Source organism: Cibotium barometz, chromosome 19, assembly GCF_041138505.1.
Source record: "Cibotium barometz isolate CiBa-2024 chromosome 19, ASM4113850v1, whole genome shotgun sequence".
NCBI classification, from domain to species: Eukaryota; Viridiplantae; Streptophyta; class Polypodiopsida; order Cyatheales; family Cibotiaceae; genus Cibotium; species Cibotium barometz.
Window position 1 is genome coordinate 44,058,503 of NC_141064.1, and position 72,089 is coordinate 44,130,591.

At 40.6% G+C, this 72,089-nt stretch overlaps 1 protein-coding gene across 2 annotated transcripts; it reads right to left on the reverse strand.

The window, feature by feature from the left end:
* Positions 1-19,802: 19,802 nt before the first annotated feature.
* On the reverse strand, positions 19,803-46,025 carry BIG (auxin transport protein (BIG)). Of its 2 annotated transcripts, none has more exons than XM_086813836.1 (15): positions 45,536-46,025; positions 44,535-44,659; positions 44,205-44,385; positions 38,034-44,092; positions 37,314-37,925; positions 37,027-37,207; positions 36,695-36,935; positions 31,991-36,604; positions 31,650-31,872; positions 31,132-31,533; positions 23,858-24,001; positions 22,989-23,640; positions 22,482-22,858; positions 21,764-22,264; positions 19,803-21,634 (listed from the first exon to the last, which is right to left on the reverse strand). In XM_086813836.1, exons 1-15 carry the CDS (start codon positions 45,879-45,881, stop codon positions 20,732-20,734), a joined length of 15,561 nt encoding a protein of 5,186 aa, XP_086669962.1. In that variant the 5' UTR covers positions 45,882-46,025; the 3' UTR covers positions 19,803-20,731. The 2 variants fall into 2 exon arrangements, with proteins under 2 accessions (XP_086669962.1, XP_086669961.1); XM_086813835.1 differs by having other exon boundaries at positions 38,034-44,098.
* Between the last annotated feature and the right edge of the window lie 26,064 nt (positions 46,026-72,089).

Sequence of the window (72,089 nt, forward strand, 5' to 3'; positions counted from 1 at the left end):
TGTACATTGGCCCATTTGTTAAAGCAACTATAAGTTTATATGCACACATATGTCAATGAAATCGGCCATCAAGGCTCAATCTATATTCAAATTGTGCACATTAAGAATCACACTCAACGCTATTTTGTGTTCCTACTCTTTACAAACCGTAGAATTACCCATTACAGACAAGCTTAATTCATTAGGGGTGGAGGTCCTTCTATCTACACACAATCATCTGCACCACCTGATTGACTTGCATGACTAGTAGGTGCAGTAGCACTAGCTCTACTTTACGAAAGTAGCATTATTTAAAGGAGATTTTAGATGTTGCTTGTCATAACCTTAAGACAAGAAGCATTATATTTACAAGGAGATTTTAGATGCTTTTGAGTGATAATTTTAGGTATCTTATTAAAGTTATGTGATGTAATTTTCTATGTGTATCTTTTTGTATATCTATCCTATTAAGCATGCTACCTCTCCCCTGCCACATGGGAAGAGGAGGTAGCATGCCAAAAGGGGCCTCCATATGAGGCCATGTGACACTTTGTCCTTTCTTTTGTGTATGTATTTTGAAAAAGGTTGTTTTTTTTAGGCACAAGTATGTATGACATCATATTCACTTTGGATATATGATATCATATTCACATTAGATATACAATAGTCGAAGGTTAATATTTCTATATTTAGTTTAAATATAGTTTTTTTAAATACTATTGAGAAACATGGATCAAGGCTAGGCTTAAGCTGAGGTGGATTAAAGCAAATGCTAAACATAACTAAAATAACATGAGCAAGAGTAGAAAATAACTGAAAAGATATGAACAAGATATTCAACCAAATAGACTTACTTGATAGTGCTTGAGATGAGTTAATTGTGTTCACATTACTTGGAAGTGCCTCTTTTATATGAGGAGATACACCTTTTGGTTTGCACATCAATGTGGGATAATTCCCTTTGCTCATTTGGCTTCATGCTAGACTTTTCTCTTGCTTGGCTACTCATATTCACTCCCTACCTCTTCCTTGTGCTCACAATGGCACCACAATTCTCAACACCCGCCCTTGGTGCCATTTTCTTAGGCTACTACAAGGTGGTCGGATGTGAGGTTTACAACATATCATCACCCCCCCATTTCTAACTTGGCTAGGTAACTAAGAGGCTCTTTTGGCTTGGTTACTCTCTAACTCAAAGGTTTTTTTAGAGATGGTTGGGTTGATTTTCACTCCCCCAAGATGCTACTTTGGCTACTCTCTGGTGGTTAAGTGTCTACATTTATTGCAACACTTCCTCTAAGTGCTCTATGGCTACTCCATAGGTGGTCAAGTGTGCTCGAAACATATCAATTTGCCTACTCATTTGGTGGCTTTTACAACATATGATTTAGGTTAGGATAGTGGTTGGTAGCTCCTTTAGTGCTGTTGTTGGCTCGATATCTACTTGCTTTTGCTTAATGAAGATCCTTTGTTTTGTGTTCTTCTTTTTCTTCTTCGCATTGTTGGCTCGATATCTACTTGCTTTTGCTTAATGAAGATCCTTTGTTTTGTGTTCTTCTTTTTCTTCTTCGCATTGTTGGATGTTACTTTTCTCTTGGCCTTTTCTCTTTGACTTGACTCTTGGCTCTTTGATAGGTTCTTTGATTTGGACTAGATGCCCTTTGTTGCATAATGCTTTGTACTTGATTTTCTTATGTGCCTTTGATGCATTATGTGTGGATGCAGTACTTTGGAATGTGGTCATCTCATGCCCTTGTGCTTTAGGCATGCTTAGACTTAATGTGTATGCATCTTTGCTTTGATTATGCACACATACACTCGCATACTCATTTGGTTGTGCCACTTTTACAAGGGTTGTGCGCTTCTTTTTCACACATAAGCATGCTCTTTTGGATGCTTTTACAAAAGTTTTTACTCATCATGCATTTTTGGAACAGTGCTCCCCCTTGGCCACCACAATGGTTGGTGATAATTTTTTTCGAGATGAGTCCTTTGATGATGATTCGGTTAAGGACTCATGTGTCAATGCACACTTTGATGAAGATGTGTTTGATGCAAGTATGCTATAAGTTTTACAATATGAAGATTTTGTTGATGACAAATGTAATGATACCCAAACCGCACACGTTGATGACAAATGTGATGATACCCAAACCGCACACGTTGGTGACAAGACCCAAGACGATGAAGTGTATATGGAATTTTTTGAGCCCAAAACCTCCAAAAAAAAAATTAATTATATATATCTATATATATATAAGGTTTGTCAACCTTTTATCGCTTCCTCTCCTCGTTCGGCGACGACGAGGGCGTTCTGCCTTTTGTCTTCTCTGTGCATAGCGTGCACAGATACACGATACTCTGCTCCAACAAACACGTTGCTTCTTCCCAATTCTACGTAGTCGCCTTCCTCATGCTAGGTTTTTTTTTTTTTTTGCATAAAACGCAGAAGAGCTGCTTATACCACGCTACTTCTTTGGCATGTTATTGCTCTTCTGCTATGACTACTGGCAATAACAGGCTGCTTACTTTCTCATCTCATCTCCTTCATCGGCTATTGTGCTGTGACTGCTTGCTAGGCGAGATCACGCTTGCCTTCTCTAACGATGATGATGTAGCTTCTTACCTAACTACTACCCCTCTTCTTTGCGCTTGCAGTATGGCACATGTGTTGCCACAAGCTTTCAAGCTTCTTCCAAAATATGTGATAGTAGCAACTAGAGAGATGCCCTTTTCTTTCTCTTTCTCTTGATGAAATCACCAGTGCTTAAGATCGAGACCTGATGCAATACTTTCATGCTTTGATAATTCTTCTTCCTTCTCTACAAATTATAGAGCTTGTTTGTATGGATGCACTCTTCCTTATCCTAATCCAGATGCTAATGCAATGCTAATCTTCTTCCATTTTAAGCAATAATGCTTCAATTTGGTGGCATCACTTTTCAAGAGTAAAAGAGAGAGAAAGATCTAATCCTAATGCACAACCTAATTTATTCACCTTGTTAAGTCTAGTCCCCAACTCTGATACCATGTTGAGAAACATGGTATAAGGCTAGGCTTAAGCTCAGGTAGATTAGAGTAAATGCTTAACATGATTAAAATAATATGAGCAAGAGTAGAAAACAACTGAAAAGAGATGAACAAAATATGCAACCAAATGTACTTACTTGATATTGCTTCAGATGAGTTGATCGTGTTTATATTTCTTGGAAGTGCACCTTTTATATGAGAAGACCTGTACACCTTTTGGTTTGCACATCAGTGTGGGATAATTCCCTTTGATCATTTGGCTTCACATGCTAGACTTTTCTCTTGCTTGGCTACTCATAATCACTCCCTACCACTTCCTTATGTTCCATGGCACCACATTTCTTAACAAATACATGACATTACATAATTTAGTTTCTTTATAGAGCCACCTCTTTGGTGTTGTGCACCCCTTCCTTCTCAACATATTGGAGGTATTATACTAGATGGTGATAGACATGGATATGTAAATTACGTATTGACTTTCAAACTTTTGCATGTTTCTTGATGTAACTTCTTAATTTTTACTTTATTTTAGGATTCTACACTACAACGATAAGCTTTTTCATAGTCAAAGTTATGAACAAGGGCTTTGAGAGATATGGGATTAGTATTCCAAGTAGCCACATCACACTTGGATATTATCCCACATGAGCACTACCCTTCTCATATAAAAGGGGTCATTTTCAAGCAATGATAATAAGCTACTATCAAGCCTCTCTATGAGTAAAGTTTCAATCTTGTAACCTAATTGTGCTTAAGTTAAGCTTAACTAGTTTCGCTCTTCATCATTATGTGTGTACTTAGGTTATACCCACCACATAGGATTAGGGGTTTTTAACACGGGGTAATTAGGATTTAGGTCATGCATACCATAGCCATGCTTGAGATGCCATGGTTAATTCTTGACACATCTTTTGAGCTTGGGTATTTGTGTTGTGCATACTCACCAAAGGTGTCCCAAACCTCCTTAGGCATTTGTGTATCATGTAGATGCACAATCATAGAATCTGTCACACTAACAAACAAACAATACAACACCTTTCTAGCTTTTTCATGCCATGCTTTATATACGCATGCACTTGCTGAGGGTTGAATTTTCTTCAACAATCTCTAGCTACTTTTCATCGCCTATGATGAACTCCCAATATACTTTTCCTATAAGGATATTAGTCATCATAACTTTCATCCTTGAAAGTTATTCTTATCTAGCTTCTCACGCATAATCTGTGATAGGTTGTCATGCATATTTATTTGTAACAACTTACCAAATAGTTCTTACGAAAAGGCTTCTAGAATTGTGAGAATCTGTAACCTTCAACACAACGGTATTATAAACCTATTATAATGCCACTGTATATGAACCAGTCACAAACTTGCACAAATCTGTAACCTTCGACAATGGTATTATAGACCTGTTATAATGCCATTGTATATGAACCAGTCACATACACATACATCTACTTGCCACACTAAGATTCTCTGCACTGCAACGGTTGTAACCTTGATCTGAAACTAGAAATTGGGCATATATAGTTGAAATTGACACTTCACAGAGTGTCTACAAAAAACTTGTAGAGCCAAAACAGCACCCAAAGCGTGACCTTGCACCGAAACACGTAAAAATTTAGTTAACTATGTTAACTACACACAATGGGTGAAAGCATGATAAGGTGGACTGAAAACCTGTGTCCTGGGGACAATGGTTTACAAAACTGGATGTGAAACACTTTTATGCAGAGTTAAAGAATTAAAACATGGTTATTTAATCTTGTTTCACATTTATTATATCTAAAAGGCACTAGATAAATTGTTAAATACATCTTATGATAATATTAAATCCACTAATATTGGTTATCTTCAAGTGTGGTAGCAACCAATGCAACTGGTAGAAAGTGTACCACCTTATCATGCTTTCACCCCAATATAGTCTTCTTCCTTCACCTAGGAGGATGCCTTAATCTAAGACAATGACTTCCATGTTTGCTACCTGTAGCTCTCACACAGTTACCAAAGGTGTTGCTCCAAAATCAAAGAGAGAAAGAGATGGAAATACCCTTACCCATGTATCGCTTTCTTGCTTACCTTGTTCTTGCCTCTTACTTGCCTCCTTATATTTCACATGCACTAGAGCTCTCATACCATAAAGAGAATTTGATGAAGAGAGAGAGCTTGAGTTCCTTGTTGCTAGCAAACACACACACACACACAAGATAGAGTAAGTCACGAGAGAGATGGATGCCTGAATTTTCTTATGTCTTCTTCTCTTCTCTATAACCATTAACCTAAAGAGATAAGAGTACATACTATAAGGGAAAGTACTCTCCTAATATAACATGTAAGGGTCAGTCTATAGGGTGAGAACTTGACTATATGAGCTGGCACTATAACTATGCCATAGCTCTAGTACTCTAAAGTGGCTATCACACAGCCTGTTGTTCACACTGGTGGCATATCAACCATAATTCACCAACCATTCTAGTGCTGTAAAAAGTGTATAAGTTATCACCCAGGTAGGTCATCAATGTGCATAGCTCATTATCTCAAAATAACCAAGCCCCATTTGTACCTCCTTGGGATTTCGTGATCTGTTCGAATTAGAAGATCTGATCACCTGAGTTCAAACCCAAGCCTCTGTAGAACCGTGTTCCTCTAAAAAGCATGCACACATTGAGAGCTATCAAGTAAGTTCCAAGACCCAGTAGTAAATTGGCAAAAGAGAGAGGAAGAACATAAAAGAAGAAGAGAGCTTCAAGCCACTTCTACTTCAACTACAGGACATGGACACCACAACTAGGCAAGTGGTGGTCCATGAGCTAGAAAAGGCCTTCTACATTGCCTCTGTCAACCAAAATATAACAGGGTGGGTGTATTCCTAAAGTAGGGTGAGAGGGCGGATTACGAAATGGAGGCTTATGTGTCTGATCTTAGCATCCTCTCAACTCAAGTGATGGAGAAAAATTTCCATATGTAGACCTCTACAACAACCGCTTGCTCAAACACCATGCTAGCACTTTGAATAGGCTCAATGCACAAGTGATGAGGAGATGGATCAGGTCCCTAAGGAGGCTGAGCTAAAGCAAAAAGAATTATCAGATGCCAACCACACTCTCTTAACACAAGTCTAGGCACTACTCGAGCAACTGGAGTCCTAGAAACAAGAGGCGACGCTGATGAAAGGTCACACCAGATACACGTACAGATCCATGTAGAAAGCCTTACAAAACAGCACAAGATAGAAGTGCATGAGTTGTAGGCAAGCGCACACACTCAAATGATGGATGTGTTGATAAATGTGTTACCATCATTGAGTACAAGTGCTGGTAGGAAGTGAGTTGAGTAAGCCAAAGAAGATATTGTCCAGCATGATGGGTCTTCTTAGCTCCTTGATGGGAGGAGAAGGATGGGAGTAAAAGAAATATCTAAAAGTAACATTGGTGAGGGAAGGGAAAAAACTCTAGAAAAAGGATTGAATGAAACCATAATTGAAGAGGGTCCCAAAACTAGAGACCAGGGTATGATATTCAAAGATTTAAAGTCACCCACTTTCATTGGAAAAGAGAAGGAGAAAATAAAAGATGGCGTCCATATTTTTCTATAAAAATGGCAAGATTTGCATCTTTTAATAAATGTTCCTGATCATAGCCGCCCCATCGAAGCTAGCATATCCTTACAAGGCAAAGCTTATATGTGGTGGGGATGAGTTTAACAGAAGCTAGGCAAGTACTCGATTCTTGGGATTCACTCAAGGAATTACTCTTAAAGGAATATCTTCCTAAAAATGAGGAAGACCAAAATTGGGAGGAGTGGGGTAGTTGTTCTATGGAATAAAATAATTTAAATCTCACTCAATATATAGCTTGATATAGAGAAATTATCTTAAAGCTTAAGGGAATAGACAATGTTTTAAAAGTAAGAGGCTTCATTAGAGGCCTGAATAGGGAGTACAAGAAGGAAGTTTGCTCCAAAGAGCCAAAAAGCTATAAGATTTGTTAAAAAAAATTTGACGATACCATGGGTAATGATAATTGTAAAGAAAAAAATTTAAAAAAAAAACATACAAGCCTCATGGAGAAAATTTTGGCTCTCAAAAAAGAAAGGGCTTTTTATTTAAAAAGGAAGAACCTTCAAAAAAGCAAAAATCCAATCCTAGTAAGTTTCTAAAAAAGTAAGATTTTGAGAGAGCAATTAAAGAAAAACTTTGTTTCTCTTGTCTTGAGCCAAGACATGATAAAAAGCATTGTCCTAAGTCCCAAGGACAAGAACTTAATGGGATGGTAATGATAAACTTAAAGGAAAATCAGTGCACACTATTCAAGTGTTGACACTTAAGGATTCTACTAAATATAAATCAATCAAGGTTTGTCATCATCTTGATGAAAAGCATTGTTATATGGTGGCAAAATCTCTGTGAGAACCATCATTTGGGCCACATGACTTGGTTCAAGTGGATTGAAATATTAAAGATAAAAAAGTTAGAATCCCCATAGATGATACAGCCACACATAACTTTTTAAATTACAACTTGGTTAAGAAACTTAAGTTGCCTCAAGTCCCAAGTTCTCATAAGAAAATAGTATCATGAGCCAATGGCTATGATAAAGATGAGTGGGATACTATGGTAAGCCAAGTTGGGATATTGTGGTAAACCAAGTCAAGATAAAGATGAGCGGGATACTATGGTAAACCAAGTTGGGATAAATATTCAAGAGTATGAAGCACTTTTGCATTTTCAAGTGATGCATCTGTCGACGCAGATTTAATTCTTGGGAGAGAGTGGTTATTTTCACTAGGGGGAAACACTTTCAAGAAGCTATTTACATAATACACTAACATTTGAGCATAAAGAAAAATTTATTACATTGCAAGGAGAGCACAATGTACCATCTTCTCCTTTGATATGTAATATTGAGCTCTAAAAGCTTCATCAAGATAATGAAATAGGACAAATGTTTTTTGTGTTATGCGCAATGCCTCAATTTAAAAATCATTGTGAAAAGTTTGATTCAAGTATTTGTGAAGTAGTTAATTATTCTTTGAACAATTTATTAGAAGAATTTAAAGATGTTTTTTTCGAAAACATTGCTAAAAGGTTTACCTCCAGATAAAGGAATTAATTATCCCATAGAAGTTTTAACAGATTCAGAGCCAATTAGTAAGCCACCTTATAGAGTAAGTTTGACTGATAGACAAGAAGTTGAAAAAAAATTTGGCTGAATATTTAGAACAAGACTTTATTAGGCCAAGTAAGTCTCACTGGGCTTCATCAATATTATTGGTGAAGAAAAAAGATGGATCTATGTGCTTGTGCATAGATTATCGTGGATTGAATGCAATCACAATAACAAAATAAATTTCCTATTCCTAGGATAGATGAGTTGTTTGATCAACAAAGGTGCTAAATATTTTAGTAAGATAGATTTAAGGGCTAAATATCCTATTCCCAGGATAGATGAGTTGTTTGATCAACTCAAAGGTGCTAAATATTTTAGTAAGATAGATTTAAGGTCTAAATATCATCAAGTAAGAATTAGAATTGAATATGTGCCAAAAACAACATTTAGGGCATCTTTTGGGCACTATAAGTTTTTAGTTATGCCTTTTGGTCTAACTAATGCTCCCACTACTTTTATAACCATGATGATAAACACAATACTTCATCCTTATTTAGGAAAATTTATGGTGGTTTTTATTGGTAATATACTAGTCTTTAGTCAAAATAAACAAGAACATATTGAGCACCTTAGAAAAGTATTTCAATTATTGAGCAAAAATAAATTATTTGCTAAAAAAATCTAAATATGATTTCTTCAAAAAATAAGTGCAATATCTTGGACACAGTGTGTCCAAGGAAGGGGTTTTTATGATCCTAATAAAGTTGAAGCTATATTGAGATGGAAGGCCCCATCTAATATAGATGAGTTACAAACCTTTTTAGTACTTGCAGGGTTCTATCGAAAGTTTATGAGGAATTGTGCTAAAATAGCAATGACGAGTCTACTGAAAGAAAAAGGAAAATAATTCAGTTGGATTCATGAATAACAAACTAGTTTTGAAAAATTGAAAGTAGCAATAGCTACTACTTCTATTTGCAAATAGTGGATCCAAATGAGCCATTTGTATTGAAAATGGATATTAGTAATTTTGTTGTACAAGTAGTATTATTGCAAAAGGAAAGGCCAATTGCATTTGAAAGTAAAAAGTTGGATAAAGCTCAAAGTAAAATCAACTTATGAAAAAGAACTATTTTGGCAATTGTGCATGCTCTTAAAAAGTGGCGTCATTATTTGTATGGTGCCAATTTTGAAGTATTATCTGACCATGAAAGTCTTAAATGGTTAAATACTCAAAAGGGGTTAAGAGGTAGGAAGGCTAGATGGGCTAAAATCCTACAAGAGTTTTATTTTCAAATCAAATATAGAAAAAAAAATGTTGTGGTGGCAGATACTCTAAGTCGAGCACGCATGATAAATGAGTTGAGTTTTACTCAACTAGAAAGTGAATTGCTAACTCACTTAAAAGAAAAATGTGCTAATGACCATAGCTATCAAGTAGTTTGGAATTACTTGATTAAAAAAGATAACTCTCGAATAGAGAGTAAAGAAAATGCATGTGCTAGTGATATAAGGGTGTCACTTTACAAAAGATAGTGGTTCAATGGAATAACTTAAAGAAGGGTCAATAAGTGAAAAGGGTCATTGGAAAAAAAAAATCCATTAATAATGGGTACTTGTTATATAAAGGTCGCACTTGTGTACCTAAAGAAGAAAATACTCGTGAGAATATTTTACTACAATGTCATGACAATCCAAGTACGGGGCACCCAGGAATTTCTAAGACCTATGCACTTGTTATTAAAAGATAGTTCTATTGGGTAGGTTTAAAGAAGGACATCCAAAATTATGTTATAAAATTCCTTAAGTGCCAAGTCAATAAGGTTAAGCTCCTAAAAGTAGGTGGAATATTACAAGCACCACTAATACCTAAGGGTAAGTGGGAAAGTATTTCTATGGATTTCATAATGGGACTATCCCAAACAAGTAGAGGGCAAGATTCAGTGTGGGTAGTAGTGGATAGGTTAACCAAGTTGGTACAATTTATACCAAATAAAAAAGAACTAAAAACACCAAAATTGGCTAGAATGTTTATCCATCATCTATGCAGACTGTATGGATTGCCAGCAAACATAGTAAGCGACCGAGATACAAAGTACAAAGTTTCAAGCCATTTTTTGAAAGAAGTATTCAAAAAATTAGACACCAAACTTAGTATGAGTACATCTAAACATCCACAAAGCGATGGACGGAAATGGTAAACCAAGTCCTAGAAGATATGCTTCGAGCATATGTTAATCATAAGCAAAACAATTAGGATGAGTATCTTCCTTTATTAGAAGTATTCAAAAAATTAGACACCAAGCTTAGTATGAGTACATCTAAACATCCACAAAGCAATGGACGGAAATGGTTAACCAAGTCCTAGAAGATATGCTTCGAGCATATGTTAATCATAAGCAAAACAATTAGGATGAGTATCTTCCTTTATTAGAATTTTCTTATAATAGTGCTAAACATTCTGCTACCAATTTTAGTCCATTCATGCTAATGTATGGATTTCAACCTAGAGCACCCATAGCAGTTGCGTTACAAAAAGAAAAATAGCAGTTGGGTTACAAAAAGAAAAATTGCACAGTGTAAAAGACTCTCATCAAAGATATGCTAAACATTGCAAGAAGCAACATTAAGAGAGCCCAAGATCGTTCTATTAGTTATGAGAAAGGTAAAAGAAGACCAATTAATTTTAAGGGAGGTGGTTTAGTTTATGTAAAAAATTTTGAAAAGTCAGAAACTTTTAAAAGTGAAAAAGTTCCAAAGTTAAGTCTAAGGTATTATGATCCTTGTATAATACTTAAAAAAATTTAAATTGTAGCTTACAAGGTAGCTTTACCTAAAGATTCTAGAGTACATCCTATCTTTCATGTTAGTAGACTGAAACAGAAGACGGGAAACAATGACAACGTCATTGGAAAAGAAGCAATAGTGGATTTTATAGAACCGCCTATTCTTTGACATGAGCGTGAAAATATTCTCAAATATCAAGAAAAGAAAACTAGACATTTTGTGTTTAAAGAATGTTTAGTATAGTTGAAAGATAAACCAGAAGAAGGACACTTGGGAAAGAGTAGCTACACTGAAGAAAAGGTTTCCTAAGTTCATTTTCGAGGACAAAAACTTTTCTTTTGAGGGGGAAGAAATGTTATGAGACTGACAGGAAACACTAAAAGGGTAAGGCTAGGAAAGATTATTTATATGTAAAAGGTTTGCATATAAATAAGGCTCAAGGGATTTCAAATAGGAAATATCTAAGCAATGGTTAATAGGCATTAAAGTTAAAGTAAATAGGAAGTAAATGGTGCACAATGGAAGCCCAAGGGACATAGAAGAGAGCATCCCCTTCTAGGGGTGGTTGAAGAGGCATTGGTTATTGAAAACACAATATCTAGCCAATGAAAGTTCAAGGAGCTGAAGTTGTAAGGTCATGCGCCACTTAATCCTATATAACCATGAGTTTAGGGTCCATTTGGGATGTGGTTGGGTGGAGAATCAAAGTACTAGTCTTACAAGTCCTCAAGCTTATAATGCAAGGATCATTACACCGTATTTATCATTAGGTCATTTATTTTGGAACGTTCCGTAATGAGAATATTTTACATATTTTCCCTGCTGTCAGACATAAGAATGCATGTTCCTACTTACGAACATGTGTTTGCAAGCTATGTACACAGGCAAACCAAGCAACAATTTCACAATTTTGGACAAAAAATCCAAATTTGCTCATGGTGCATTTTTGGGTTTTTGATAGGATACTTTAGATAAGATACTTTAGATATTCCTACTCTACCTAAAGATGTGGTCAATTTAGCCTAATGGTGTTTCTACAAGGATTAATGGTGAGATTAATACCTAAAATGTATAAAAACTCTCAAATTTAGCAAATGCAAGAAAAAAGAGCTTGAATCAAAGGAATTGGAAGAGAACACTTACTTATTTGTACATGTGCAGCTTGAGCTTGAAGGATTACTCCATGATCCATTGCACCAAGGTAATCAACTAAACCAAAAAACAAACAACAAGATAATCAATTAAACCAAAAAACAAACAACAAAACATGAGTTAAGCAATACCAAACGGTGGATTTGAATTCAATCCAAGCTATGACAATACTCCAAATGTAAAGTATAGTAAGGGATACCTAAGCTAGGGCCCTTCCCTGGTAGCGGTGCCAAAGGCGTTCCACCGATTTGAGAAAACTTGAGTCTTACAATATAGAGAGAATAAGAGGAATAATGCAAAGGTCTTACCGGCCTCCACTTCTAGCCACTCTTAGTAGAGCAACCCTCTCTTGTGAAGAGGGTTGCTCTATTAAGAGGAAGAGAACCGTCCTACACCTCTAGCCACTCTTAGTATAGAAACCCTCTCTTGTGAAGGGGGTTACTCTATTAAGAATAAATAATGCAAGGGTCTTACCAACTTACACCTCTAGCCACTATTCGTTGGTGAAAGCATGATATGGTGGTACACTTTCTACCAGTTGCATTGGTTGCTACCACACTTGAACACAACCAATATTAGTGGATTTAATATCATCATAAGATGTATTTAGAAATTTATCTAGTGCCTTTTAGATAAAATAAATGTGAAACAAGATTAAAGAACCATGTTTTAATTCCCTAACTCTACATAAAAGTGTTTCACAACCAGTTGTAAAACATTATCCAGGACAGAGATTTTCAGTCCACCTTATCATGCTTTCACCCTAGTAGAGTAACCCTCTCCTAGAATAAGAGGAAGGGTCTTACCGATTTGCACCTCTAGGCACTCTTAGTAGAGTAACCCTCTCTTGTGGAGAGCTAGGGTCATCAACTATGCCTTCCTTGTTGTCACTACAAGGAAGCTTTACCAATGGATGGGAAGCAAAGAGAGAGAAGAGAGCTATGAAAATCTCAACCTCTACTTCAATTCCTTGGTGAGTGAGAGCATGGGGGAGAAGGAGAGAGGGAGAAGAGAACTAGCATCAACATACCATCACTCCCCTACTTACACAATCTCCTCAAACAAGCATGCAACAAAGAAAAGAGAGCATATAAGAAAGCATCAACAATCACAAGAGCAAGAAACTCAAACTCAATTGGAAGAATAGTATTATGTCTGTTCTCATTAGTCATGTCTTATATACAATCAAGAAAGCATGCAACAAAGAAAAGAGAGTATACACGCAAGCATCAACAATCACAAGAGCAAGAAAGTCAAACTCGATTGTGAGAATAGGATTATGTATGTTCTCATTAGTCAAAATGTCTTATATACAAGACTCATATTTACAATACCTGAGCTCGCCCAAGTAATGTCTAGGTGTCGAAAAGCTAGTCTAGGCTCTGAGTATATACTATCAGCATTACACAAGTCATAAGCTCAATTTTAACTAACTTCTGGCATTATACAAATCATAAGTTGGAATATTTTTCATAATAATTTACATGAAGCGCATTGCATGATACAAAAAATATGGCTCGAAAATGCTACCACGCTCATGGTACTATGTAAGAATAAGTCATAGGAAAGAAAGATACAACAAGAGAAAGTACTCTAGATAATGCAATAGAGAGAATCGAGATAATTTTAAATTTTTGATTTTACCAAACAAGAGATAGGTACAATATGATGGTGTTGCCCACTTGTGTGCTCTAGTATAGAGCTTAGATGGCGATATAGATAGACTATGGATAGAGGGCATCCTAAGAGTAAAGGGAATATATGCTCACCAGCATTGGATGCCTTAGCTTATACCAACTATGTCCATTTATAGTGCTACCAGTAGTGTGGTGAACGCGTGGGCGACTACGCTGCATTGATGCGGCTCACCACACCTGCGTATTCATAACACGTCCTAACCGACCACATGTCCACTAATGATGAAATCATTATCCAAGGAATATTCTCTACACCTTTTCAGGTCAGGTCCCTGGGCCCCAACTAACGCTTCTTGTACCCCTCATCATCTCCTAACCATCAACGGTCACAACTATGACCCCTTCCAGCATCTAAGTTGGGGTTCCCACTAAAGATATGTCACCAATGTCTTCTCCTCATAACAGGGGCCGTACAAATGTGCACTATACATCAATGTGAGATACATGCTGAGAGGTGGGCATTGAACATACACTAACACTATAGTTGCTGGTACACATGTATTACCTCTTGGTACTACTGATGCTAATACACATATATCACATAAAGGGAAGGCAAAAGTAGATAAACCTTTTGTGTATAATCTATCTACATGTCACTCATATATCAATGGTGACTATAGTGGTTACTCGTGGTGTACGACGAGCTAAGGTTGTTTTGAGGACATCCGACGGTGATCCAAGTTTATGCATGTCTATTCGAGTTAGATACCATGTTGATAGGTTGAGATATGATGGATATACAACCCATCACTGTGCTTACATGGTTCAAGCAATATAAAGCCCACTTGTTTTAAGCAAGCACTTGGAAATTAGAATTGGGAAGATGGCATGGATGAGGAGATGGCAGCATTGTATACAAATGTGGCATGAGAATTAGTATCTTTGCCTAACGATAGGAAAGTAATTGGATATAAGTGGGTATATAAGGCCAAGCATAACTTGGATCTATGAACGGGTATAAGACAAGACTGGTTGCCAAGGGTTATACACAGACATATAACATTGGTCAACCCGGTTATGAGGAGACATTCAGCCCGGTTATGCGCAAACATATAACATTGATTATGAGGAGACATTCAGCTCGGTTGTTTGCAAGAATGGCAAACCGTGAGAGCTATTGTTGCTATGGCTATAGAAGGGTTGGTCTTTACATCATGTGGATGTAAAGAATGTGTTCTTCCATGGTGACTTGCAAGAAGAAGTTTACATGATGTAGACACTAAGTTATGAGAGCGATGCACATCTAGATTTTGTGTGCAGGTTAGCAAAGCCTTATATACCTTGTAAAGAATCTATTCTTCCATAGTGACTTGCAAGAAGAAGTTTACATGATGTAGATACTAAGTTATGAGAGCGATGCACATCTAGATTTTATGTACAGGTTAGTAAAGCCTTATATGGCTTGAAGCAAGCACCCAGAGCATGTTCAAACAAGATTGGGAAGTATCTCATTACCATTGGATTTCAGATGTCCAATGCAGATTTTTAAAATTATGTGAAAAATACATATAGAAGGATCGCACATTTAGTCATTTATATGGATGACGACTTAATATCACTAGTGATAGTAATGTTAAAATGCATGATGTCATGTTGCTTTTGAAGCAGAAGTTTGGAATAAAAGATTTGGGTAAACTGTGGTATTTTCTTGGTTTGAGATAGTATTTTGCTATTATAGGGCTTTTACATGTTGTCCAAGTATGGTATGATAGGATGTAAGCTGATTTTAGTGCCATTAGAGCAGAACACTAAGCTTTCCATAGAAAAGTGAGGTTTTCGCAGGTACAAGTGAGCTTTTAGAAGACCCCACTATGTGTAGACATATAGTGGCTAGCTTTATCTACATGACCTTTACTAGTCTAGACTTGAGCCATGATGTTAGGCTTGTGAGTTAGTTTATGTAGGCCCCCGTGAAGCCACACTTGGATGTAGATAGATAGATTCTCAAATATATAAAGTCAACTTTTGATTATGGACTTTTCTATGAGGCTTGTAGAGGGATACAACTACATGGGTATACAGATGATGATTGCACTAGTAGTGTCTCAAACAGGAGATCTACCAATGGCTTTATGTTTTCTTTTGGGAGTGCTACTATGAGTTGGAGAAGCAAGGAACAGCCATAAAATTTTCCTTATCGAGTACAAAGGCAAGGGTCCTGTTGCTATGGTAACTTGTGAGATAGCTTGGTTTTAAAAGCTACTTTGTGTGATATGGGTGAGCTTGTAGATAGGGCCGTTGTCAATTATTATGACAACAGGAGTAGCATACAACTAGCCACCAGTAACCCATTATATCATTCTAGGATGAAGCATATTGAGTCGCATTATTATTTCGTGAGAAAGAAGGTTCTAGCCGATGATGTGGATTTAGTGTATGACAACACAGAGTTCGATGGCTATTATAGAGCTCTGCAAGTTTAGGATCTTACTTGGAGTGAACAATGTAGAGTTGAGCTCGAGGGAGAGTGTTGAGATATCAAGCTCAACTAGTGTTGCATGTATTGGTGACCTACCTGGGTAATAGCTTCCACACTTACGTCACTGGCTAGGTTAGTGAGATTATGGACAATATGCTACGAAGCTATGTGGCAGCCACTTTGGTGTACTAAAGTAATGGCATAGTTATAGCGTAACTATGTGCCAACTCATGTAGTCCGGCTCACACCATGGACTGACCTTTGTATGTTATAGTAGGAGAGTACTTTCCCTTATAGTATGTACTTTATCTCTGTATGTTATGGTTGTAGAGAAGAGAAGAGAATAGAAGAAAATTCGACATAGTTATAGCGTAACTATGTGCCAACTCATGTAGTCCAGTTCACACTATGGAATGACCTTTGTATGTTATAGTAGAAGAGTACTTTCCCTTATAATATGTACTTTATCTCTTTATGTCATGGTTGTAGAGAAGAGAAGAGAATAGAAGTAAATTCGGCCATCCATCTCTCTTGTATGCTTGTCTACTCTTGTGTGTGTGTGTGTGTGTGTGTGTTTGCTTGTAAAGAGCTCAAGCTCATCCTCTCCCTCATATTCTTCTCAACTATACTTAGAATTCTTATGGATTATTAAATTTTGAATGAATTTTCTACCATCTAGCTTATTGAACAAGCATAGTGATGAGGATAAACAAGTGTGGGGGTAATATCAAGCGTAGTAGTCAAAACAAACAAGTGCAATGATCATGAGGACTAGCTAGTTGATTAGTCAAACTAGTGTGATGGTCATGGGATCAACATGCAGATAGTAATAAAGGTCCCACTACACTTCTTAATATGTAGGTAACACTCACACAAAATTTCATGGATTGATTTCACGTGGATCGATAACTATGGACAAATTACCTCCAATGTCAAGAGCTGTAAGAATGATACCTAAAGATCTACTTGATGCGACCAAGTGGTGAGGAATGCTCTTCTAAAACATTATATTCCATTGCGTAATGTTTTTTCCTATAGAATTTCATCACCACCAACATCATAAGCTAGTGGGATATTAACTCTGCAATCAACCCTGACCATGCAGAAATTCCAAAGCATAATCGATTCCATTTACTTGTATGGAGATCTACATAATCTCAATGTACTTCAAAGGAGTTATTAAGAGCAAAGTGGGCTAGAAATGTAATTAGAGGGTGTTTAATCACGACTATGTGAGATCATTAGGGTTGCAATTAACTTTTAAGTGAAGTCTACCAAACAGTTTAAACTCTTGTACTATACAATTATTGTGTTGCCTTGAATTTGTCTATCAAAATGATAAAGGATGTGTTTAAGAAATTGTTCTTTGGTTGTGTTGATTAATCTAGGCTTCTTCCATAAATTGTTTAATGAAATAGAGCGATGCTCACACTGCTTTGTAGCAGTGTCACAATGCTATGATAGCACTCATTTCCGAATCAGAGCAAGAGCGTGAGTCTTGGCAAGTCTATAAAGCAGTTCATTAAAGCCTCAATAAATAACTCACGGTTCTATTTCAATTCAAGGTACAACAATGGCCCCATGTTGTACCTTGAATTGAAGCCTCAATAAATAACTCAAGATTCTAATTCATTAAAGCCTCAATAAATAACTCAAGGTTCTACTTCAATTCAAGGTACAACAATGGCCCCATGTGATATCTCCTTTCTTGGTGAGCTTTACAAGAATAACTATAATGCCTGGAAGTTCAAGATGCAAACACACTACTATGATGAAGAACACGTGGAAGGTTGTGAATGGTGAAGAACCAAGACCAGCCCATAGTGGAGAACAAAGGAATTATTAGGATAGAAGAGCAAGCCAAGCTCGGGCTTCATCAACATCAATGTAAATGACAACATGCTTGGGTATATCAAGTGCAAAGGAAGCATGGGACATTCTTGCAAAGGAAGCCAAGCTCGGGCTTCATCAACATCAATGTAAATGACAACATGCTTGGGTATATCAAGTGCTTACAAGTGCAAAGGAAGCATGGGACATTCTTGCAAATTTGTTAAGAGCAATTGAAAACAAAATTCAATGAGACTACAAAGATCCCAAATAAGAGTATGTGAATACCTACTCAAGTTCAAGAACATCCAAGAAGATCTAACGAAAACTACTAATAGCACAAGCAATTCTCATAGGAATTAACAAAAAGTATAAGCATCTTGTCACTTATGTTGCTTTGAGGTAAAGGTTTCCTTCACTTGATGATCTAGCATCGCTCCAAAGAAGAAAAAAGGTCACACGAAGATGCTCCTAGATTAAGCAACATGAATTAGAACTGCCAATAGTAAGAGGAAAAGTCAACTTCAAAGGCAAGAATGAAAGAGGTGGAGGTCATTTCAACATCAAGACAAAACTTTCAAAAATCACCTGCGAATTCAAGGAGGCTCTGAACAAAGAAAACCAGTAATGGACCGATTGGGAAAGAGAATGCAAGAAGAAAATGGCTCAAATGGGACAACTTACCAATTCAAGACCTCAACTCACAAATGGACCCAAAGTTCTTCAATTTAACTTCAAACCAGCTCCACAATGAAGCTTCAACCCATCAACAAATGTTTGTAATTTATGTGGCACATATACAACAACAGCTGCAAGATGATGTTGATTCAAGAGCTTCAGTCAAACTGTATGACTTATCACTTTAATTAGTTTAAATTAGTTCAGCCCATATAAAAGGACGCAACAGTCATTAGGAGATGATTCTCAACATGCAATTGAAGGTCAAGCCATTGTTCCACTTCAAAGACCATCAAGCCAAGTGAAGAACTTGACAAAATCCAATCAAAATCCCTCTTAACTCAAGTACATTTTATAGCTTCCAATAGGAAATCTAGATTCAAATATATTACCATCTCCTGTACTTCACCTACCTTCAGCCTCCTCACCTCAAATGACCATAAAATGTACAAACTCTGGAAGAACCTTGCCTCCCCATATTTTATCAAAATGATTTTAAAAACAGCTGCTTGTCCTCACACACACAAGTTGCAAACCCAATTTTCCACAAAATATTTACAAGGCACAAACCTAAGAATTTATCTGACCCATGGATCACTTCCTAAGTCTTTTGTTGACTTTCAAGACAATAAGGGCTTCTGCATTCAATAAAATATCACCAGCTCTCTATAGGAAAGGGGGATTGGAGCTATTGGATGAGCAGAAGCAAGTGTAATTCTGGCAAGCAAGTGTTCTGCAGCCATAAGTGGAGCTTAATGTGGGCTGTTTTTAGATGAAGACTAGGCAAGCATCAAGTCTTTCAAAGCCTATAAATAAGCCAAATGTTTTCCAATCACAACACCGTTCAGAGTCCAGACAGCTATCCAGAATTATGTTCTTTGCTCTGATTTTTTGTCAAAGCTACTACACAAAGCATGTTTTCTAATCACAACACCATTCAGAGTCCAGACAGCTATCCAGAATTATGTTCTTTGCTCTGATTTTTTGTCAAAGCTACTACACAAAGCATGATAATACTTAGAGGGGGGGTGAAAATTATCACAACCATCCAGCACCCAGACCTCCCAACATGCTCAATGTTAACCACACATTATCACTTCACACAACCCACACCAATACTGCCAGCAAAAATCCCTCCATTGGAAGACAACTCCCTACACCAAGAAGAACAATGATTGTTGCAAACATTAAAGGCAAGGATTGTTGCAAACATTAAAGGCAAGCTTGACAGGATACCCATGGCATTACAATCATAAACTCTGTTATTGGTTTGTAATCCCAAGCAGATTGTCTACAATGTCGACAATATTGTCCCATCAAGCCTGCTCTTTGTTCACATTTCAACTTCGAAAGTTTTCCTGGCACAAAATCATGAACATGTTGCAAATTGCCTTTACAGTAAACAAATATATGGTGCTAGCATCCGGCAACCATAAAGGTGGTCTTTTGTAGATACCCGTTTCTGCAGCATTTTAAGTGACTCATCAATACCTTGCACTACTGCCTTCAGCACTGAAGTGATGTATTCAATCACTACCCTGATCCACCTTAAATCCACCGTGTATGGTACAGCATTTGCAACATCTTTTTTTGGCAGCTACACTGTCCAACTTTGTGCAGTATGTTTGCCTGGTGTTAAACCTGCAGTCACAAGGTCTGCTAGTCGCCAGGTCTAACATATGCAAGCAGCCGCTTTAATAAAACTTGCATCCATTCAGCTTTAAAAAGGCACAAGAATTACGGTAATGTTAGCAGCAGGAACTGCTGTATTATGCAGCGCAGGACATAGCTTTACTCAAGAGAGAATCCAACTTGAACCACACACAGCTTCCTAGAGGTGTACAAAACTCAGGGAATCCTCTATTGAGAGGTGATCACTGCCTAGCCACTGCAGTGAAATGCCCTGATGTTGATGATCCAGGCTCTTTAGCACTGTACAGCAGTACGTTGTCACAAAAAGAGTACCATATGCATGACACCACTCATAAAACAGCTTCTGCTAAGGCAGCTATACAAATAGTTATTTGCCCCCTTGATAGAAACTCACATCACCTCGCCACACTACAGCTGATTATGTCTAGAATAAATTCTTCACACGTGGAGTAACCTGATAGAGCATCACCCAATGCTCCCATGACATCAAAAGCTTCCTGCAAATCTTCAGCACTTTGCATGTCATCTAGCCATTCAAGCAACTCTTTTGAGAACCCCAGCATTGCTTTTATATCACGCAACTTGTCCTTCATTGTAACCTCCCATAGCTCTGGAGTCCCATGCCCTGATTCACTTTCCCCTTTCGCATGCTCTGCTGAACTTAGCCACTGTTCCTCTTGCACAGGTTCCACAGTCTTCGATCTTACACCTCCCAGCTTCAAAAAACGCTGCAACTGATCAACCAGCCCTGTGTAGATTAACATGGGTTGAACCACTGTAAATAACTGCTCTTTGTCTATCAGACCCGATTGTGAGTCATCTTCAATTGGTTTATCATCTGAAACAGCACTTAAAATCTCTGCGGAAGAACGAGTCAAGGGCACAGCTGAAGAAAGAGGAGACGCTGCAAGTGATGTGCGTCCATGCTTGAATTGCATGTATGCGTGATAGACACCCTTCTGTAAAAATAATTGCCGGTGCTGCTGCCAATCATCTAGAGACTCCAGAAGCAATGATTGGACCATCATAAACTGCACTGTCTCGTCAACAGCTCCAAGCCTCTGAGGACTACTTGCAGTAGATGGCTTGGACCCTGAGGCGGGGAACTCTTGCTGGGAGGGAGAACTCAAGTACGTAGTTAATGCCTTGGACTGAACTCGCCTCTGGCTTACACCTCCCTGATCCAATAGGTGGCAAGCCATCTGCAGCATGAACGGCAACATTCGAGAATTGCTCTCTTTGCCACCTCCCTTGCTATCAGTGCTAAATGATGCACCTGTTGCAAATCGAGCCAGCATCTGGAAAAGCAAGAGTTCAGTAAAGTCAAGAGCTTGCAACCCTATGAATCATATCACTTTCTCTACTTATTTGCAGGAAATCAACAGAGAAGCACATCCTTTTTATGAAAAAAATGATCGTAAGCATACCAGTACTATATCATAAGTCAGCAACCGCAGGCGACTCCCATCAGCTCGCCCTAATGCATTTAGGTTATCCCAATACTGATCAACACAGCGTGCATACTGTGCAAGAGGCACAGATGGACCCCGGAGTGGAAACAAGTTGTTGCAAAGAGTCTCGTTGTTACGAAGAGCTGCGCCCTCCCATTCCTTTTTGGGGTTTTTCAAGGATGCATCAGCTCTTTTTGCTTCCAGGTGACACTGAAAATGGATGACATTGAAGTGGCTCACCGTTGTGTAAACCCACTCAGCTCGTGTACTGTTACTGGCGCCAATACCTAAGTTTACACGTTTGCTGTAACAATATGTGCCCAGCATGTCAGTAGGACACAAACTATAGCCTTCTCTACAAACCATGCATGCCAACCCTGCCTCTTCCTCTTGCACATCCTCCAGACCTTCAATAGATGGGAGGGATATTACAATGCGTTCTCCCCCAGAAGTCAATTCACGCCGCATTCCTAGCCCCTGACAGACCATCACAACAGAGAAAAATTAGCAAAACCATTCAAACAGGTACCTCGAATAGAAAATATAGACAATTAGCAAAACCATTCAAACAGGTACCTCGAATAGAAAATATAGACAATTAGCCCATGAAATGGTCACATAATCAAACGGCCAAGTATCACATGAAACAAGACGAGTGCATAGAAGATGCAAGGTAAGCGTTCTAGTAATTTACCTGAAGGAGCTCCTCTCTCTTCTGCAAAGCTCGCTTCCGCATCTCATCCCGAGTTGCATGGCGCAGCTTCATGACATCCTCTGCTAAAAATCCTTCACCCTTACCATCTTTATCAGCTAAAGTGTCCAGTAAATTCTCTGCCCTTGCCCCAATCTCGTTCTCCCCAGGAACACCTTCAAGAGCATGAAGAAGGGGTAAAACTCCTCCTTGATTTAAACACTTTTGAGTTGCCAAATGTCCACTGGAGAGGCCCCTCAAAATCAAAAGTATGATAGGAATCGATGGAAGCTCTAAACCACGGGCCCACTCTGTGGCTGCTCTATAATCTCCACCGTTCTCAAAGACGGAAAAAGCTTCTTTAAGGTAATGGATGCATTCTGTAAAACATCATAACGACATACAGTACCCAGAATGAGTAGTCATGCTAGCATCCACACAGGAATGCTGACCCAAAATAATTGCCTAAATCATAGCATAATAATACATGTGTAAACAAAGAAAAGATACCTGTTGTGATGCCTTTTTGCATAATTAACCCTTTGAGCCTTTCCCCTTGAGCATCATGCTTGATGGATTCAGTGACTTTGCAAAAGTTCTCTAGTGCTAACCGGTGCTCAGCTGCTTGTTGTGACAACCTTTCATCTCTCACATTTTCATGATGTTTCTTAAGTAGCTGGTCAAAACCACTCCAGTCATGGAGAAAAGGCTCAAAATGCTTCACAAGAACTTCCATTGCTGCTTGCTCACCATAAGTAAGATATGGTAAGATGCGCGCAACCATGTCGTTATTGCGCTGCTGCTTGGTCGACTTATTTGCACCAGATGGATGGGATAGTCTCTCCAAAAACATATGCACAACATGGGCAGCCTGGCCCCCAGCTCCTTCTGGGACTTTTGAAACACTCAAAGAACTCTTTGCCATCCCAATATCACTCTCATTTGCCTCAGTTACAAGGCACTCAACAATAAGCAGTAGACCTTCGGCTGATTCACTGGCTTCTACTGCAAAAGCCCGTCTAGCAGTTTCAATTAAAACACCCAATGCTCCCAAGCGAAGAAGGGCCAACCGGTTATCCCGTATCTTACAGCAATACATAAGAAGCTTCAAAACTAGTGCCAACTCTTCCTGGCTAGATTTGATGCCTTCATCACTGAGTGCCTGTAAACCACATACAAATCCAAATGGAAATTCAGCAGGCAAGCAAACCAAACAAGCAACAATACAAAGGCTCTTCATGTATCACTTTTCCCTGATAATACACATGACGACACAAGTAACCACCCCAACATAAAGCTATCAGTCCCTCCCTTTCCTTTTGAATAATCCCAAAGGGTGGATTTGATAGAGCCAATGTTCACTGAAGGTTTTCAAGTACCTGAACCATGCTCAAGACAATTTCCAGACCATCACACTCTCTCATTACTCCAGCAATTGCAAACTCCACTTCAGGATCCTGTGTCTCTTCTCTATCATCCTCCAATTCTTTTATCATTGGTTCTGTAGCTTCCCCATCTAATCCCTGTGCCACCAAAAACAAGAGTCAAAACAAAAGTACACTCAGCATGCAAAAATACACTCCCAGTTCTCACTTTCGTTTTCCTGGACAAAAATGGAGACTAGTCATGTAAGACTGCTAGTGCAATGAAACTCTGTGGAGAGAGAGATGCACAGCTCTTGCAAACACACAACTGTTCACAAGCAATCCTACTCTAAGCTTGTATTTATGCAACAACTGAATGTCCCAAAGTACAAAAAGTGATTAACACTGCTCTCAGCCCAAATTGCAGTAGACCATACTGTCCGGAACCTGGATGCAATTGATGGCTGCAGATCCATCTCTCTGCCCTTCCAATTGCCTGTGAACGGCTTCCTGCACAGATAAGGCACAGAACTTGATGATGAGGGAGACAGACTTCAAGATGCTGGTTATTCAGCTCCTTGAAAACCGTGGGCTAGTTGACTGCTAAATCAGCAATAAAACCTGCACTCATCTTGCAAGTTGCAGGTACATCACACTCTCTCCCACTAAGAACACAGCTGCCCTCAGCTGTGCTGTATTCAAAAGGTTGCAATCCACAAAACTCGAATCCATCCTCATCCAGGAAACTGACTGTCCTGAGATCAGGGAGACCACTTTGTGTCCGCTTCGGAGGCTAATGTTTCGTCCTCCCCTCATCAGCACCAAACTCACAAAGAAAACTTCCAACAAAACATCTGATCAAGCACCTCCTGAAGAAGCACTTGCCATTGGTCCAGCACTTTCTAATGAAACACTTACCCTTGGTGAGTATCCTCTTGTACAAGCTCTAGCAGAACTTCTATTTGTTGAGAACACTATAGACTCCCTTTCAGCAGTCACGAAAAAACTCCATCCACTAACGCATCTACTTATATGGTTCACAAACCATAGTTTCATGCAACAGAAACAGATGATGTCTCTCCAATAGAAATAGCCTGAAACTAGGAAAAAGAAATGGCTAGGAAACAGCATGTCTTTAATAGATAACTAGGAAAATCACTTTTTTTTGCAGGATAGAAGTGTCGGAAAAATCCTTAGGTGAGTAGGAGACAGTTTATGTGACGCCATGTTGGACTACTATGCTTGGTCCTCCCTATGGACACTTTCTTGTGGAACATGCTCTAAGAAAGACGCTGCGATACACCAAAGTAAAAACTTGGTGAACACACCCACTAACATGCCCTCCTATAATGGCACAAAAGCTGAAGAAACCACCTTTGAAGTCAAAGATTATCCACCCAACTCCTATGATGGCTATCGAGACTCTACATCATACATTTGGCTGGAAATTTCATCCTGCCGTTATTGTAGCCTAGGAAAACCATTGGTGGAAACCTCCCACCCCGACTCCTTCATGAACTCTACATAATATGGCGGATAGTTCTCCTAATTGCTTGGCAATCTCTTGAGATCCCAAAAAGTCTCTTATGGACCACACGTCGACCTGTCACAACCTCTACCCTTGGTGAGCGACTAACCCAAGAAATGAAAAGAGCCAAGACACTCACACGTGTATCAACCTCTGATCCCAAAGTATCCTCCTTGGATGGCTCCTTCATGTCTCCCAGACAATCTACCCAAGCATGTGGTGTAAGCGCATGGCACTATCTGAGAGGGAGCCCCGCAACGATCAACCGACCGTGATACCATCCTCAACCAATACAAATATGTGGTCACCATTAGGAAGGGTGGTATGTTAACCACTCTATAGTTTAACATAATTTCACCTGCCCAACCTACCGTAAGGCGCTTTGCCATCTTACCCGCTCGAACGGGCACTCATCTTTTGCAAGACGGTGTTGGAACATATAAATCGGCCTTACCCTGTGCGCTTAATGTCAAATAGGGAAAATCTTTGAACTCTGTGTACATACTTGCTTAAGCCTAGTAATAGAAGCTGGACCATTTTTAAGTTTCACCGGCCTAGTGTGAAAACTAGTCACTTGCATATAAGTCATTTTTTACAATAAGCGATACAAGCATCTGTGACCAAAGGGGTTGCCCCAACTCTGCTAGCACAATAGCATGTGGCAACGACGCTTTCCTCTTGATCAAACCTGATAGCATCATTACCTACAATCTCTCTATGCTCTTTCAAGAGTCCACATCAAGACCCGGTCCCCAAAAAGGTGCACCATACATTGTTGTCGGGCATACCAGATTATCAAAGAGCCAACACTTGGTACGGGGATCCTAAAAGTGGGCCTGAAAACGTTGTCTCTATAAGTGTGCTAGGGATGTATAACCGCCAATTGGGCCTCAATAGCTACTATCATGCAAAAGCATGGCCTCGTAAATGTCACCAAAGGTACACATACGACTTAACAATCTCCACTCCACCTGTGCTCCTCTAAAGAAGAATAGCCGTGATGTGACCTCATATGATGAATTTGAAGACCATGACCTTGGTTTGCCAAGATTGACCATGAGGTGTCTCTCGTCACAAAGCCTCTGTCTCCAGATGTAAACCCTCGGCTAAATCTGATATAACAAGATGGGCACTCGACCAGAGCCAAATGTGTCCATGAAAGCTGATATCTCATTAATGTGCACACCAAAGAGTGTGGGAGAGAGTGACTTTTTTCTATGGCTTGGGTGGCTTCCCTGTGTTGGCAGGAGGGCCTTTGTGCTGGCCGACTGTACCTTCAAGAACCCGACCTCATATCTATTCAGGCCGACTTAGGACAGCTGGCCGATTGAGTGTATTTGCTGGTCGTGGAGGTTCAGGGCCAGTCGGCTGTCTTTAGCACAGGCCGACTGGGTATTTGGGGCCATATAAAATGGCCCCATGGCCCCCATTCCATTTTGTATCATTCCCGAGATCTTCTTGTGTATATAGAGCAGAGTTACACGCCTCTATCTCTCTCTCTCTCTCGTGCTGTGATTTTCTGCACTGCATTTTGCTCGTGTTCCCAGAACTGGTCATCATCTCCGCTGCGTATTCTGACAGATCTTCCTCTCCTTTCACACTTTTTATCATCTTTGTATCGGGCACATGAGTCAGTGAAAACCCCATGAGGGCAAGGCTCATGTGAAAACCCACTGCATTGCAATTTTTCCCATCTTTCATTCCCTATGCATAGCATTCTGTTTTTGTGTTTGGGACGCATGTATGAATGAAAAACCAAAAATGGGCGTTCATGCATGTGAAAACCTCTTGCATTGTGGCATTCTTCCAATACCTCCGAAACTCATAAGCCTCTACTCGGGTCTCAAATCACATGGTCCTCATCTTCGACAACCAAAGTTGTTTTCCCCTCATCTTCTCTCATGATCCCTTTTTGGTCTGAGAGGGGGTGTGTGAAAATACACCCAAAAGGGTATTTTACCCAGCCCAAAAAGGGCTATTTGGTCATTTGACTTCACTTTTATCTGCTGGCCGACCAGCACCCTCCCTTTCCATATAAATATGAGGCGCATCTTTATTCAACGCATCAGTCAAGAGCACCTTCTCTGCTGCTGGTCGCCAACATCTAGGTCCTCATCAGTGCACAATCTGCCTTCTCTACTGCTGGTGCAGGCCGCCTACTACAGGTGCAAACTACCTATCTCTTCTTCTGGATTCATCACCTACATCAGGGCTGTCTACAGTGTTTGTCATCGCCTACATCAGGGCTGTCTACAGCGTTTCTCCATCACCTACATCAGGGGCATGTTCTGCGTTTGTCATCGCCTACATCAGGGCTGATCTCAGCGTTTTCACCATCAGGTGTACTTCTGCGTTTGTCTTCAGCACACCTTCAGGGTGACTTCAGCATTTCTTCATAAGGAGTAATTCAGCGTCTACATCAGCCTTACATCTAGGATTTATTGGCACTTACATCAGGCTTACTACGGGAGTCAACGGGACTGTTATCTGCGTTTTTGGGACAGCAGCCCTCTTTGCTCCTTCGGAGTCTCATATAGAGCTCCTATACTGGATTTCATCATTTATATATACATCCCCATTGCATGCTGTGTGATTTTCTCTGATCTCTCGTATATTTGGTCCTTTGGTCTCTTTTGCCCAAACCCTGCCAGTCACTGCCTCATAAAGGGTCGTCACATATGATGTCATGTGGGAACCGCAGGTGTTCCAGTAAACAAGACTGAGGGAAAAGCTTTGCGGAAATCCATAAAGCAACAATATACATGTTGTTTCGATGACCTCGCCTTCTCTATGATGGCCCGTAGGGTGAAATACAATCTAGAGTGAAGTAATTCCTTTTGAAGCCTAGCAGGCTTGATGCTCTGTGTCCCAGCCTCTCCACCATAGAGCTAATCTCTAACTTTAGTACTCCCCTATAAATCTTGGCCATCATATGCCCCCATCATGATATCTTGTAATTATTTGGGTCCATGAGGTCACCTACTTTATGGATAGGAACAATAGTGTTTGTGCTCCCAAAGGGAGGGAAACCTTCACAAAGGGCTCTATTAAAAAGTATTAGAGCCTCGATGACACTGACAATGTCAAAAAGAATGTTATGGTGGGACAAGGAATGTGTGACACCGTCTCGCGTAGCACGGTCATAAAGCCGTCATGCATAGGCTCCCCACAGGTTGGGATCCAAGAAGAGTGAATCTTTCCCACCAAGACCAAAGGAGAGATGGCTTGGCCATAAGTTAGGGTGGATCCTTGCAAAGGATCAAGATTAGAATTTACTATGGTGCAGCATTACAAAGAAAATGCACACTTCTATTTGATTAATCTCTAAAGAGTCCTTATAAGCCACATAAGCCAATATACAACCACCCATTCCACACTCAAAGAAAGAATCAAAAGCCTTTGGGTGTGGACATGGGACTCATAAGTTGATGGTAGAGATACCACTAATAAGACGGATAATTTAAGCCCATTGTAACATGCTAACTAAGCGAAAGCGTAATTAGTGACGATTAACGCTAAGCTACAAAGGATGCCAGTCACATGCGCAATGATGACACAAAGAAGTTGAAGACAAAGACTCTTTAAATATTCCTACTTCATATTACCAACACGTGATATATATACAATTGTTCAAATTTGAAGTGGATCTCGAACTTGAATGCCATGTGTTACCTTCTATGTGTGCTAATGATTGAACCAGATACTACATGTGTTACAAGACTACCTTCAATTGATCCAAAATTGAGGTTTGTTGCCCAATTCATAAATGTTGAATCATGACCCTTGATCTTTCTTTATATAGGGATTTTAATTTCTTTATATAGGGATTTAAATGGCCACACGGAATAATCATGTCTACTAGCGATTAATTATGGTATGCACCCTCTTGCTAAACTTGAAACACCCATGCAAACGCTGCACCCTTACTCCATTCCTAATCATGTCCATCCACATGTAGACTCACCTCCCAACACTTTGGCCCTACCACATGCCTCCCTTGGAACAGTTGGCTCTTCTTCTGCCAGCAGATGCTCTACCAACATAAAAAACTCCTCTATTGCATCAAGTTGTATTGTATAACTTGCCTCATCCTCCTCCATACTAGATTCAGAGACGGATGCCTAAACTAGGTCTATAGGTATTTCCACTAGAGCCCAACTCAAACAATTGTAGATTGCCAAAGAGCCAGAGGTTCTAGAATGATTGTATTCTTACAGTTGTTGATCGGTTGAGTAAGCAGACCCACCTTATTCTTTGCAAGTCAAATGCGGATACTCAGGAGGTGGCTAGGCTTTTCATCCAGGAGGTGTTCCCCTTACACGGACTTCCAAAGAGGATCATCTCAAACAGGGATCCAAAATTCACTAGAGGTTTTTGGAGGGCCTTGTTCTATGGTTTGGCGACAAAACTGCAATTCAGTACTGCCTTTCATCCCCATACAAACGGCCACACCGAGAGCATCAAAAAGACTATGATCACAATGCTACAGTGTTATTGTCGAGAGCATCAAACTCTTTGGGAGGAGTTCTTGCCATTGATGGAGTATGCCACCAATGAAACAGTGCAGGCTTCAACCAAGAAGACTACTCCCTTTGAGGTGGTATATGGTCGTCCGTTAATTAACCCAATGACCTAAGCTCTCGAAACTTCCACAAGGAAATATGTTGCAGACCACATGGTTCAGGATTTGGACCACCTATTGACAAGTTCGAGAAGAAATACAGAAGGCGCAAAAAAAGCAAGTCTCGAGGCTGACATCATCGGGATAGTACCTTCAGAGAAGGAGACTGGGTTTAGCAGAGGCTCAAACAGTTCGGGGAAGTTGCTTCCAAACTAGCTCCGAAGAAGAAAGGCCCATTCAAGATTATCAGGAAGGTCACTGATGTAGTCTTTAGGCTGGACTTACCGAGAGCCATTGAAGGATGCATCCGGTGTTTCATTTGAGCAACCTTGTAGAGTGTATGAGGATGAACCCAAGTTGGTGGATGACAAAGGATTACAGGAAGTCTTAGTACTGGAGCAAGTTGTTTTGCACCAATACAAGTGAGGTTCTCGTCGAAAGCAACTCCAATATCTCCTCAAGTTCAAGGGCTACCCAATCTAGCAGGCAGTCTAGTCTGATGAGGATCAGTTCATGGACAAGTCTCGCCCGTTGTTGAGAGCTTATCAAGAGGCCATGCAACCGAAGACAGCTGAAATGCAAGTAAGGGAGAATGTGACACATCTACGAGTATGCAACGCACAGCCAGACATAAGATAGCAACCGACATGCAAAGTCGGACAGCACAAAGGACACGTGGCACTACCACGTGGCAATGATGATGTGGCAACGATGACATGGCATTGGTGACATGGCAGTCAGGTACAGCTGGCCAACAGCTACTACTGGCCAACTAGGAGCATTGGTGCATATATATGTGTGGGTCCCCAAATCGTCATATTCATTTGCTTTCCTCAACATTGTACTTCACAGAGCATTTCTCTGTAGGCAAAGTGCTAGCTAGGAGTGAACAGTAGATCACAGGGCTGCGATTTGACGTCTTTACTTGAATTCAGTTGTATTACTTCTTTTGTACATAATACAAAGCAGTAGTTTAGGACTCTTATTGTTTTGTATGTGTGATTCCGCCACACTCTTCTTTCCATCTTTGGAAAATCCTAGAATATAGGTGCAAGTGTTCTACAAGCAAACACATAGATGGGATTTCAGCATGAGATTACGATGGCAAGGCATTTCCTTGAAAGAAGGCAACAACCATACCTGTAACCTGTAAGTGATTGTCATCGGTGGGCATTCTCTGCCAGATGTGCTTCCTGAAACAGCAGCCCCTGTACCTGCAACGGAGCTTGATGGCTGGTTTTGAGCTTTCCTCCAAACCTGTTCATATACTTGAGCCACACTAAGATCCAAAGAAATAATGCTTCCAGCAACAAGCAACTCCATCCCGTAGTCATCCTCGAGCAGCCCAAGCAAATCCAATTGATGACATATTTTGTTCTTCACATCACGCATGAGCGGGCCAATCTCCAAGCTAGAGTAAGGGTTCTTGGTCATTGACCCTCGAATGAATTCCTCCTGTGTATGAGCCTTATTCAACACCATCATATATGCAGGCTCCGGCTTCATTGGACATATTATGTTACATAAGAGCTCCAGAATGTACTGCTTAGCATGCACACCCAAACACAACAAAGTAAGATACACTAATGAAATCAAAACGTAAGTGAGTAAACTAAAGAGTGTTATCGAGCCAGCGTATGAATTAGTGTACTACTCACCACCAATGTGCGATCCTTCTTAGTCCTTGCATGGGTTTGAAGACCAGCTATACAAGCTCGTATGAAATGCCGCTTGTTCTCAAAACTCTCTTCAAGGAAACCATCCAACAGATCCCTAAGAAGACGGCCACAGTCACCGATCAACTTAGTTTTCTGCACTACTAGACCTCGAACCACTAGAAGAGCTTCTAAAACTTGAGAAAGTAGGCCATCCTTCATAAACCTGTCAAGCAAAATCCAATGAGGTCTATATAGAATGTGAAGAGGCATAAACAACTCAAAGGTAAACATATGTCCAACTTTGACAAGAGAGACTAGATTGACAAGAATAAAGCTCATACCGAACACGAATGTTAGTAACTTGCAAGAACTTTCCAAGTAGCTCTATAAGTTTATGAAGAATATAACCCTGTGAGATGTCTATATGGTAAGTATGTTCTTGTGCTTCTATGCGGCTCACTTCCTCAGTTATAAGCCTGCACAGTGTTTGAAGAAAACCACGAACTGTCAAGAAAAGCCGGGCATCTTCTGGTTCTATCATTTTGTACAGAAGTTCAAAATAATCAGAAGCACTTTCACCCGCTGTTCTTGTTGCAGGCAACAAGGCCATCAACAGATTCAAGAACTTTGATCGCCTGGCGGCACTCTGTGAGCAAAGCACTTCTATAAGTCCACACATTTCAACCCGTATAGCTTGAGAGCATGCGCTCAGGGCAAGCTCACAGACCCACGAGCTCTCTTCAAATGCTGAAAGCTCATTTCTCACAGAGCGCTTGCAAGCCCGCCTCTTCCATCTGAGCATATACTTCAATGCCAGAAAATCAGCACGCTTTGGATCTCTTCTCAATTTCTGTATTGTAGGCCTTGTACTCTGTGATGCAGTGTACTGCCTCCGCACGAAGTCCACATATGTAGCACCATTTTTCCACTCTATGTAACTTACAAGGGGCACATCTTGTCCTTTAGTTTCTTGCTCGATGTCCTTTTCAAGCGAGCCTGGTTGAGCTTTAGGTGTAGGGAAACTATTTGTTCTCTGAATTGTGGATGTTGGCTTATCAGTTTCATCAGGTCTGGATTCTGACCTCTGTCCAGGAGGTGAATTGTCAGATTGGGGAGCTGTGCCCTCTGCCTTGGGTGGTGTGCAAGCTTGTGATATGATTCTTAAGCAAGGAAGGATAATATGCTCTGCAATGACTGGATGTCGAGCCCCAACCTGGATGGAGGAGAACAGCAACTGGAAAACTATACGAAGCCTGGACTCCCAAAATTCATCAACCAAAGCACAGGTCTCGGACAAAAGCTGTAATTCCTCTCGCACACAAGTTGCAATATCAATGGATCGATGATGATCCAAACAGTACATAGCTTTCTGCTTTATCAAGTTATTCAACTCCCCAACTGCTGTTACATCACCTTCTGTGAAGGCGCACAGAACAGACCTTGCCTGTATACGAGCCATCTTGGATCCCTGATGAATGTTGTTCTCAAAAAGTTCAGACAAGATACCTGCTGACACCAATTGTTGTCTACACTGTGGCAGCTTTGCAAGGACCTGCAGCCATTCTAGGCACTGCCCAACAAAAGTGTTCGCACAGCCATAGCAGCGGTTGCTGGGCCTTGAAGGCAATAGCTTGGATGCTTGGGGCCCTGTACCAGAAGACCTCTTCTTCTCCAGATAAGAAGTCAAGACACGTCTAAGCCCTTGTAAAGTCTGGACACTTCTACTCACTGAATCAAATGCCATCTTACATTTTTCTCCATACAGAACACCCAAAATGGCTATTTTCCTGTTTATCTTGAATGACGATGACCCTGGTAGTGAGACAATCATCTGTTGGACAGAATCCTTTTGTTGGGAATCCATCTCTGTCTCACCAATGCTTGATACTAGTTTTAACAGGGGCTTTTTGAATCCAAGCAGTTGCTGATATCTTTTATGTGCATTCTCTGACTCCACTTCAATAGCTGCAAGGCCTTTCTTCATATCTTCATCATTCTCCATGCTCTCAAAATGAAAGCTCGGTTTTGCCATGAAATTGAACTCAAAGCGACCATACTTGCTATACCCACACTCATTACACAAAAAGGAATCCAAGTTTTCAAAATTGATGTTTCGACACTGTCTGCATTGGTAAGCATTCTCATGGCAATTTCCGCAGATTCCATGTTTATCAGTCACGTAACGACTGCAGCGGGGACACTGCAACGACTCCAGAGAAGATGCCTGAAGGTTTTCATAGAAAGAATCGAGCTCAATCATGAAGTTGCATGCAGTAATAGGGATAGGAAACTCCACCTTCAGTTCGGTTTGATTGAAAGCAAGATAGCAACTCTTTGCTCTCTTCCACAAAGACCAGCTGTTCTTGATCTCTGATAAATCAGTAACTGGCTTATTGTTGTAATACAAATTTAAAACTTTCACAGACTTTGACCTGCGGGCATCATGCACATTCATTGTTACACTCTGTATAGTGTGACTGCCAACACACTTCACAAGGATGCGATTGTCAGTAAATTTGGTTTCTGACTTCAGGCTATCAAGCTTCATCCGAGAATAAGAGACTTCTGGGCAACTACAGGCCAGACAAGGTTCACTTTCCAGATAATACCCATCAAAATCTACCAGGCTGCTGAGTGTATTGTATATTCTAGAGTTGGGATGATTTGCAAGTAGCTCATTTTGTGAGCAAAGTGTATCAAAGAACACTTTCACCACATCACTCGTCAGACAAGACTGAACAACAGTGCTTTCTTGACTGCTAGAACCTGATCCTAAAATGCCTTTGCCCAAGATCCATGTAAGTAGATCTGTATATTCACCAATGTTCTGACCATAAGAAGGTAGCACGTGCACCTTCTGCAACAACAACCTTAACATCATTTCTCGTACAAAAGGTCTTCCATGGTGCCAAGCCCCAATCAGGGCAGCCTTAGCCTCTGATCGTACACAAGTTGCATTCCATTCAAGTAGAAAAGCATCAATAAACTGCAATAAAACCTTTCCATCCTCAGCAGCCAGCTGTTCCACAGCTAGCTCCATGTCCAGAAAAGCCTTTTCTGCTGCACCATCAACTGCATCTTCACTGGAGCCCCTCTTCTTTTTCCGTGTATCAGTGATGTGAGTGCTCTGCTTTGTTCCACTGACACCTGTAGCATTGACCGATTCTGCAGATTCTCCTTTGCTGGCAGAAGACATCCCTAAGTCTTTCCCAGCATAAAATGCTAGAGTAAGAAGTTTCAGCGTCTGAATTACCGACTCCTCCCCAAATACAAAGACTCCATTCAAAAGGAATTGCAAAATGTCAGGATGTCTTGAGCAGTACTTCTGCCAATTTCGAGGCCTTGCTGCTGCTACCTCCACAATGGCTGACAAGCATTTGACTAGCTTCACACTTCTTTCATATACTAAAAGAGCCTGAAATCCTCCTGCCTTTTGGACCAACTTAAAAAGTTTTCTCACTTCTCTTGAAAGTTGCCAAGCATCTCTTACATTGTAGTAATGTCCCTTTGATCCACATAAATGCAGCAAAAGCCTCCGAGCAAACCTTCTTATAGACGTGGTGTGAGGATTGTTGATATAAGAGCACAGTACTTCCTGCCAACCATCCAGCTTGAGATCTGGGGTCACCCAGAATTTGCAACTCACTTGGTCCTTGTCACCAGTTTTTTCAGGCCGAACCAAATTGTAGGCCAGCCTGAATGCACTTTCTAATAAGAGCCTGTGAAACTCTCCAAAAAGGTCACTCCGGTGGGCTTTGGCATAGGAGTCTGTGAAGTATGGAGCAAAATTTCCAGCCACAAACTCCTTCCTGACAGTCAACAATGCACCACACACAGCACCTGTTGAGCTCACTGGCCCTGACTCTTGACTCCTCGAAGAACTTTTGAAGACCTGTGCTAGATCTCGCACAATGGAAAGAAGATACTTCACCAACTGTTGCTGCCTCAGTGCAGCACAAGCTCTGTCTAGCTGAGAGCCTGCTTCCCCCTTCCCTTGGCCTTCATCTGAAGATGGTGAGCCAGTCCCGGATGAAGATGCCATCGCCTGTGACACTTCGCCACTATTTGTACCAGACTTTGGAGTATGATCAGACCCAGGTTGGTGCCAATTCCGCAACATCAAATTGAAGAAAGTAAAAACAAGGACAACCACCTCCCCAAAACTTGAGCGTGGTTTGACCAATAACTCCACACCTAGGTTGAGCTCCTCCATGAGCAACCTAACAAACCTCTCCAAGTTTATGCTCTCAGTTCCTGAAGCTTCAATGAAAGGACTTGTTGATGCTGAAGCTAGTCGATAGAAAAACTGCATGAGAGGAAGTGCTTGAGCACCAGAGGTAAATTTCATCCAGCCTTTACTCTCATCTACCAGACTTTTAAGAAGCAAAGAGTTCAGGGCCCTCTTTGAAGCAGATATTGTTACACCCTTTGACTCAACAGCACTGCTAAGAATTTCATCCTTGCTTTCAGAAGCTTCCAAAGGAGAGCTCAAAGGGCCAGAAGTGGATTGCATACTTAATTCAGTAGCCACTTGCAAGAGATTCTCGTCACTCAACTCATCAATGGATGAAAAGTGAATGTCAACACCTTCTCCACCCACAGAATTGTCAATATCAATCGGAATGGCTGACATAGGATGATCTCTTGAATGAGGAGGTGGAAGCCTGTCTCCATCCATGACTTCGAAACAAGCTTCACAAAGATCGAAATCTGGACAAACATTACAATGCCACCGGCGCCCAACAATGGGAACAGTTGAACAGCCATCACAACAATATTGCACAGATGCATTTCCGCCATCCTCTTCCATCATACCCTGGCCATCTGATTCCCCAGTAGCTGGACCACTTTCTGACGGCAATGATATTGACCTGGAATTGTCTCCGACATCATCATTTGCCAGTATTGTTTGCTTGGGAAAAGGTACTTGAAGCAACCTGGACGACATGGCCAAACTGGCAAACCACCAACAACAGAAGAAAATAAGTACCATTACACTCGCATTTTATAAAACACACTCCATAAAGATTAGAAGTCGCACAAACCTGCATGATGCTCGAACTGCCTCATGAGGTGCAAATAGCAATTTTCTAAATAGAGCAACAGCAGGAGCCACAGACACTGAGGTCCCAAACCCATTGCTTGCACGGAGTGCCAAACACTCCGCATAGCCATAGATGAGATCCACAGAAGGTATTACCAGATTGTTCACTGTCTCTGCATCTGGTTGCTCCACTGTAAGAAGCTCCCACAATACCTTCATCAAGTCTTCTATGACAGAAGGACCTGCACATTAGACAACAAAAAAGCTTCACACTTATGTTACATGTACTGAGGAAAACACAGACATTGCGTGACGCTTTACCAAGAAACTTACCATGGCACTCGAGAAAAGAGGCAAAATTTGACCTCCTATGCAGAGCAATCTTACAAACAGCACGCATTTGAGCCGTGAACTCCTGGACTACATATGGCATTGCAGACCCACCAAGGCCCACCTTTGGCGCAAGCAATGGGCATATGCGAGAAACTCCTGTAAGTCGGTAAGTATCTTTGGCCTGCCAGGTGCAATCAGCAATGTCGATGACCAGACTCATTGCACGGCTTTGTGTTAAATTGATTAGAAGCTTGCCAAATTGCACTCAATAAGAAAGTAAGCATTACCTGATAAAAAGCATCCTTCACAGGATAAAGAGCACGAAGGACACGCCTGGCAGCTGCCTGTAGTAGTGGCTGCCTATCACTTTCAAATACTAGCTCAAACAAGGGCTGGCATCTTTTACGGCTGGCTTCTAAACTTCCTCCATCAACTTCAGAAGTTGGCTTCATTCTAATGGCCAGGTAATAACCACAAAGAAACCTAAAGCAGTCGGCCACTATCTGCTCTTCTGTAGAAGCATTTTTCATGAGCTTGAATTTGCTCCCATTTCCAATAGACCCAGATGCAGAAGCTTGAGTCTCCATGTCTAAAACAGCCTCTAGCTTTTCCTTCCATCCAAAGTCATCCTTGGGTCTTCCATATACCTCAAGACTATCAATCCTTGGTAAAGAAAACCCTCCAAAAGTTGGACCAACAGTCAGAGTGAACTCCTCATCTGCTAATAAAGCCTCTGCATTAGTGAATGGCACATCATACCAGCAGCGCACCCCTTCCTCCAGCTTCACAGCCCTCTGAAATATGCGCAGCTCAGAGGGAATATGGTTAGTGCTAGAGTTTCCAACATGCACACGGCAGCCCACCATGACCATGTCTGCATTGGAATTATGAACAGTAATCTGCAGCATTCAAAAGCCCAACACTCAAAAAATTTACAAAATGACTCTCAAACTACAAACTTTATCATTACCCATTCAACAAGATTGAGGAAAACATATAATCCAAACCTTGAAACCAGATGGACTAGGGCCCTCCAAAAAGCCATCATCTGAAGCTAAGCTCAGCTTCGCTCCTTCAGAATCAAGATTTCGTAAAACATCACCTCCTAGCCTGATTTCACTTGTAATGCAGCTGGTCTTCTCAAAAAAATCTAATGGAAAGACAGGTGCAGGTGAATTGCTTGCACTGCTACCAAGAATTGCATCACCCAGCTTCTTCACCTGTTCTGCTTCCAAGCTTGAGGTTTTCAAGGACTCGCCACCAGAGAAAAATTCACCTCCATGTCCAAATGCAAAAACCTGGAGGCTTCCATCATCATGCAAAATCAAGAGGTCATTTTTATCCTTGAGAAGAGATCTGTATGCTGCAATCCCATCAACTCGCGGAGATCCCAAACTCCCATTGACTCGCAAGTACTGGGCTTGTATCTCAGCTGACGCTATAGAAGAAGCCATAGCCAAATTGGCTCTCTGACGACAAAGGCAAACAAATAAACCTCGGCCACCATCAAGAAGCTCTTTCCAATGGTGCAAGCCTGCTGCACTTGACTTGCCATCCTGATCAATCTCAATAACACTTGAAACATCTGAAAGTGATGTCCCATCTGCATTCAAGCGACCAAGCAAAGATAACCCATCTGAATATGAGAGAAAAAGAAGCCGCAATGCTGGAGAGTAATACAAAGACACCCCTTTAGTGGGTTGAAACCTTTCAGGAATCAAAACAGTGTCAGTAAGAACACGAGCCCCAGGATCAGCTCCTGCAGCAATACGATGAGTATAAATGACACCTAGATGAGAAAGAACAACCAGCATGAGTTGTCCTTGGCCCATAGATAGAAGCGAGGCATCCACAATGTTATCTTCAAGGACTGTGAAATAGTGAACTGGGCTGATATTATCCTGTGACAAATCATAGATTTTCACAAACTTGTTTGTAACAACCATAAGCTGCACCTGTGATCCAGGAACCCAGATTACACGACGAATATGAGCATCTTGCAAAGCAAGCTCAACTGCTAGGCGATCGGTCACTTCACCTCTAGAATTGACTGTGAAAATTTGGCAGTCTTCATACCCAGCAACAGCCAGGTAACTTTCATTAGCATAGTTGAATACAAGATGAACAAGCTCAAACCGCACAGGATTTTTTGACAGTGGCTTTATGGTTGTTTTGTCAACTGTTACAGGTGCAGCAGAAGGCTGCCCAATTACCTGCTCAACATCAAAAATAGTCACTTTATCACCTTCTCCAACAGCCAGCTTGCCTCTACTATTTGTGGAGAGAACAGATTTGAACAGTGTTCCACTCACAAGGTGAGACTTTAAATCCTTTGCACTCACATAATCAGCTTTGATCTTCATATCAAAGGAACCACTTTTGTAAGACCTTTTCAAGAGCATGAAATCACTTTTCAAACTCAACCTTTTGTCTTCAGCTAAACCAATTTCATTCTGCATTGTGGGCATGGAGTACTTTCTCCAATTCAAACTACTCATAAGTCTCTCACAGAGAAACAATACTTGCCCTTCCACATCCAATTCTGTAAAAACTGTCAAAAGCTGGGTCTCTTCACCTTCACTGATTGACATCTTGCAAAGTCTTTCACTGTCAACCCATACATCATCCTCTAGTTCTGAGTCACTATCAGATGGAGGTTCTTGATCTGCAGAAGGAACAGTACTAGAAGGAGAGACATATTTTCGAGGTTTAAGACAAAGACAGCTTTGTCCCCTCACACCACCTGCACCACAATCACAAAAAAACCTGCTAAGCCGAGAATATACCACTTTGTGACCACGATGGCAAACCCTAGCACAAACAGAGCAGCACCCTTTTGAGACCGTCAGGTCACACGTATAGCAAAAGTACCAATGTTGCTCCATAAAGTTATTTCCACTTGATGTGAATGTGCAAACCCTTGATGCAAGAGCCTTTTCACTGTTGCTGCCATCATCTTCTTCCTCTTTATCCAAGCTGGTTATTTCTCCATCAGACGTACCATCATCTTCATCCTCATCCACTGAAATGGCATCACAGTCAGCAGATGCAGATTGTCCACTTTGTTCCAGAATAGTATGAGTGACATCCGAAGGTTTTTTTGGCACCGAGTGTTTGGCTTTATTGGCAGCATTAAAAGGACGAGTAATGGCATTAGGCCAGTGCTTCCCTTCGGTTAGCTTGACACACGTTTGTGCCCGCTGGCCACCACATGAATTCAAAAGAGAAATCAAAAATGATAAAAGTGCTTTCAAACCTTCCATGTGACCATCTTGACCAGGCAATTTCCCCACTAGCTCAATTACAGACCGAAGTACATGTCTTACATGTGGCTCCTTGTTCGCTAACTGAAGCAAAAGGGTAAAGTAAGACCTCAGGCCTCCAGTGTCCAAGGAATTGAAGGCTCGCTCTAAACTCAAAAGAAGTGCATTCAGAAGATGAGTGCGAAGATCTTTTCCATCCAAGGTGAATTCAGGAGAAACAAGCCCACTCAAAAAGCCCACCATGAGATCTCTCACAGTATTAGAAGAGTAAACAAGGCCCCCCTCAGCAGGTTTGTCGATACACCCTAGAAGTCTCTGCTCCAACCACAAGCGAAGAGCTACCCGGTCTGTTGTAATGAGCTTCTCCTGCAATTCAGACCTCAAGCCACCCTGTGAAATGGTTTCACCTCCTACCACATTCATCAAAAACTGAAGCACTTTTACATTGACAGTTTCCTGATAGCAACCATCCAGAACATCCATGAGAGAAGACAAGTGCCCCCCACCAGAAGTGAAATACTGCCTGAACACATCATTTCTAGCAGGGTCCAAGTGGATACTACTGAAGACCTCAACTACATGGAGGATGAGCTCTTCCCGCACAGACTCACTTATCTCATTGTTACATGAGAGAGCCTTTAGTAGTGACTCTTTCTGCTTGAGTACATGTAAATCACAAAATTGTACTCGTTCTTCTTTTGAAGAAAGCAAAACACATAACACCTCTTCACATTTGCAATGAACGCTTTCAAAAATTTCTTCTAGCTTTATCACCATAAGCACATCCAAAAGTCCCATGAAAATTGCATTCTGCCCCACAATATCTTCAGTATATCCAGATGAAGTTAGATTAGCTTTCAAAAGAAGTCTTATTGTTTCCAACATGCACTCGATCAACGATATACAAGAAATAACCATGGCACTGTCAGGATGATAGCTACAGGGGTAGCCATGCAGCAAAGAGGGAAGAAAAAGCTTTTCAAGGGTACCCATCATTCCAAACCCTGCACATTTTGATAGCATTTCTGCATGCCAAGATCTGGGCATCCCCCGTCTCAACAGAGTATGTAAAGGAGAAAAACTTACTCCTAACCTAGTGAACAACTGATCCTGCTTAGTCCAGCAAAGACCTCCTCCCAGAACTAGATGAATTGAAGAATTAGAGGCCTCGCACATCTGACTGTCACCAAGGGTATCTAGAATACTGCAGTGAAGAGAATCTACATAAAAAGAAAGCAAGGACAATAAAATCTTCAACAATCGATCCAGAGATCCACTGCTTATACAACTGTACACAAGCTGCTCACAAAAAATCAGCACTTCTTCATGTTGGGACTCTGGCAAGGCAAACACGCCCTGATCAGCAAGAAAAACTTCAAGGCCTTTCTGCAGAAAGGAGAGAAGCACATTGAGCACAGAGCCCTGCCTTAACCTGTCAATAAGTGCAAGCTTTGTTGCACTATTATTTAGACAAACAGCTTCGAACATAGACAGGGTGGCCCTAAAAAATCTCCACCAGTCTGCACCATCTCTTTCACCGCACTTGCCCAGGTCTTGGTTAAAATAGCTATACAAACTTTGTGTTAATCTCAGGTTCAAGTCTGCACCAAACAGATTGCCACAATCGGAGGGCATGGACCAGTGGGTATGTTTCCCAAAATCCCGAACAGTAGCCCACCCTATAAGAAAAATATATCTCTCCACCAAAAGTTCTTCCACTTGATTTACTATTTTGCCCCTCCATCTATCTAAGAAACTCCTGATATTGCTGCAAAGGTCAGATAACTCTGTCACTGACTCAAACACTTCTGTTACTGCTCCATCTCCATTGCAAAATGCATTGATATCATACAGCTGAGCTAGAAAGCCATCAGTGAAACCACTTTGTTGACTAGCTGGACCTGCATCCTTAAGACCCTGACCTATATTGGCTGCAACAGATGCTAGTGAAAACCCTTCCACTGCAACTCTTGGCCCATCCTCCTCTGTATAATGGCTTAAATTGATCTTCAGATCAGTGAGAAGCCAACTGGGAAAGTTCTTGTAATGCTTAACCATATACCTAAGAACCATTACCACTCTTGAAAAAAGAAAGGAGCACGAAGACGAGGAAGGCCCCTGCAAGTCCTGTGACTCTTTGCAGAAATCTTTCAATAGAAATTTGATCCTTTCTATCATGGATAAGCGAGCAGAAGTACTACTCGAATGGAAAGCCATCAAAAGGATCTCCAGGTAGAAAATAGAGGGAAGGCTTGCAGCAGCTTTTCTCACAGGAACATCCACCCAATCACCCTTTCGTATGCTGCTTGCCACTCTGTCCGTGAAGCTTTTCCAAAGTGCCAATTTCAATGTGTCATCTTGCTCAGAGCCTTGCATGGAAGAGTGGTTGATTAGCACCTTAGCCAAAAGCACTGAGGTTTTGTTTGGCACTGTGCACCCAGTGTAACCCTTCTCCAGAATCCTCAACAGAAAGTGTTCTTCCAGCTTAAGAGACAATGCTCTGTTTCCCACAATAGAGTTCAGAAGGTCAAAGCTACCCTTGCTGAGCTGGGCCACTATATCCGAACTGGCCTGTACATCAACAATCTCATTTGAGCTGTGGAAGAAAATTTCTAATATTAAATCTATGCCCTCCTCATTCATGTGTCTCTGAGCTGATTGGCATATCCATGTTTGACAACCTGAGCAAAAGATGCAATCCGTTAAAAAGGTCAGCACATCAACCACTGCTTGCAAAGTTGTGTCACGAAACACACACGGTCTATTTTCTGATACACTGGACTGAGCATAAGGCTCATTGCTCGAAGGCTGCCTGCTTGATTCTGAAAATAAATTTCCAAATAGGGCCTCCTCTTCACAAGCTACAGATGGGGTTTCTGCTGGAGTTCCAATACGGTTTTCTTTCTTGTAAAGCAAAGCTTTCTCAGTTGCAGGCCTTGCTTCCATACCTACCGTGTAGAGCAGACTTACACCATCCAACAAGTCAGGCAACCAAGCTCTGTCACTTGGGAAAACCATTTGTATCATCTCACTCTGGCTCCTCCCAACAGCAAGATCAAAATCCTGAGATCGAAGCTGCAACTTGAGAGCCTGACCAATATTGCCTCTGTGTCCATTCCTCCTCATATGACCAACAAAATTATTCTGCCAGTTATGAGCAAGCATAGCCCTGATAACACCAAAAATGTAGGAAACAACCTGAGGTTCAAGCACAACAGGTAGTTTCTTCTGTGAAAGGCCCTTGCCTCTCTTTGATTTAGCCGCAACTAGTGCGTCAACAGCTGAAGCAGCTATATATAATCTAAGGTTCTGAGTAAGAAAATTATCCAGACCAACAGCCTCAGCAAGTGCAAGAACACCGCCAAAAAATGTTGCATAGCAACAGTTTTGGTGATCAGTCTCCTCCAACTTCAAAATGAATTCATGCATAAGAAGCTGTGGTGTCCAACCTGTCAATTCCACTAGGCGGTTCAATAAATCCTCTGGGTATGGAAACCCTGAAACAACCTTTGATAAGGAGCATAAAAGCCTCAGCATCCTGGATATTAAAGCCAGCCGAATCTGTACTTGTTTCTCTCCATCTTCACAAGATTCAAAATCAAAATTTGCTAGCAAACCTCCACATGCACCTAGTAGCTCTCTATGGATGCCAGCATGTCTGACAGCAAAGTGCTGTGTAGCAGACTGCATGTTTGAAAGCTCAGAGTTGCATTTCTCCACATCAGGCACTCCCAGCTCCAAAGGCTCATCGCTAGCTAAAAGAATAATTATATCTTCCGAAATCTCAACTGTTTCCTGACTACCTGAAGCTTAAATAACAAAAACACGGTAAGATGACAAAATATATTGGTAAAAGTTGCCATCATACACACAAGGGGCAATGAAGCATACAACCAAAAAGAAGAAATGCATTACCATCTGTAAAACAGTCGACACCATGGCTTTGGGTGAACTTCTGAAAAGAGACATCCACAGTATCACCTGTATGTAAGCCTTGCAGTAACTCTTTTGAGAAATTCAGACACACAGGTGCATACTCTTTCGTTTTTCCTTCATCAACTGCTAGCTCCATGAGAAGTAACAGTTTGTTGTAAATCTGCAAAGTTATCAAATGCATGTAGCATGTTCATTCACAAAAACTTGCATAAACTAAATGCAATACTTCTCCATGACCCATAAGCAAACAGGCATGTCACTGTTCTTGCCATGCTTGATATACTCAATAGAAGCCCATCTGTTCCCTACCTGCTCATCTGAGGGGCTCAGTTTTTTATTAGTCTTCACCAAAATGGCAAGATTCTTGAAAGCTTTAACGCACAGCTCAACAGCATTGAGAAAGACTCCCTCGACAGGCTCTGTTATGCCATCTTCTGCGAAAAAAGGTACAAATCGTTACAAAACCAGTCAGCTTCAGAACAACAAAAAATACTAGCAACAAAAAGTACAGCAAAAACTGGCAAAAATATAGTAGCAATAGGTACTCCAAGTTTCCGACTATATTCATTTGTAAAAACTGCCTTTTAAGGACTGATACAGTACATACACACGGACAAAAAAGCTGTGCTAGTCATAAAAACTCAACAACAAACACTGCCTAGACTCTAATCCTGCCAAACTAACAATCAAATAGCATAAACAAGCCTGGCCTGCCGCTTTCCCTTCAATGCAACAAAATAAATAAAGAAATAAGTGTAATGACCCTCATCAAACTCTATCCCTGCATGCTAGCCATCAACATGCGAAATGTAATGATCCTGTCCATGCCATGTTAGGCATCAAGATTGCATTCGCAACATTAGCAAACAGTGTATTAACTCTTTCACCGCCATTTTATATAGTCATCAATTCTATCCCAGCCATGCTAGGAACCAGCATGAAACAAGAAAACATCTAATATCTCCCTGCCACGCTAGGCATCAACAAACAGTATTTGCCTATCATGCTAGCCATTGTATGGAGTGTTTCCATAGAAAGCTGACCATCCTGATGGCAAAAAGGTCTCTGAAACATGCAACTACCTTTCCAGCCAAGGAAAGCTTTGCTCCAAGTGCAAAATTAAAAGAAAATTCGTCGCTTTACGACCATTCTCAGCTAGAGAAATACTACACAGCTATGCTTTCTCAACCTTTAGCTGAGATCTTTGGAGGGTACTATCACAATGCAAAGGTCATAACAGCCTTAAACGTGTAATCAGAAGATCAAAGAGAATGTAAAAAATCAACCGCAAAGAAGGGGGATCGGAAAACCTAATGGAAGATAGAGGTAATGGACAATCGCAGCTTCCGTGATGTTGAGGACGAAATCGAGCTGTGAGGGGCTCCAGTGTCGGTGATGGTGCTCCGAAGGTCTGCTACTACTGTTGCTGACCTCGGCCGCTTCATGTATCTGAGCTTTTTCCTCCTCCTGCTGCTGCTGCAGGTGCGGAAGCTGCAACTGCGATGGGAGATACGCAAGCAGCGAGGCCAGGCAACGAAACGCACGCTGCAGAGAAGGATCGGAGACGCTCTGCGATGAGGATGAGGATGATGGTGATGATGATGAAAAACTTCCATGGTTATGGAAGGCATCCACCAAGGGCTGCAATTCGGCCATGGAGAGGCGATCTAGACAGGCATTAGAGAAAAGCCTTTTGCCTCTCTTTTAACGGAGAAAACCTGGCTATTGCGGTGAAATGAAAAGAAATCTCTGGGAGATGGTGATGGTGATGGCTTTTCCTTTAGCTTTCTTCCAGAGGCGGTGAAGGGGAAGATACTGCTCCCATTGAAACACACACACTACCGAGCAACCGAAGGCCCAAGTCTTACAAAGAAAAGTCCGCCAACTGTTATGGCTCTCGCGTGTGACCGCCTTCTTGCTATGTGACCGCCCGCTTGCGTTTATCTTTAAAGTTGATTCCTGCCTTGAGAGAGAAGTGTGTGCGCGCCTTGCAATTCTTTTTTTTAAAAAAAAATATTTATAATATTAAGAGCTGAAAGCCAAGTTATAAAGCACTGATTTGACTTACAAGAGCAACAAAAAGAACTTATACCCCAAGCCTAATCCAACTCATACTTCTTACAATTAAGCAGTTTGCAAAGCAAATCCCATCTTTCATCCTCCCAAACAAATGAAGATTGACTACAGGACACATGGCAACTGCATGCAAGCTATCACCATGGGTTCAGTGGTATATCCTTTTGGGGGAAGCCTTTCCAATACATGCTTGCTTGTCCAAACCTTAGTTCCCAAGGGATTTTCAACAAAGGCCACAAATATATATATAGGGTGCTTTTCCTTGAGGTACCAAGAGGGTTAAAATTGTGGGACCCCTAGGTTAAAGAAAGAGTTACCATTGGCTCTAGACAACCATCCCATTGTGAGATTCAACACTTCCTTCCATTTGCCACATAAGAAGCTACATAATGGGGAGTTTGTGATCTTGAGAGGGGCAAAAGGAAATAACTTGTTTCTCAAGTTAAGTCCCATCCACATGCCCTTCTGGAGGACAAAAGAATCCTCAACCACCTCTCTAAACATTTTAGCCCATTCTTTGGTGATATGGTTTCTCATATTGAAAATGTTCATGAGTTCGTTAATGTATTTAGTGAGGAATTACATAGCTACACTATTGCATCGTGCTTTCTCTCAGATAACGTGAGCCACAACCTAAACTCAGGCATTGCTCTCTCTCTCTCTCTCTCTCTCTCTCTCTCTCTCTCTCTCTCTCTCTCTCTCTCTCTCTCTCTCTCTCCTAGATCTCGAATAGCCTAGAAGGCCTCCAGCTCCCTCCACGTGTCACCTTCAGATTTCTTTTTTTTTTAAGTCAATTAACCTTTTGCCTAAGGACTTCCCATGACTTTCCCCCTTCCAAACTAATTAATTAATGCCCAAACAAAATTGGGCATCCATATTCACAACGCACTATCAGGTTTATTGGAATTAGGGTTGCAGGAAAGCACACAAAGCTTGGAGAAGAAGAAGCAAGAATGCACACAACACACAATGTATTAGATTGTGTCAATGTACAAAAGATAAGTTAGCCCTAGAAGGATGGGCGTATATACAAGCCGGGGGAAAAAACCCCCTAAAGAGGGAAAAAGTGCCCCGGCGGTCCTAAATGTGTTCACACACATCACTGCCTATATATATATGGCAACAAATCCCCCCTGGGAGTGATGGTGTGAACGAGAGCTGGCACTCATGTATAGGGGAGTGCCATGCCCGAAGTAGATCAGTCTACAAAGGGGAGCAAGCCCAAAGCTTTGCGGAAAGCTTCGAACTTCTCTCGAGGAAGCGCCTTTGTGAAAAGATCGGCGAGGTTGTCCTGTGTTGGCACATAGGCCAAGCTGATCTCTCCTGCTGAGAGTCTCTCCCTGACATAGTGATAATGCACCTCAATGTGCTTTGTGCGAGCATGAAAAACTGGGTTTCTCGCAACTGCCAATGCACTCTGACTGTCAATGAAGATAGAGGTGGCAGACTCCTGTCCAACACCCAAGTCAACCATAAGCCGTCTGAGCCACACACACTCAACCGTAGCTGTGAAAGCTGCCCTGTACTCAGCTTCACAACTAGAAGTGGCCACAGTAGGTTGCTTCTTGCTCAACCAAGATATGCATGAGCTACCGAGCATGAAACAAAAACCACTTATTGACACTCTTGTGTCATAGCAACCAGCCCAATCTGAGTCCGAAAAAGCATGTAAATCTGGCGGCAACGATCCTCCCTTGGGATAAAACAACCCAAGATGTATGGTGCCACTCAAGTAGCGAAAGATGTGTTTAACTGCCTTCCAATGCTGAGACCCTGGACTATGCATAAACCTGCTCACCTGTGAGACTGCAAACTGAATGTCCGGCCTCGTAATGCATACATAAATGAGGCAACCAACAGCTGTCTGATAGAGTGTGACAACAAAGTGATCTCCAGCATCATGAAGACTCAACTCCATTGGAGTAGCAATAGGCTTGCAGTCTTCAAGGCCAAATCTCCGCAACAATGTCTCAATATACTTTGTCTGACACAAAGCAATACCTCCATCACACTGCTTAAATTGTATCCCCAAATAATGATGCAAATGCCCCAAATCTGACATCTCAAAAGAGGCATTCAAATGAGCCTTAAAATCAGCAATATGACTTTCATTTGGTCCTGTGAGCAGCATGTCATCGGCATAGAGAGCAATGATTAGATGTACATCATCCACACATTTAACATATAAAGTGCTTTCTGTTGGACTATTCTGAAAACCATGTGCAGTCAAATATGCATGTATCTTTTCATACCAAGCTCGTGGAGCTTGCTTTAAACCATATAAAGCCTTTTTCAACCTGCACACTTTGTTTTCCTGCCCTTTTTGAACAAAACCACGAGGCTGCGATACATACACCTCCTCATGCAAATCTCCATTCAAGAACGCAGTCTTTATGTCCAACTGATGTACATTCCAACCATTATGAGCTGCCAATGCACAAATGCTACAAATGGTAGTCATACGACAAGTGGGAGCAAAGGTCTCATCAAAATCAATGCCCTTTTCTTGAGCATAACCCTTTGCAACAAGTCTAGCCTTATAGCGATCAACACTGCCATCTGGCTTTCGTTTCAACTTAAAAACCCACTTACATCCAATGGCCTTTTTACCAATAGGCAAATCACATAAAGACCATGTACCATTCTTCATTATAGCATCATATTCACTTTGCATTGCAGCCAACCAATTTTCTGATTTTTGTGCCTCATCAAATGAAAGAGGTTCTTCCTCTTCACACATACTAGACACAGCCAAAGCATAACAATCTGATGCATAAGAGGCATGCTGAAAACCTGAACGAGTACGACTAGATATAGGTGCATCAATTTTACTATCACGCAAGGTTTGCACCAGCCATTTAGGCATACCTCTAGCCTGCTCATTTTCAGCCCTATCCTCAGAAATTACATCCTGTAAATCTGCATCAGAAATGGGCTGATCATGATGTCGTTTGATATCTGCATAGGCTGAATATTTGCCTCATCCCGTGAGCTCACACCTTTGGTACATGATAACAAAGGCTGCACAGCATCTTCCATAAAAATAACATCTCGACTAATCAAGATACGCTTTGACTGCGGATGATACAATCTGTAACCATTGCTCTCAGCACTGTAACCAACAAAAATGCATTTGACAGCCTTATCATCTAATTTTCTGCGTTGTTGCACAGGCACTAAAGCATAGGCCAAGCAACCAAAGGCATGCAAGTGACCAATAGAAGGCTTCCTGCCATGCCAAGCTTCGTATGGAGTAACAGACTGCAAGGCCTTAGTGGGACACCTATTGAGTACATATGCAGCACACATGACAGCCTCAAGCCAAAACGCATGTGGCAGAGCTTGGCTCTTGACCATACATCGTGCCATCTCCATAAGTGACCTGTTTTTTCTCTCAGCAACACCATTTTGCTGAGGGGTATACGGCACTGTACATTGGTGTTTTATCCCACGACTAGCCAGAAATGCATCAAACTCTTTAGACAAGTACTCCCCCCTTGATCAGAACGGAGGGTGCCCACAGTACAATTGGATACATTTTCAACCATAAGAAAAAACTGTTTGAAGCACAAAAACACTTTGGACTTTGCCTTCAGTGGATATACCCATGCATGCCTTGAGTAATCATCAATGAAAGTCACGAAGTACAAGTGTTTACCAAATGACGGAGTTTGCATAGGCCCACATACATCACTATATACAAGTTGCAATTTGCGAGTGGCCCGCACAAAACCATCCTTTGGAAACGCAGAACGCTGCATTTTGCCCAAAATACAGCCTTCACAAACATGTTTCAATGGTGCCTCAAGAGGGGGCAATGAAGCAACCATATCAAATTTCTGCAAACGCAGCAAACTAGCAAAGTTCAGATGACCAAAACGAGCATGCCATAGTTTTGCATCTGAAACTGCCTTTTCATCAGAAACTACATTTGTTGAATCTTCCACACACTTGTCATAAGAATTGAGCCTATACAGCCCACGAAACAAGGTGCCAGATGCAATAATCGTATCACCAGAAGTGAAATCAGGAACATTACATCTGTCATCCACAAATTTGACTACAAATCCCAGTCTAGCAAGCGCACGAAACAAGGTGCCAGATGCAATAATCGTATCACCAGAAGTGAAATCAGGAACAGTACATCTGTCATCCACAAATTTGACTACAAATCCCAGTCTAGCAAGCGCAGAGACAGACAATAGATTCTTCTTTATCCCTGGCACATACAAAGCATCTGAAAGTGTGAAAGCGCTGCCATTTGCAGCAGTAAGCATAATTTTACCAACGCCCTTCACTAGGTAAGAAGCATTATTGGCACATGTGACAGTATTCCCATTCGAGACAACTTCAAGACAAGTGAACATATCACGATGTGGGGTAATGTGCTTTGTAGCACCACTGTCAAAATACCATACATTAGAGTCAACAGAAACTGCCAAACATGCATCATGTACAGATGGGTCATACTGGCAATACACGCTAAACGCCCATTCTGTATCCTGCACAACATTTGCAGAATCTGCATTTGTAGAAGCATCCGCTATTGTGGCTGCATTTGACTCTTTCTTCTTTGCCTCTTTAGCCTTTAGCTTAAGGCAATTCTTAATGACATGATCATTTGCCTTACAATAGTTGCACCTGGTCTTTTTCTTGCCTTTATCAAGAGCCTTCTCAGACTTATTGTTGCTACCTGTGGAAGGAGAAGAAGTTGCAGACCTACTAATAGGAGAAGAAACAGTGGAAGGGGCTGCCTTACCACTTCTTCTCTGCTGCTGGGCAGCAATAAATGCTTGATCAACTGCACGCTGCCTGGACTGCGCTTCTTGCAAGAGCTTGTTGACTAAAGTATCATACTTGACAGCATCAGGTCTGTCCTCAGTAAGAAGTCTCCACGTGGAAACAAAAGTCTGATATGTCTCAGGTAAAGCATCAAGAACAGTTTGCACAAGAGAATGATAAGGAATAATCTCACCTGCAGAAATCAACTGTTCTTTGAGATCTTTAATCTCAGCAAGAAAAACATTCACGTCATCATCTTCCTGCATAATCTTCAATTCTAGCTCTTTACGCAGGTAAGAGATTTTTGCCTCGTTACGACCTGCATACAAACCAGCTAGAATATCCCAAGCCTGTTTTGCTGTTTTAGCTGAACGAATATGTGGGGTGATGTTACGTTTGACAGAAAGTGCAATCAAGGCATGAGCCTGCGCATCTTTACCATCCCAACGAGCTTGTTCAGCACTGGGTAAAACAGCAGCAATAGTAGAGCTGCTAGAACCTGCAACATCCTCAATAGATCCTACATCCATAGAACCTGGACGTACATCCATACCCTGCACAATGTTCCACACTCCTTTTGCAACCAAAACATGCTGCATCATGTATGCCCAAAGTGGGTAGTTGCCGTCTCCATCCAGTTTGTCTTCAGCAGACAACATGCAAAATACATCATTGCTATTATCAGCCATGGCCACTGACTGAAACTGATGCAAAAGCTGCCTGTAATGAAGCAAAGCTTGAACAGAAAACAACTCGTGCTATGTAGCACGGTCCACAATAGAATACGTATACCTGTTTTGCAGAAAACTGCACTGTCAAAATTTCTGCAAAAAATGACGAAAACACCTGTGCAGAACTTGCAATGCAAAAACGGAGCCCGAAACGACCTCAGATGCGATTTCTGAGAACGCAAAGCTCTACGGGATTATTTGCAGAGTATAGGGACCTGCAAGCGATCGTGAAAGCTCACCTCAATCGGAGAACGTGAGTTGGAGGGTACTGGCGGCATAGCCCTGGGAGCCGATGCCTACTCTGATACCAATTGTTGGAATTAGGGTTGCAGGAAAGCACACAAAGCTTGGAGAAGAAGAAGCAAGAATGCACACAACACACAATGTATTAGATTGTGTCAATGTACAAAAGATAAGTTAGCCCTAGAAGGATGGGCGTATATACAAGCTGGGGGAAAAAACCTCCTAAAGAGGGAAAAAGTGCCCCGGCGGTCCTAAATGTGTTCACACACATCACTGCCTAGATATATATGGCAACAAGGTTAATGGTTCATTTGCATTATAGAAACATAAAAAACTTCATGAAACGACTTTAGAAAATTTAATTCTCATTGCTCATTAACACACTAACAAGATTTCTCTAAGAAGTGCACCTTTCAGATTTTTTAGACTAATTGTTAGGAACAATGCGATGGATACTCCAATCATGGAATATAGAAGAAGCCTCTCTCACAATCCTTACAGAGCATGTTAACCAACATTGGTTTTTGATTGAGTTAATTATTTTGAGTACAATAATGAATCTTTTGTGTGTATATGTGTGTGTGTGTGTGTGTGTGTGTGTGTGTGAGAGAGAGAGAGAGAGAGAGAGAGAGAGAGAGAGAGAGAGAGAGAGAGAAAAGACCATACATAGGGCAGAGAGGTGGCACAATTCTCTCTTTCAGTTTATAAACATAGGGGAATGTGCCCTTCCCCTATTTAGAAAATCACTTTTAGTGTTGAAAGTGCAGAGAATGGATTCTTTTTGTGACAACATGTAGATTGTCAGATGCTCGAACTTCTTTTAATGCCTTTTAGTGTCCACGCAGTTCCTTCTTGCTATCTCAAATGCCTAAAGGTGTAGGAATACAAAAAAGTATTAGATGATTAAAAGAGAAATGAGATTCTGGACATACTTATTGCCAATGTATCCAGTGTGGAATACTTGTTGCCAAAATGGATCTATTGTGTGGAATAGATGTAGCCTTGTTTACCCAAAGCTAAAAAGTGAAACTGCCCTTATGTAATCCTAATCCATCTTTGCCTAAATGTAGCAAGCACTTTAATGACTCCATCCAAAGCTCTTGCATGACTTAGATTCATCTTTCTTCCTATTTTGCATGCGCTACCATAATAGCTTTTTTGTTGATTATTAGCAGTACTTCATTCTAACACTTGCTTAAAGATTCAATACTATCTAGAGATTACATGTTATCTTTCAAACATTAGTTAAAATAGTTGGCGATGCTTGCTCGGTTGCCAAGCTAGCCACATTAGTTGTGTTGGTGGTGATTTTGACATACTCAATATCATCACTCACAAACATTATAACAATCCAAATTTTTGCATGTAAGATTGCTTCACATAGCATCACCTTCACACCACATCAAGATGGACACCCCTAGCAAGACAGCCATTTAGAAGCACATGATGGGTTATCCACAAGTAGACATGAGAATGCACCATCCCTCATCTTGCCTAACTCACTCACTCTCACCCAAATCCCCAAAGACTATATATAAGGTTCCAAATTTTTGCACGTGAGATTGCTTCATATAGCATCTCCCTTCACACCATGTCAAGGTGGATACCCATAGCAAGATGTAGTCGTTTAGAAGCACATGATGGGACATCCATAAGGGACCAGGCATGAGAATGCACCATCCCTCATCTTGGCTAGCTCAGCATGCCATTATGTACCAATGTGCACCCCTCACTCACATCACCTTCTCACCCTGATGCCGCCAACGTGAGCACCGGTTGATGCCCATACTTATCGTGCATGCACAATTAAGACCACGTTGTGGCTTGTGCATTATCATATTGAGTTAGTGGTGCACTTGACCTTGCCATGCCACCGTTAAATTTTTCCTCAACTAGCTCACCAACCCATTATTTTGTTCACAATGTAAATTGGATGTAGCCTTGTAAGTTCAAGGTTATGATCAGGGAAAGCAATGACATGAAAAAAGTTTGTTTCTTTTTTTACGGCTAAAGCACATGATCCCATGCTAGAAACTAACGTGCCAATAGTTGAATACCTAGGACATAAAGAGAAGCTAGCAATAAGAAGGCTACATTAACGATGGTTGGTGGAAGCACTTACAACCGTGAGAGCTCGAGAGTTTTTACAAGGTTAGTAATAAGCTTGGTTTCCCAATAGCCCTAGCACAATGACAATCAAGGTAGTCTTTGCCAATATCACTTGATGGAGATTAATGTGCATGCCTTTGAAAAGCTTGGTTTCCCAATAACCCTAGCACAAGAATAATCAAGGTAGTCTTTGTCAATATCACTCAATGGAGGTTAATGTGCATGCCTTTGAAAAGCATATGCAAGATAAGAAAGTGGAGCCATCAGCTGCTTAAGAACAACACCATCAAGAAACACCAGACAGCCTATGCATCTAGCATGGGGTTAGAGGTGCAACAACATGCCAGATACATATGAAAGAGGCGAGAGCTTAGGTGTTAGTGAAGCTCATTCAGAGCAATACATATGGAGCATTCTTTTGCAAGTTATAGCAACCAACTTAAACAAGTAAAGGTGTTGAGAGGAGCTTGTTCTAAGGCTATGCATATGAAGCATTCTTTTAAAGGTTACCTACATAACCAACTAAAACAAGAAAGGAGAGGAGGAATACCTGCATAACCAACTAAAACAACAAGTAAAGAGAGGAATACCTGCATAACCAACTAAAACAAGTAAAGAGAGGAATACCTGCATAGAGACAACCTACAAGGAAGAGAAGTGTTACAAGCACCGAGCACTGATCAATACAGAAGAGAAGTGTTGCTAGCACTGATTAATCTAGTAGCATGCACTAAATTGAAATGACACTACTTTTCAAAGCCCTTGCCTTTTTTTTCGTAGCTAGTTCATTCATTTTTTTTTTTTGCTTTTTATTAGCCAACTTGATGATGCAAAGTGGCTCATTGAGGATGCAAGTTTTCCATCGCCGTTATTATGCTACCGAAGTTTTAAAAATGTAAGCACAAGCAAGCGTGTTTATACATCATGACAGATAGAGTGTTGTTGTTTGTTTTTTAATTTTTTAAGAAAAGATGGGTATGGTAATAAGGCCCACACCTACTCATCATAGCTACTAAAAAAGCACCCACCCCCTTCCCAAACCCACCCACTTGCACCTATTGATGTAACCAAATTTCCAATGGACAAGTCTTGATATGACAAGTAGTTAACCGTGTATTTTAATCACAATTATTAGATGTAGCCAAAATTTCCAATGGATAAGTCTTGATGATTGGGTTTCTCTACTTTGTATGAGTCGTGAAGGGTTCTCTGCTTGGATGTCCCCCAAAATATGATAAATAATCTTATGTATTATTATTTTTAAAGCCTTATTTTTATAAAAGACTATGGATTCTCTCATCCCTACTTAGAAACAAGGGGTATCTTTGCTTTGAGGCGCTGATGTAAGTTGTCTTTTGTCTCTCTAATCAAGATATGACCTCTAAGTCTTTTGCACTGAGCCATGCTTATTAGCCTCTGAGCCATGTTCATGAGCCTCTAAGCCATGTTCATGAGCCTCTGAGCTAGTTATGGGGACATGGCGTGTTTCTTTTCTAGTATTAGAGGACAGGAACTATTGAAGGCCACTCTAGCATCTTCACCTTTACCTTCACTCCAAAGAGGGGTTTATTGGATATTTGGAGCTTCAGTGTCTGAACACTCCCTATGAGTGTATGTGTGTGAACACCTCTTAAAGGTGAATGTGTGTAAGCATGTGTGAACAAGGGCTTTTAGCCACTTAAGTGTTTGTGTGTGTAAGTAGTGATGTCACTGGTATAGCCAAGTGTCACTGCCCTAGTGAGTAGAGCATTGAGAAAGATGAGGGATTATGCCTATAAAAGCATTGTACCTTGTGAACTTCAGATCAATCAATACTAGCATTACATTATACTACTATGCAATCATCAGCTCTCAGTTACATGACACACTCCCTTTTTCTTCTGCACATACACTATGGAGGCCCATCATCCTCCATAGCTCTCATAATTTTCATATTTGGAATCGAACTTAAGCATCAATGTTCTACACAAGCCTCTTAAGTATCTTATAGTTTATCAAATACATGGTAGTTCAGAATGCTTTAGGCTTTCAAGATTCCTTAGTTCATGTGTTTTGTGTTATTTCTATTTTTACCACCTCTCTTTATTTCCATGTCGAAGGGGTATTTTTTAAGAAAGGTTTGACTCGTACCCTATATTGACCCATGACCCATGACCCATTCATAACATTGGATACTACTAGGAAGCATATAATGAGTTTGGCTTCTTCTTTTTTTCATGTTATGTAGATTTTGTTCATAATAGATTCAACATAGAGTAGAGTTTGTATTTAAAATAAGTTTGTCAAGGTCCTATAAAAGCCTATTATGTGAAAGGAGCTTGTACATGAAGATTTTCTCTGTCCATATTAATCAAATAAATAGAAGAATTCAAGTACTATGAACAAAACATCAATCCTTGCACCAAGCATATAACAAACACTGTGTGAATATAAAAAGATAGAAATTTCTCTCTTAGAGTATTTAATTATTCATTTATCAATTACTCATAGAATTTAAACATAAAATTTAAGAGAATTCTAATTTTGAAATAAAAATTCTTTATACATCTATTTATGCATAAAAATAAACTTCAATGGGAATAACACTTTGATTTAAAAAAAACCTTTTATGCATCTATTTATGCATAAAATCAAATTTAATAGGAATAACACTTTTAAAATAAAAATAATTTCTTTATGCATCTATTTATGCATAAAAATCAATTTTCATAAGAATAACACTTTTTATAATAAAAAATTTCCTTTATGCATCTTTTTATGCATAAAAATAAAATTTAATAAGAATAACACTTTTATCATAAAAAAATTCCTTTATGCATCTTTCTATGCATAAAAATCAAATTTAATAAGAAAAACATTTTTGTAATTAAAAAACTCCTTTCTGCACCTTTTTATGCATAAAAATCAAATTTAATAAGAATAACACTTTTGTTTAAAAAAAATTCCTCTATGCATATTTCTATGCATAAGAATCAAATTTAATAAGAATCAAATTTCTATGCATAAGAATCAAATTTAATAAGAATGACACTTTTGTAATTAAAAAAATTCCTTTATGCAAAAAATCAAATTTAATAAGAATAACACTTTTATAATAAATAAATTTCCTTTATGCATCTTTCTATGCATAGAATCAAATTTAATAAGAATAACACTTTTGTAATTTAAAAAAAAAATCCTTTATGTATCTTTCTATGCATAAAAATCAAATTTAATAAGAATAACACTTTTGTAATAAAGAAATTCCTTTATGCATCTTTCTATGCATAGAAATAAAATTTAATAATTAATATCAATGATATCCATGCATATTCATAGATGAATATGTACATGGAGTAATTAGAATATTTCTTTTAGATGCAAAAATGATGGGAATTACTCTTTTGGAATAACATAAAAACAAACTTTCTTTTTCACAAAATTCTAGAAAATTTTGCCATAACCTCCTTTGTGTGGCTGACCATTTCTCATTTTTATCTTTCTTCACTTAACTTAATTAACCCAATTTAGAATTATAGAACTCTAATCTACACAATTTTCTAAATTCATGAGAGTAAACAATTAATTAATCACTTAGTTAATCTTTCTAGGATTAAGAAAGGTTGAAATGTAAAGAAGAGAAGGGGGTGGCCTTTTCATCAAAGGCATAGCTTTTGAATTTAATTCAATCATTTGCAAAACATAAAAATCAAGAAAACCATAGATTTTTCATTAAAATTCATAAACAAAGTAAGAAAATTAGCTTACATGGAGCTTGTAAGCTCTCCTTTGGCTTGAGGGATTCAGGGTTCTACTCTTGTTTGAAGCAATAGTGGCCACCAATTCACTTTGGAGAGGATTAGGCCAAAAACAATTGAATTATTAAAAAAAATCAATGTAGATGCCTCAGGACAGGAGTAGAGTAATAGTGCATAAACACCATTAAGCTTTTACAAAGGGGGAGGCTTCTATTTATAGGAAAAAGTGAGCCTCTAACCAAGCAAACTGATTCTAGAATTTTCCAGATCAGTTTGGTCAATTTTTGACCATTTTTGGGTCAGTTCAGCCAGTTCAGCTTACTTTTTGGATCTAGATGAAAATATCTCATTTTATTGATTAAAAATTGGGGGTAATGATGAGAAAAAAGCCGTCTACTGCATGAGGGGAGATCCCCACACTAAGGTGTCAAAATTCGGTTTTTTAATTCTTTTCTTTGGTCCTTAGTCCACTCTTCATCTTATGTAAGAATTTACTCATTTTTGGGGGGTTTTCCTTCTATTCTTCAATTTATCTCCTCCCTATATTTGCATTAATCTAATTGGCCTATCAAACCTTTGTTTGGACCTTAATCCAAAATTTTTTGAAAACAGGGGCCCTTAGGCTAAGGTCTTTTGTGCACATTTTTATAATTTATTTCTAATACACCTTAGAAATTTCTTTTTAAACTTCTGTTTCGGGGGAATTTATTTTAATAAGAAGGGATATTTTTCCATCCAAAGATATCTAAAAATTGAATTACCTCTCTCTAGGCCAAAACAAGTAGAAACAAGATCTTTTATTATTCTGAAAAGGGGATAGATTATAGGGGAAGAAACTAGACATCTTGAGGGGTTGGGGAGGAATCTTACATCCTCTCCCACTTGAAAAACACGAGATGTCCTCATCTCGCAAACTGGGGGTAATCCCGCATCAGTTCAGCTTCTTTCTCCCAGGTGGCATCTTCAAAAGGATAGAACTTCCATTTAAATAATAATTCTCTCAAAATTCTGTTCCTGAGAACCTTCTCTCGAACATTAAGGATTTCTTCAAGTTGGAGTTCCATCTGCCCTTGGGTTGAAGAAGTTAAGAGTTCAACATTAAGCACATGATTCGGGCTTGGTACATACTTCTTAAGTAGGTTGACATGAAATGCATTATGTACTTTGAGATGAGGAGGCAGAAGAAGTTCATAGGCTAAGTCACCTTACTTTCTTTGTAATTAGATGTGGCCCACAGTATCTGGGGGATAACTTCTTGTACTTCCCAAGAGATAGAGAACTTCTTTTGGGGCGTACTCGAATGAAGACCATATCTACTTCTTCGAATTTCTGCCAGACCTCTTCTTATCTACATACTGCTTCTGCTTTCCTGCATAAGTAGGGTAGCAATAGGCCAAAGAATCTATCCTGCATGATCTTCTCTCTTGCTTCATTAATCAATGGATTTGACACCACTGTGATTGCAAGCAAGGAGGCTTTTCTGATGAGCGCATATGCTACCAAATTTTCTTTGCCTAGGTGGTACTTGATTTCAAAGACAAATTTCTGCAGGGTCTGCATCCACCTTCTTTGGCACATGTTGAGATCCTTCTGAGTGAAGATCCGCTTTAATCTCTGATGATCTATCATCAAAGTGAATCTTTGACCCAGTAGGTAATGTAACTTCAAGGCATAGACTACTGAAAGTAGCTGGAGGTCATGGACAGCATATATTCTCTCATGCGTTTTGAGTTTTCGAGATTCATAGGCCACTATATGACCTTCTTGCATGAGCGCACCTCCCAGGGCAAAACCACTAGCATTAGTTATTATTACTACCTCAAAGGGTAGAGATAAATTTGGTAACTTGACAACGGGATTGGTTACCAAGGCAGTCTTTAGCTTATCAGAAGCGCTGACACCTCGCAGACCATTGAAATGAGGTATTCTTCTTAAGAAGATTAGTCAAGGGGGTGGGGGGAAGCTATGAGAGCATACTTAGGTATAAAAATTCTATACTAACTAGTTAATCCTAAGAATCCCCTGACTTCTTTCACTATCTTTGGTTCAGGCCAATCTATGACTGCTTGGACTTTTGCAGAATCTAGGGAAATTCTCTCTTTGGATACCAGAAAGCCCAAGTATTCAACATGGTCGACAAAGAAAGTGCATTTGCTCTTTTTTGCAAAGAGTTGGTGCTTCCTTAGAATCTCAAGAACTTTACGGACGTGAGCTTCATGGTCAGCTGCATTCTTTGAGTAAATCAAAATATCATCAAAGAAAACAAGAACAAAATCATCCAAGTATTCTCTGAGAATGTCCTGCATTAGGCGATTGAATGAAGCTGGGGCATTTGTCAATCCAAATGGCATGACTGTAAGTTCATAGTGCCCATAGCGAGTATTGATGGCTGTCTTTGGAATATCTTGATCATTAATCCTGATCTAGTAATACCCTGATTTGAGATCTATCTTTATGAAGATCTGGGCTCCATTTAGCCTATCCAGAAGCTCATCAATTCTGGGGATAGGATACTGTCAGCTGATTGAGATCTCTGTAATCCACACAGAGTCTTAACGTTCCATCCTTCTTTTTCTGAAAGAGAACTCGCGCTCCCCAAGGTGAAACACTGGGTCTTACAAACCCTTATTCTAATAGCTGTCTAAGCTGCTCCTTGAGTTCAATGGCTTCAGAGAGGGACTGGCATTTTGTACGTGCGCTGGGCTACTGGCTGAGCTCTGGGGGTCAATTCTATCTCATGATCTACTTCCCGAATTAAAGGCATCTCAGGACCACCTCGTTGTCCCTCGCCCATCATACATTTTTCAATCATACCGAGGCTGGTCAAGACCTAGGGAGGCTTTGCTACGTGAGCTATCCTTTCAACACTCCCTCCAGCATTTTGGCGTAAGATAATCCTTTAAGAAAATAGAGTTTCTATGCAAGTTTTCAGTTTGATTTTCTTTTGAATACAAGGAGTATTTCTTGAATCAGTATCCCCAAAACTTCTTGATCGGAATTCTGAATTTCATACCACAATTCCTTGAACTCTATAACCTTCATCCACAGATCAATTCAAAGGGTCTCAAACTTAGTTTCAGATTTGGCAGGAGTTTTGAGTGTATTTTTCTAACTTGGTCGCACCTTCTTTCCTCGAAACTGACGAAAGAGTTTGGACTTGGTCATAGTCTGATTCAAGGTTTGAGTCGGATAAGATTTTTCCTGAACTATCTTTCTCGAAAAGGTTTGATAATTCAATTACTATTTTACTGAATTTCGTTCCTTGAATATTCACTTAACTGATTTCTAAATTACAATATGTGTGAATATAAAATGATAGAAATTTCTCTCTTAGAGTATTTAATAATTCATTTATCAACTACTCATAGAATTTAAAAGAATTCTAATTTTGATATAAAAATTCTTTATACATCTATTTATGCATAAAAATCAACTTCAATGAGAATAACACTTTTATATAAAAAAAACCTTTTATGCATAAAATCAATTTTAATAGGAATAACACTTTTAAAATAAAAAGAATTTCTTTATGCATCTATTTATGCATAAAAATCAATTTTCATAAGAATAACACTTTTTATAATAAAAAAATTTCCTTTATGCATCTTTCTTTGCATAAAAATAAAATTTAATAAGAATAACACTTTTATAATTAAAAAAATTTCCTTTATGTATCTTTCTATGCATAAAAATCAAATTTAATAAGAAAAATATTTTTGTAATAAAAAAATTCCTTTATGCACCTTTCTATGCATAAAAATTAAATTTAATAATAATAACACTTTTGTTTAAAAAAAATTCCTTTATGCATATTTCTATGCATAAGAATCAAATTTAATAAGAATAACACTTTTGTAATAAAAAATTTTCCTTTATGCAAAAAATCAAATTTAATAAGAATAACACTTTTATAATAAATAAATTTCCTTTATGCATCTTTCTATGCATAGAATCAAATTTAATAAGAATAATCCTTTATGCATCTTTCTATGCATAAAAGTCAAATATAATAAGAATAACACTTTTGTAATAAAAAAAATCCTTTATGCATCTTTCTATGCATAGAAATCAAATTTAATAATTAATATCAATGATATCCATGCATATTCATAGATGAATATATACATGGAGTAATTAGAATATTTCTTTTAGATGCAAAAATGGTGGGAATTACTCTTTTGGAATAACATAAAAACAAACTTTCTTTTTCACAAAATTATAGAAAATTTTGCCATAACCTCCTTTGTATGGTTGACCATTTCTCATTTTTATCTTTCTTCACTTAACTTACTTAACCCAATCTAGAATTATAGAACTCTAATCTACACAATTTTCTAAATTCAAGAGAGCAAACAATAAGAAGAGTTTAATTAATCACTTAGTTAATCTTTCTAAGATTAAGAAAGGTTGGAATATAATGTAAAGAAGAGAAGGGGGTGGCCTTTTCATCAAAGGCATAGCTTTTGAATTTAATTCAATCATTTGCAAAACATAAAAATCAAGAAAACCATAGATTTTTCATTAAAATTTGTAAACAAAGTAACAAAATTAGCTTACATGGAGCTTGTAAGCTCTCCTTTGGCTTGAGGGATTGAGGGTTCTACCCTTGTTTGAAGCAATAGTGGCCACCAATTCACTTTGGAGAGGATTAGGCCAAAAATAATTGAATTATTAAAAAAAATCAATGTAGATGGCTCAGGACAGGAGTAGAGTAACAGTGCATAAACACCATTAAGCTTTTACAAAGGGGGAGGCTTCTATTTATAGGAAAAAGTGAGCCTCTCACCAAGCAAACTGATTCTAGAATTTTCCAGATCAGTTTGGTCAATTTTTGACCATTTTTGGGTCAGTTCAGCTTTTTGTGGATCTAGATGAAAATATCTCATTTTATTGATTAAAAATTGGGGGTAATGATGAGAAAAAAGCCGCCTACTTCATGAGGGGAGATCCCCACACTAAGGTGTCAAAATTTAAATTTTTAATTCTTTTCTTTGGTCCTTAGTCCACTCTTCATCTTATGTAAGAATTTACTCATTTTTGGGGGGGTTTTCTTCTATTCTTCAATTTATCTCCTCCCTACATTTGGATTAATCTCATTGGCCTATCAAACCTTTGTTTGGACCTTAATCTAAAATTTTTTGAAAACAGGGGCCCTTAGGCACTAAGGTCTTTTGTGCACATTTTTATAATTTATTTCTAATGCACCTTAGGAATTTCTTTTTAAACTTCTGTTTCGGGGAAATTTATTTTAATAATAAGGGATATTTTTCCATCCAAAGATATCTAAAAATTGAATTACCTCTCTCTAGGCAAAAACAAGTAGAAACAAGATCTTTTATTATTCTGAAAAGGGGATGGATTATAGGGGAAGAAACTGGACATCGTGAGGGGATGGGAGGAATCTTACATCCTCTCCCACTTGAAAAACGCGAGATGTCCTCATCTCGCAAACTGGGGGTAATCCCACATTAGTTCAGCTTCTTTCTCCCAGGTGGCGTCTTCAAAAGGATAGAACTTCCATTTGACTAATAATTCTCTCATAATTCTGTTCATGAGAACCTTCTCTTGAACATCAAGGATTTCTTTAGGTTGGAGTTCCATCTGCCCTTGGCTTGAAGAAGTTAAGAGTTCATCATTAAGCACATGATTTGAGCTCGGTACATACTTCTTAAGTAGGTTGACATGAAATGTATTATGTACTTTGAGATGAGGAGGCAGAAGAAGTTCATAGGCTAAGTCACCTACTTTTTTTGTAATGAGATGTGGCCCACAGTATCTGGGGGATAACTTCTTGTACTTCCCAAGGGATAGAGAACTTCTTTTGGGGCGTACTCGAATGAAGACCATATCTGCTTCTTCGAATTTTCTGCCTGACCTCTTCTTATCTACATACTACTTCTGTCTATCCTGGGCAACTTTTATATCCTTGCGGATTGACTGCATCTGCTGCTCCATGTTGTCAAGCATCTGTCTGGACATCTCGACCCTAATTAATGGGCAGACCAAGTTAATGGTGTTAGGCAGTCTTGTCCATACAGAGCTTTGAAAGGGCTCATCCTGATACTTCGGTGATAAGAAGCATTGTAGGCGAATTCGACTAGGTGCAGATAGCTTAGCCACTTCTTAGGTTCCTTGCCACAGCATGACCGAAGTATATCTTCGATTACTTGGTTCACCCTTTTAGTTGTTTGACCATCAGTCTCGGGGTGGTAAGCTACGCTGAGATCCAAGAAAGTTCCTACTGCTTTGAAGAATGTAGTCCAGAATCTTGACGTGAATTTGGGATCTCGATCACTTACTATTCTCCTGGGTAGGCCATGCAATCTGAAGATTTCCTTGAGGAACACTCTGGCCACATCCACTGCAGTGTAGGTTTCTTTTACTGGAATCAGATGGGCAACTTTGGTTAGTTTGTCAACTACCACGAAGATGGAGTTGTAACCTGATTGCGCTGAAGGTAGTCCAGTAATAAAATTTATACTGATACATTCCCACTTCATCGGGGGGATGTCTAATGGATGTAACTTCCCAAGCATTTTTACTCTCTCAGCTTTGACTTTCTGACATATCAGGCATTGACGTACATGATTAAGTACATCCTTTTTTAGTCCAAGCCAAAAGAAGCTTTTCTTTACAGACATGTAGGTCTTGATGAAACCTGGATGTCCTACTATAAGGCTATCATGGGCTTCATTCAGAATTTGACCCTTAGTTCCCTCATCATTGGGAATGCATAGCCTGCTATTATAATACATAATTCCTTACTCCAGACTGTACCCTTGAACTGGGTTCAACTCTTGAGGAGTTTTGCTTTCCTGCATACGTAGGGTAGCAATAGGGCCAAAGAATCTATCCTGTATGATCTTCTCTCTTGCTTCATTAATCAATGGATTTGACACCACTGTGATTGCAAGCAAGGAGGCTTTTCTACTGAGGAAATATGCTACCAAATTTTCTTTGCCTGGGCGATACTTGATTTCAAAATCAAATTCCTGCATGGTCTGCATCCACCTTCTTTAGCACATGTTGAGATCCTTCTAAGTGAAGATCCACTTTAAGCTCTGATGATCTGTCATCAAAGTGAATCTTTGACCCAGTAGGTAATGTAACTTCAGGGCATAGACTACTGAAAGTAGCTCGAGGTCATGGACAGCATATATTCTCTCATGCGTTTTGAGTTTTCGAGATTCATAGGCCACTGCATGAGCTTCTTGCATGAGCGCACCTCCCAGGGCAAAACCACTAGCATCAGTTATTATTACTACCACAAGATAAATATGGTAACTTCACAACGGGATTGGTTACCAAGGCGATCTTTAGCTTATCAGAAGTGCGCTGACACCTCGCAGACCATTGAAACGGGGTATTCTTCTTGAGAAGATTAGTCAAGGGGGGGGGGGGAAGCTATGAGAGCATACTTAGGTATAAAAATTCTATACCAACCAGTTAATCCCAAGAATCCCCTAACTTCTTTCACTGTCTTTGGTTCAGGCCAATCTATGACTGCTTGGACTTTTGCAGAATCTGGAGAAATTCCGTCTTTGGTGGATACCAGAAAGCCCAAGTATTCAACATGGTCGACAGAGAAAGTGCATTTGCTCTTTTTTGCAAAGAGTTGGTGCTTCCTTAGAATCTCAAGAACTTTACGGATGTGAGCTTGTTAACCCATGATGGACATTGAGACATACTATGTTTTACGTCATTAATTTAAATATTCTGAGTCATGGGCCGGGCTTGTCGTCACCATATGTTAAGGATAAAGGGATTGGGTGATCGCCGATGAGAGGCGCACCTTGAATATCAGTAGGATAAGGGTTAGGATCGGCCGGCCATGTATGGGCGCCCAAGTGTGAACGGCCAAGTCACCTATAAGAGTCATATGTAACCCTAAAATCCTCATTCTCATGTGTTGTGAATACAAGAGTGCTCTTGCCTTATCTCCTTGGTTTCCTTCTCCTGCGTGTGTGTGAGAGAGAGAGAGAGAGAGAGTGAGAGAGCGATCGAGCGCACTGTGTAGCGGCACGGCGGTGGCGGCGAGGCGGTAGAGCGACGGCGGGCGGCGGCTCCTCCTTCATAGCTGCGACGCGGGAATCCTTCAAGGCGGCAGTTAAGCGGTGAGTGACACACCTTTGCATTCTGTTTTGAGCTTCCTTCCCTGGTTGTATGCTTGCAGCCATTCGTGGCTCGCATACGGTGTCCGGCAAGTCCCCAGCTACGACCTGTGCGGCAAAAGCGCACATTTTTGGCGCCGCTGCCGGGGAGTTGCCCTGCACCAAGCTCCAGTTTGCAGCTCGGCTGCTGCGTGAAGTTTAATCTACACTGCAGGAAAGCGACTGTGTGTTTGTTGTTGAGGTGTTTTTGTGTTTTGCAATCTGTCTTCTGCAATTTGTCTTCTGTATTTCTGTTTCTTTTGTTATTTTTCCGCTCCGCGTGTGGGCGTGCGATCTGTTATCTGGTTATCTGAGTGCGGGGGGATTTCTGAATCCCCAGATCTGTGCTGTGTGCGAACCGCGCCGCGGCCAAGGCTGAATCCTAAAGAAACCCTAGAAAACTTATCTTAAAAAAAACAGAAAATAAAAATAAAAATAAATAAAAAAAATAAAAAATAAAAAATTTTATTTTATTTTTAAAGAAAGAACCAAACGTGTGGAGAGGAAAGATTTTCTAATTGGAGAAAACATTTTTGAAAAGAAAGAACCCCAATTGACCCACGGCCCACGGCCCCGGCCTCGGCCGCGGTCTTTTGATATATATATATAGGAGAGTGAGCCTCCATAGCTTTCTTTCAAGTGAGAGCTTATGGGAAGTCGTGCCCTATATGTAGCCCACTCCCCAAGGAGTAAAGTGAGCATGTGGGATAAAGCCCTCACCATTTCCTCCACAAGCAAATAGGCTTTTGCCCCTTCCCCCCAAAGGAAACGGACTGTTTTGAGGACTACAGGAGCTCTAGATAGGCGAACACGGTGCTGTAAAGCACACTAGGACCCTTTGAACGATACGCTCGTTTCGAGCTATCACACGCCCTAGTCCAAGTTTGACCGTAAGTAAGGGGGTCAAAAACGAGTTAAAAACAGTCTAAAAACAATCTAAAAACAATCTAAAAACGGGGTGCGAAATACCCAAGAAACCACTTGTGTGGGCTTCAAGGGTAGTTACCAACACACGTAGGGTACCCACGTCACATGCATCTACGTTCTGGTCGGGTGCTAGAGCCTGAACCACTAGAAAGTGTTTCAGTTTACGCAGGCTCACACCATCCCTCCACGTTGGCATCTTGGCCTTCGGCTGGAACCCAAGGGAGTGCAACCCAAGATCCACGAATAGTGGATAGTGACTCATCCTCTGCTGACTCAGAAGCCATGGAAGGGCACCCTACCAAGAACCCTGAGGAGACAAGCCAAAACATGCCAGTGTGGGCCCCACAACCCGGATCTAGCATGTTTAGTCGTCTAATAGAGACCTTTAGTAGAGCTACACACTCTGAACATGCGACAAGCGAAGTAAATGAGGAAGGAGGGGTAGTAGATTCGCCATTCACATCTTATGTAGACCCTACCCTCCCAAAGAGTGTCCACATGGATATTCTACCCACTTCGTTTAATGAGGGCCCTACTGAGCTACCACATTCTGATGCTCTTCCTAAAGTAGAGGTCCCTAGAAGCCAATCCATAAGAAGTGACATTGCGTCCACTTCAAGAGAACCGTTTGGCACACCAAGTCTAGATGGGATATTTCTCAATGAAAATTGGGAATATGATCTACACACAGAGACTCTAACGGACCTATACACGGGTTACACCTACCATGTAGGTTGGTTAGAAGTCCTACGGTCTACATCTAGCGCCACTAATCTAGAAGAGCAACAGCAAATGATATGTGAGGTTATTCATAGAATTATCCAAATTGAGAGGCAAAATAGGGGAGTGGACCTAGTTTCCACTGGCCCTATGAGGTTTTTGGATACGGGCAAGGCCAAACAACCAACCCTATCACAATTGGAGACTCCCTTGGTGAGTCCCATAGACCCTTCGTATGTTGTTTCGCCTGGAGTCTCAATGCAGGTTGAGCCCACGAGTAGTAACTTTAGCTTTCCAACCTTGGCTCAACTTTCCATTAGGGAATCCGCAATGCCTACCCCAATGATGAGCATAGCTGAAAGTGCACCTGTTACCGCTGTAGTTAGTACGACACCACTACCTAGTGGAACAGTACCTACAACAGTGCGTGCCAGTGCCTATTAACCATATGTACCTATGGCTACTCATGCTCATGTAGCTCCTATGCCTCTTAGTATGCCAATGGCGTATGCTCCATGACCACCTTATCATAACCATTATCCAAGGGGAGCTAGGCCTAGTCACATATCATATCCTACGTCATTTGCCAACATACTCAGACCAACGCCAACTCCTATCAGCCAGGCTATCCCAGAAGTGCCTCCACCAACTATGCCTGCTCACTTAGGTGATCTCGCAGCATTTGCTCAGATGATCGGACGATCCATTGCGGAAAACATGCGGGGCATGCCTGAGAGAGAACCTAGAAGCAAGGCAGTACAAGTGGCTAAGCTCACTCAAAACTTCAGTGGTAACGAGGATGTTAGGAAGCACATTGAAGTCTTTGAACACGTGTGTGATTCCTTGGAAGAGCACAATGAGTTGCATAAGTGTAAAGCCTTAGGCTTAACCTTGAGTGGGAAGGCCAGAGATTGGTATCGAACCTTAAGGGTTGAAGAGCGCACTCACTACCCCACTCTCAAGAGATTGTTCTTGAAAGAATACATACGCGAGGGTGTGCTTTGGGGGGTAGCATCTCAACTTCAAAAAGCTGAACGCGAGGAAGGGGAGTCAGTGAGAGACTTTATAAGTCGATTGAAGCATCTAAATTCTCGCTGCACTCCTGATGAACGCTTCAATAACAACCAACTCCTCGATAGATTCATCCGAGGATTGCGCCACGAGGACATTTACAATGGCCTAGTCATTAGAGGTCTTACAACATGGGAAGCAGTCACTGCCAATGCAATCTAGTTAGAAGACAACTTGATGATTATAGGTAAAAAGGTGTCTTCAGAAACAAAATCCGTTAGTTCGCAAGTATCTAGGCACGAGCCAATGACAGTAAAACCTATTGCCAAGGAGCCCAAGATATCTGAAATGTCTGTGACTGACCTTACTAAGGCTCTCCAAGAATACTTCAGGGGTAATCGAGCTCCTTAGAATAGCCATATGTACCCAAGGAGAGAGCAACAATGGTGTTCGGTGTGCTTAGGACCACATAGCACGAGTGAATGTCCCACATTTAGAGTCAAATTCAATGGGAATTGCAATGCATGTGGTAAGTATGGCCATCAATCTAAAGATTGCCTGGTACTTAAGCGAATGTTGGCAAATCAGGCACCACTAGCCTGGTCAAACACACCTCAAGTACCCGCGCTAATGCCTGCACAACCTGTCGAGCAACCGTCAGCACATAGTTCCAAGGAATCCGAATGTAGTCCAGTCTGTGCCGTTACCACCGCCAGTGCTAGGACCACAACCTCCACATCCCCCAAGGATTACTCCTATAAACCAGATGGGTTGTGAGTCACATAGTGCGTGTGGGGATTATGAAGAGGAGATAGACCCCACGGCTCCATATGGGATTGATACGTTTGAAATGATTCCCCAGTACTACATGGAGGATCATTTCGGGCAAGTTAAGCCTATATATCAAGCGGCTGCTCTCGCCACAAGAGGGCAAAACCTTAATACCATGGCGAGGAGACCACCTCTTCAATGCTACGATTGTGGTGGACCGCATCGTGTAGCGGAGTGCCCTAATAGGCTACAGAAGATCGCTACTCATATGCAACCAAATCAAGGGAGCACATCGGGAATGCCGGTACTTACATGTAATCGTTGTGGCATAGATCATTTGATTGCTCAATGTCCACATAATCCTAATGCACCCAAGATTACGCCATTGAATTTGGTTGAGGTCACCAACCAAGCACGAGAAACCACACCCATTGTACCCGTGAATGTAGTTACACGATCAATGCTTCAAAATCAAAACTACATTCTTGAAGAGAGGGATACCGCATCAATCGCTCAGGCAAAGAAAAAGAAAACACGGCGGAAGAGATCGCTTAATGCCACGAGCTCTAAGCCCAGTTCAAAGACCAACATAGGGACAGGAGACGACCCCGTGTATATGAATGATCCTGAAGATGATTCCGATTCAATAGAAACCATGGGGACCAAAGCCACTACCTTAAGGGAGGAACCCACTCGGGAGCTCAACGAAGGAGAATCAAGCAAGTACATAAATAAAGGGAAACAGAAGGGAACTTCCTCGGCCCCACAACCAAGTCAGTTAATTCTCTCTCGACCACCCAAACTGACTGAGACTCCCCAAGACAAGCCACGTGGGCCAAAAACCCTTAAGAAAAAGATTGGAACTTATCCAAACCCAGTTGAGGAGATTGAACAAGTGCAACACTTAAGGGGTTTGGTGGAAGAAACACAAAGAGAACTGGAGCCAAACCTGAGAAAAATCAAAATTCCAGACACAGTGTTTCCTACGCAAGTTCAGCCTCACAGGAACCATAAACCGTTAGCTATACCTAGTATCATTCGGGAAGAAAGTGAGGATAGGACATCAGGAAGTGGGCGAACACCCTTCTTGCTGGAAAGAATGTTTAGTGAGGGAATGCCTGACCCCATCGAAGAGGAAGTAATTTCATCTTCACCAGTCCCTAGTCAAGGGGTGATGTCTCGAAAAGTACCGTTGAATGTGTCTAAGCTAATGGATTTCATGTCCTCTGAAATCAGAACCACGATCATATCCAAATTATACGGAGATCCTGAGCTATTCTTAGCTCTTCGGGCATTTCTCAATGGAGAACTAAAGGCGGGGTTACCACAATTTGCAAATATGGATAGACCTGACACGCTTCAAGATGAAGGGGAACATTGGGATCTACAACCCAACCCAAATGAAGATTCGGTCGTTGAAATACCTGTGAACAAGTTGGGACAGTACTTTGAAGGTGACGAATCTAATGCAACCCTCCCCATTACTACCAAGGGATTAACTTTAAAGGGAATCCTTGATGGTGGTGCTGGAGTGAGCATTGTGACTAAAAACTGTTGGGAATCTATGGGGAGACCTCACCTCGAAGTCACAAACATAGTGGTTAAGATGGCAAATAGAACTATTGCTAAACCTATTGGAATGTTAAGGGACCTTAAGATCAAGGTTTTGGGATACAAGGTAAGACATACCTTCATTGTAATGGATTTCTCCAAGCATCCTATGTCATATCAAATGATCTTAGGACGTCCTTTCATGAGGGAAGCACAAATGGTGCATGACTGGTCGAAAAACCATGTCTACCTACAATTCCAGGACTCTGTCATTCGAGTTGATCTTGAGAATGGTCGTGCACATCCTTTAGGAAGCAAGGTTATCATCGATAATCGATCGGATACCACTGTTCATTCCGCCCCATTAAGGTATTGCTATACATGCAAAAAAGAGACTGATGATGGGAAGGATTCTCCTTACATGGATGTCCTACCGGGTATGACTGAGTCGGATAACGTGGATTGGGTACACCTAGCGGCAACCATAGACACATGGGAAAATAGAGGCACAAGTTGGGTAACACCTGAGGGGCAAGATATGCCACCGTTAGTGCCAATAAACATGATAGGTGTTATGCACTTGACTCCTGATGGCGAGGAAGTGGCAAACTCCACTGACACTGAAAGTAGCGAAGACTCTGACCAATGCAACTCTGAGTATGAATCTCAAGAAGAAACTGACCCTGAGCCTGATGGGGGAAATGAATCAAATATTCACCCAAATGTGGAAGCAAGGTGCTCAAGGCCTAGGACAGTGACCTCCCTGCAGTTCGTCCGAAAGTGAGGGGGACACAAGTGAAAATCGACCAAGTGAGTTCGAATCTGACAGAAACAAAAATCAAAAACTTGTTAAGAAGAAAACGAGACATAAGCGCCAACGCTATCGAGCTAATGTACGAACTGCAATAAATAAGGAGAGATCCACTGCAGAATGGCTTAGTTATGTAGGAGCCATTGACGCTCATCGGAAGATAGCGGATAATTGGGGACAATACCTCCAAAGTGTCATGTGGTGTATTCCGCAACCTCATGACGTCGCCCAATTAGAAATCGAAG

Coding starts and splice junctions, on each gene's coding strand:
- BIG (XM_086813835.1), bottom strand. CDS start 45,881: ATGGCCGAATTGCAGCCCTTGGTGGATGCCTTCCATAACCATGGAAGT. Junction 36,605..36,694: donor GCAGTTCGAGCATCATGCAG/GTTTGTGCGACT, acceptor GTGGTTTGCCAG/TTTGGCCATGTCGTCCAGGT. Junction 31,873..31,990: donor GTTACTAACATTCGTGTTCG/GTATGAGCTTTA, acceptor TTTGCTTGACAG/GTTTATGAAGGATGGCCTAC.